General features: G+C 35.3%; 1 protein-coding gene across 1 annotated transcript; it reads right to left on the reverse strand.

Annotated features, from left to right (window-relative positions):
* Positions 1-3059: 3059 nt before the first annotated feature.
* LOC150092142 (very long chain fatty acid elongase 7-like) lies at positions 3060-32681 on the reverse strand (the record flags this gene model as incomplete). Its single annotated transcript, XM_090415273.1, has 5 exons — positions 3060-3412; positions 12418-12554; positions 16158-16263; positions 27954-28034; positions 32491-32681. Coding segments are annotated over 5 exons (803 nt in total), but the record flags the coding sequence as incomplete, so codon positions are not given.
* Positions 32682-51684: the final 19003 nt, after the last annotated feature.

Raw genomic sequence — 51684 nt, forward strand, 5'->3', positions numbered from 1 at the left:
AATAAATACATCTCCAAGAAAGCGTTCAAAAATATGTACTCTTTGTCAGCACACATCCATGACTCAAAGGCAAATTGATTGTAGTGTTCGTTTAGGTATTGATAATGCAATTTTAAAGAGGGATTAGGAAAGCAGGTACTTTTCCGCTGACAGCAAAAAAAATGTAGGCGAATACTGGAAAACTATTCTTACCAGTTAGGAAAAGCAATATGAGTCCAAGATTGTTTGCTGAAGACTAAAATACAGACTTGGCAACTAGTAAGATCAATGTTTCTGACATGACAGTTCGTTGAAGATTGTTGGAAGCATGGAGAACTGCCCACAGATCAAAAACGAAACAACAGTTGACTAAGGCTATGCAAAAAAAGAGGCTCCAGTAGGCAAAAATGTACCAATATTGTACTGTTGAGAAGTGGAAGAAGGTAATATTCTCAAATGATAGCCATTTCTTTGTCCTAAGAGAGCGAGTACCCTATGTTCGCAAATCAGCGGATGAGAAGAATTCTCGCGACCACCTGAAACAAGCTATTAAACACCCAGCTAAAAAGATGTTATGGGTTTGTTTTACACATCACAGTCCAGGATCACTTGTGCCTGTGGACGGAATGATGAAAAGTGATCAATTCATAAACATATTGGAGAAATGAGTGGTCCCAGATCAGAAAGACAAACAACTGATCTTCCAACAGTATCTCGCTCCAAGTCACACTTCAAAATAAGTGAAAGAATTCCTCCAAAATCACAGCATCCAATTGTTTCAGTAGCCCAGTAACTCTCCTGGCATTAACCCAATAGAAAATTTGTGGGCCATAGTGAAAAAGAGACTTGGAAAATTAAATTATGATACAAAGGGTATCTTAATACAACCGATTATAAAAGTATGGTTTTGAAATGCAGAAATAAGAAAAATGTGTTGTATGTTTTTAAAGATTTGATTAGGGTTTTAATCAAATTTAATAAAATCTTTAAAAACAAAAGAAATGAGCTTTAATACAAACTACAGAAAGTTGCAAAGCTAGCTAACTTGCACACGCGATACGTGTTTCACGCACGTTCGATACTATTTTATTTGTAATTATTCTAGTCAGTTTTTTATAGTTATTCTTGTCAGTTTTATAGTTACACATAATTGTGAGATTGTTTCAGCCTATATGTAAGAGTCCTGAAGACGCCAACAGTTAATGTGTGGCCAGACTAGTTGGTTAAGTTAATAAAACTGGCCAACACTTGATCTGTAAACCAAAAAATTTATATATATTATTATTAATTCTCATGATCAAGAAACTAAACCTTCATTATAAAATAACTTATATTTGTGATTTACCGTACACTGTAATAATGAATGGCCTCATCTGAAGGAAAAATCAGTTGCGTTCTATGGCTAGCTTAGCTGAAGTTTGTGTCAACCTCTTCAATACGACAAGGAAGATCCTAAAGAAATTCAATTACTAAACAGATGAAAAATTCAAAGCGACCAGTTCCATTTTGAAATGCCACGAATTGGAAGAACACAAGAAAACAATGGACTTTAGTTTAGTAGTTATATTCTTGTGCAAGTGTAACGATACACGAGGTCTGACAGAAAAAAACGAGACTGGGTCTGTATCTCTTTTATTTAATAAATGGAGGAAATCAACTACGATCTCGTGCAATATCGTTCTCTTCTGGGTTGCATAAGATTCTGCCAACGTTCAAAGGAATTCTGCAAATCATTTTCTGAAAGGCTTTTGAGGATCTCTCTCGTTTTTGTTTTCACATCTACTACCGACAAAAAAATGGGTTCATTTGAGCATCGATTTGATCCGTGCGAAGAGGTAGAAGTAGCAGGGATCCAATCCTGGCGAATAGAGTGGGTACTCAAGAACAATGATGTTGTGATTAACTAAAAACTGATTCACAGACAGCGTTGTGGGCGGGCGCGTTATCTTAGTGCAAAATCCAACCGTCTCTGCACATTGTGGTCCTTTCCTTCTCATGCGTTTGCGTAATTTCGTCAGGACTTCAAGGATACTTCTGCTGATTTACCAGACGGTAAATCAGCAGAATGTAGCCCAGTGTAATGTGTATTCCAGAGCCCAGTGTAATGGCACACTGGGCTCCCAGTGTGCCATTACAATACCTTGGCTATCCTGGATATTTATAGCCTTCCTCAATGAGTCCTTGACTCCCTGGAGGTCTCAAATAATAATAATATTGAAGAAAACAATCAACATGACCTTGAATGTCGAAAACGTTTTTTTTTTTTTTTTTGTCTTGGAGATGTTGCTGACTTCCATTACATTGATTGTCGCTTGGTTTTCGGATCATACGTAAATATGCAAGTTTCATCACAATTAATTACCAAATGCAACAAATCTGGTTCATCCTTGATGCGTTGCAAAAACTCCAAACACAGTTCCTTTCGACGTTCTTTTTGTTCATCTGACAACTTTTTTGGACCCATTTTCGCACAAAATCTATTTCATGTTCAATTCGTCTGTTAAAATGCGTCGAACACCTTCCCTGTCCAAATGAACTCTCTCATCTACAGCTTGAACATCCAACCTTCTGTCTTTTCGAATCACATCTCGTATTTTTTTATTTAATAATATCATCGGTTAACTGCTGTGCGTGGATGGCCTGGACGGTCATCATCTTTCACGCTTTCTCTGACTTCCGAAAAATCGTTTGTGCCATTCAAAAAGGTGTGCACGAGACATGCGATCGTCATCATAAGCCTCAGTCAATACGTGTAAAGTTTCCCTCCCGGATTTTTTCACTTTCACGAGAAATTTCCTGTTAATTCGCTGTTCACTCTTGACCTCCCACATTTTCCGATTTATTTACCTCCCGAGAGTATGAAAACGTGTATATTTGATCTCGCGTACTGAGCGAAGCGATGGGGTTGAGCCTTGTCTAACGGTGACAGGTTAGAACATGTTCCATAAAAATCTCGTTTTTTTGTGTCAGACCTCGTATTTCGCGATGGAATTGTACAACGAGGACGAGTGGATATTTTTAAGATTCTTAATTAAAGTATCTATTACAATAAGTAGTATATACATTTATTATATATCCACCAGAGATTTTTTCGGATAGATGGTTGCTCAGAAACATTGGCTAAAACACTGTACACAATAATTTTTTATGATGCGTGTTTGGCACTTTGAACAACTGCAGAACGTCGATGTAGTAAATCAGGCTTCTCTGGTATTCGTTTTTCTTCTTGGATTTCCAAATGGTCTCCTACACATGCTGAAGTAATTGACTTCGTATTTTTTCTTTTTAGATAAGCTTGAATGTAGAAATTCACAAAGAGAGCAAGAAATATCCCTGATCCCGTGGAATTGATTAAGCACAACGCTGTAGGATAACCACAGTCTTGAAATAGTGTGATCTGAAGGTAGTATAGGAATATCATGAAAAGCTGTACCTGAAAAATAAAATAAAGAAAGTAATAATGAATGATTAAATTTATTAATAAATAATGACGTAATACCAGAATGTTCAATAAACTTTATTTCTATATTTTACATAATTTTAATTACAAGCTTAAAACTCCTGGCGTGATTCAGTTTTAACCTGATTTACATATCGGAGATTCGCAAATTTACTTGTTTTGAGGTATGAAGTTTCCCACGCTGTCAACATTTACCTCCTTTTTCTTTGCACACAGCAGTTCGTTTAACTCATTGACTGTTGTAAAGAACAAGAGAATTAAGGCAATAGAAAAAAAATGCATAGTCGTATATATTATGGGAGCATAATTTAAATAGTTTATACCTGTTCATAAGAAACGAATGTAAAATAAACAAGTAAACAGGAACCTGATCACACGTTACTTCAACTTTTATAAGAATACTAATAGTTTAGATTAAGTGTGTGTGTTGGGGGGGGGGGACGTACGTGCCCGCGCAAACTTACAGTAGTGAATATAACAGTGCTGTAATAGTAAATTAAGCATTGTGAAGATTCTTAATGTTGGTATGGCCACTGTTTTTGATATATATTTTAAACCTCATGTTTATCGTTGATTTTGTATCAGATTATTTTATGTAATATATTATTTTGATCTAATTGTATAATTTTGTAATGTTATTAATGCATATTAAGTTTTTAATACCATCACATTGTATTCTACGTTTCATCTTTTAACTTACCGAAAACTCTGATTGTTCAATTCAGCATCTCCTCCCTGTATTCGGAAAGGCGATCCTTTATTGTCTACGACATTACGTACATGTTTTTCAGGAATTCTGATTTCCTTACCAGATAACAGAAAAATTGCCAGAATACACATACACACAATTATCGTATATAAAATATTTAATTTCATACGTAGAATGAAAATTGGTGTAATTCGGTGTGGATTGCCTTCAATGATCAGTCATCAGTTCTGGAACTCGCTTATTAAGCTGTCAAGTTATACAATTATCAGTAGAATAACCGGTATGTCAACTACAGTTGATTAAGAATTTCCTGGTATTCTATTTCTAATTTTAAATTCTTCAGTTGAGCACGAACGTTTTCTTCTTCTTAGGCAAGTTTCGTTTGCGAAATTGTTAAATTATTAAAAATTCTCTTGATATCCCTGACAATTTCAAGAACTGTAATCTCTCTCTCTCTTTCTCTTTTCGTCTATCGTGAGGTTCTTGAAAAGCTTCTGAATGGAATATATAAGGGCATTTAATTTTTTCTACGTGAAAATCAATGTAACCAGCAGGTTATCTACTTTCTTTGAGCTGTTATCTTGTATGCAAAATTAGAAAAAATATCTCAGAAGACGTGAATAGGCTATAACAATGAAAGCGACGTACATATTACCATATCACAAGACAGGAACACGACCAAAGTCATATTCGGTTCACTGCATGGGAGCAAAGCACTGATAGAATGAAGTGCTCTCTATACTACTTATTAACATCCGCAGCATTCGAAAATGTTGAGTTATGCCACATGCTTATCTAAAGAATGATATTGACGTTATTGATATATTAATCCTAACTTATGCATCCACTACTAATGACAAAGCAACTAGTAACCAAATTTCAAATTTCTAACTATACAATGCATACAGAATAATGCAATTGCGTGGACTACTATATACATGTTAATATTAAGAAAATAAAAACTAACACTCAAAGATATTAATTGTAAATTTAGACACTCACACTCAGAATACATTTTCATTTAAATAATACGTGCAGTTCGTCAAAGCACCTGACATGAAATCGTATTTATAAGCTATCAAATAAACATATTAAAATTTTGACAAGAATTAAGTAGCTGGCATTCATGCTAAGAACCATGTGCAACGGAATACTTAATACTACCTGATAATATAAATATAAACATCGTATATACTGTATAAATATCAACAACAACAACAACTCTGCATAAAATGTGGACCTACTGTCCACGTTCAACCCAACATTAGGGAATAAATAGTCGAAAATGCTCGTATGTTTATCACAGATAAACATACGAGCACCACAAAATAACCCAAATAGTAAATTATAAAATGCAATCTTGCAGATCATAATTTCATAGTCATAAAGCTGTACGATAGAATACAGTTCTTATCATATTTTAAATCGGACAAATTACAAAACAAACTTTAAGTACCAACAGAATCCGTCATTACAGGATTCTCTAGGTACTTAAATGTACATAGTTAAGATGCTTTACAGGAAACGACTAAGGCGATATTAAAGTCATGCAGCTTTAGAAACTAAATATAGAACAATAAGAAAAACCTTACAAGGCACATAACAAACCCTAAGAGAAACTACGATACAAACTAAACAACCTCTACACGACATAAGGTAAAGCAAACTTAGCATCTGATTAACGAGATGCCCGGCTGTACTCTGATAGCCTTTGAGAACCGTAAACTTACGGCTTCATAAGAATTGAAGAAATCCTTCCAATACCTAGCCTTTCACTTTAACCACAATCCATTCCTAGAGGAAACGATTCCTTCATCCACTTGGACACAAACAATCTAGAAACTGTCGTTAGCCGCCATAAGAGAAGCAGAACTGTTCTTTGCAGTTAATCGAATCAATCTAAGGTCCACGAATGCATCAGATATTAAACAACATTCATTCTCCCTAGGTCCTATCATGTTAAAATGATGAAATAAAATATTTGAAGTTGACATATATCCAATACGCTCATACCCAAGACCACATTAACAAATTATATATAACGAAGTGGAATGGTTTCTTAACAGTCTTACTACATATACGGAAAAAAGTCAATTCCAAAAACACGATGAGGTTTCCAGGTAAGTAAGGGACCAACACCTGTGTTGAAGGATCTTACCGATTTATTCGCAATGCCTTAGATAAAAACAATAATCAAAGTCGTCCTTATTGATCTGTGCAAAGTATATGATAGACTAATATTCTAGAAAATATGAGACATATTCGAACAGGAATAGATGAATGAATAGCCGTCCACTTTAATATGATGTAGGACTTCATTTCGCTGCGATGATTGCTGCAATTCTATGAACACAATTTCCACAAGCGTAAGACAGAGATCAAACAGAATTTCTGACCATTCCATCCTTCCTGTAGGCATATAATGACGTCCTGGATTGTTGTTGCGCGGACATCCCTTGACTTCAACTCACGCCTCCACTTCATCCCACAGATGTTCATTAAGGTACAGATCAGGGCTAAGTTCAGTCCAAGTGTGGTGACGCTCATGTCCATCCACAAACCATGTGGTTACAGGAGCAGCCTTAGTACACGGTGCATTGCCGTACAGAAAGAGAGATTGGTCAGTTCTGTATAAACGCCAGCGACTAACTCCCAGCTACTCTGGTTCTAAAACGACTAATCTTTTGTCGCATAGCACATGGAGATAGTCGACCTCGATATTTATTCAGACTACTAAATTTGTAGAAAACTTAAGTACATTTGGATAATATTAAGAGATGATAAACACTGTGGACAGTATTAAGAACCGGAATAAAGGGAAAATCCTCTTTCTATCTTTTTAAACCATCCTAACATACCGAGATACATGATATGCAAATTCCTTCCTTTTTATATTTACGATGCGCACTGGTGGTGAATTGTGGAACTACGTTTTTCTCAGCTATCCCATTTGCATGGCGCACAATTATTCCTTTAAAGTTTCGCATTATTTAGATCACTAGATGACGTTCCACAAGGTCTCTTAAAAAGGATACTTTAATTTTGAAATATCCTAGTGGTAGTGTAGTCACTTCTGATCAGATCAAATCAAGATAAGATAAGAAATCGTGACGTGGATGTGTTGTTATCAGATGAATATAAGTGATGTAATTTGTTAGTTGAATGTGATTAGTGGGATGCTATGAACAAAATAGCGGTAGGGTGAATGGGGGTAGCGACGTCAGTTTCGTGGATGTGTATTGTTATGAGTTGTAGATAAGTAAATGGTTTGCGTATAGCATTATGGTTGATGGATAGTGATAAGATAAATTTCGGAATGTTTGGAATTTCGCTGAGACCCCCCCCCTTCTGTCAGGGATATCACGTAGTGTGTTTGGTTCGTGTAGGGCATTGTGGGTATTATTTACAGATTAGCAATCGTGACGTTACTATATACCTTTTTATTTTCTACAGCAATCTTTTAAAGAGTTTTAGTAACATGATGGGCTAAAATATCTGCTCTCTCTCTCTGAAATATTTGCTGTCTCTCTCTGTAAGATAATCAAATTCTAACAGTCGTATTGTTCGAATTTGGTACGACTGTTTTTCTAGTCTAGTGAAGGTATCTACAGATATACTACCAAAATTGTCATTTTTCAGTTCATTTGTACTTTATGCAAAATTACAATTCCATTATTTGCTATGGTCTCTGTTTTAAATTCCCACTTCACTAGAATATATGGGCGGCAAAGTTGTGAAATAAGTTTCGACTCTCACTCAAGTCACTTGATTTTAATTTTTATCATCTACAGTTGTGTGAAAAGAAAAAAAAATGTACCTTCTCTTTATTTTTGGAAACAGCGTAAATGTTTTCTGTCTATTTCTTCTTTATCCTGTTTTTGCATTCCCTAAAATTTGTATTTTTGCTTTTTGCACACAGACAATACCTTTTTTTCCTATGCCAAACTTTTTAAGAGTTTTAGTAATGTGATGGTTAAACTATATACTGGCTCTCTGTAAAATAACCAAATTCTAACAGTCGTGCCGTTAGTATTTGGTACAAGTGTTTTCTTCTAGTCTGGTGGAGCTGTCTACAAATATAGTAACAAAATTGTCACTTTTCACTTCATTTGTACTTTATTCACAAAACTACAATTCTGTTATTTGCTATGACCTCTGTTTGTAATTTCCATACACTAAAATAGTATGGGTGGTAAAGCTGTGAAAAAAGTTTCGTCTTGCAGTCACTTGATTTTAAAGTTTTATCAGGTACAGATGTGTGAAAAGAAAAGAAAATGCACCTTCTCTTTATTTTGAAAGTACCATAAAAGTTTTCTATCTATTTCTTCTTGTTACCTTGTATGAACATTAATTTACCCTGTCTTCTTAATTCCCAAAATTTGTAATTGTGTTATCTGGAACAGTACGATACCTTTGTTAAACAGAATTGCATTAACATATTTAAAGTTGTATTTTTTTATCAAATTCTAAACAGAATAAACGTGTAAAAAATTTCATTGTAGAAAACACAACAACAACATCACACATCTTTGTTCATTTAAGTTTATAAATGCATATTTTAATTTGCTGAAAGATTATTATTTACAGAGTAAAAAATTAGAAACATGTAATTACCTAAAAATATTCAAAGACTTTTGTGGTTCATTCATTATTTTACTTTACTGGACACAAAATATCACAACACAATATGGTAGCTGCACTGAATGAACAAATATAGAGTTAAATATAGAGTTAATTACTCCTGTTATTTTTAAATATTTTGCAATTTTTATGTTTATATCTTTTTCATTTTCATAAGTGATCATACATCCTAAGTCATTAAATGAATTCACCTGTTCTAAGATCTTGTTATCTAACACTATTTTAGTGTTTGCTGGATCTTGTCCTTTAAAGGCCATAGTTTTTGATTTTTCCATTGGTATTATCATACCATAATTTTTGGATCTCTCATTTAGATTTAAAATAGCTTTCTGTAAGTTATCTTCAGAATTTGTAATTATTATTTGGTTGTCTGCAAAGAGGAGAGTGTTTAAGTTAATTGTAGGTGAACGTTTAATTCCTTGATGTAAATTTTTATTCCATTTTATTATTATTTCATTTAAGTAGATATTAAAAAGAGTTGCTGAGAGGGGACATCCCTGTCGGACCCTTTGCTTTATCTCTCTTGTATATGATAGCTCATGATTTAATCTTATTTGTATTTGATTATTTTCATATATACTTGTGACAGCTTTTAGGATATTATTTGGTATTTGTCTTTCTTTTAACATGTTAAATAATATGTTTCTTTTAACTTTGTGAAATGCTTTTTTAAAGTCAATAAATGCAATATGTGTTTCTAAATTATATTCTCTTCTTTTCTCTATTATTAATTTTAGGCAGAAGGCTGGGTATATACATGATTGTCCTTTTCTAAATCCATTTTGTACCTCTAGAATAAAGTTTTCGGAATATTTCATTAGTTTGTTATTTAAGATTCTGCTGTATATTTTGTAACATGAATTTAGTATACTGATACCTCTATAGTTTTTAGGGTCATCTCTATTACCTTTCTTAAAGATAGGAATCACAATTGCTTTTTTCCATTCTATTGGGGGGATACCAGTTGAGCAAATTTTATTTAAAAATAATAAGAATCTTCCTTTGAATCTTGCTCCTGCGTATTTATATAGTTCTGAACCTAGCTTATCTTCTCCAGGTGATTTTCCGTTTCTTGTTTCTTTCAGGCTGATTTCTATCTTCCATCTATGATTTCTATCTTCCATCACATTACTAAAACTCTTAAAAAGTTTGGCATAGGAAAAAAAGGTATTGTCTGTGTGCAGAAAGCAAAAATATAAATTTTGGGAATGCAAAAACAGGATAAAGAAGAAATAGACAGAAAACATTTATGCTGTTTCCAAAAATAAAGAGAAGGTACATTTTTTTTCTTTTCATACAACTGTAGATGATAAAAATTAAAATCAAGTGACTTGAGTGAGAGTCGAAACGTATTTCACAAATTTGCCACCCATACATTCTAGTGAAGTGGGAATTTAAAACAGAGACCATAGCAAATAATGGAATTGTAATTTTGCATAAAGTACAAATGAACTGAAAAATGACAATTTTGGTAGTATATCTGTAGATACCTTCACCAGACTAGAAAAACAGTCGTACCAAATTCGACCAATATGACTGTTAGAATTTCATTATTTTACAGAGAGACAGCATATAGCCCATCATGTTACTAAAATTCTTTGAAAGATTGCCGTAGAAAATAAAAAGTGATTGGGGAATTATCATAACATACAGATAAGAAGGAATCAATATGCGTATATCAAATAATGCTCGCCATTGGAAGAAAAAAATCAAAAACATTAAGGAACTTTATAGCCAGACCCGTTCTTCTTTTAAATGATACCAAATGATGAAAGCAATATGGCTATGAATTTCAAAACTTTGAAAAGCTGATGAATTTCTTGCTTGCTGTAATCATAAATATTTATTTGAAGGTAAGCATTTAATTTTTCTTTACAATTTTCTTTCTTTCTTTCTTTCTTTCTTTCTTTTTTTGATGGTTGACGTTGTTGCATATTGGTTTCAAGAAATATGGTAACCCTGCTTTCCGACACATGTTAAGTTTAATGTCTTTATTTTTGTTTAGTTAGGAATGCGAAAAATCCTTGTAATGTAAAAAAATCCTTCTAATGCTAAAGAAAGAAAAATAAATAAATTTCAGTTACATAAGTAAGTAAGCAAGCTACGAGCTTTGGAATTAAATGACACTATAAGCATTTGATTATTTAATATTTGAGCAATATAAAATTATTTTTATAAACATTTATTTTTATTAATAAGTAAATGTATATTTGGTTAATTATTCAGAAACTTTTAAAGTTAACAAAATGAGTAGTACTTAGTGGAAATCACGTCCACACTTCATTCGCCCTTACCGCAAACCATTGCTCTTAAACGATTCAATGATGTCTTCTAAGGCCGGAACAGGCCATGCTAGGCCTAAATCCTTGATACGCATGATGATGATGATGATGATGATGAGTGAAGGAAAAACGAAATGCCGCAGTAACCTATAATGAAAAATGCCATGATAAATAAGGACGAAGTAAATATTTTAAAAAAATCCAAAAAAAAAATAGCATCCCAAAGAAACAACAAAATGCATGGAAAATATATTTCCAAGCCCACAGCATCATGGTTTTAATAATGTACATCACACACATCGAAACTTGATCTGTGATTACTGTTGCATAAAAACTTCAGTTCACTTACCTGTCCCAACAACATCACACATGATGCCTTCGGTAAATAATGCGATACGTGTATTTGCGAAATCGGTCATTTCAGGCAAGAAATTACTAATCCTATTTTACCTCAGTGCAACCTACTGCAGCTCAAATCTTTGCCTTAACAAATCTCTTTACTTCTATCCTCATTCGGATGACTATCTGCTTTCTATGTTTATTTATCTCCCATCTCATTCGTGTGCCGTCTCCTATCTAGAAGGTTATCTACCATGATGTGAGTCATGATTAACTACGAGCGTAACGATATGTGGCGAGCATCCTATCTCTTGCACATATTGTCCTAGGTATTCATGGCTGTAAATCCGTGTGTGTTCATGGGACCAGTTTGCCTGTTCTGAGGGACGAAAAACCCAAGTTTTGAAGTGAAAAACCCCCTCCACCTCCATATGACACCAACTCACCTATAGTCGAAAGAGACCAGATAAAGGTTACTCAAGTTATGCACGGGAATCGAACCCAGGTGTTTCCGACCAAACAATGAGATTACCTTCCTTGCAAATTCTAATGACAATAGCAATTAGAAGTATTAGAATACTTTAAATGCCTCTAGTCAAAAATCGCAGCTTCGCATTGCAGAAGTCAAAATCTGTTTAAAATATCTCAAAAAGATCCAAAGAGATCACTAAAAATAATTGATTCACATTAGTCGCACCCAAATATCAACATTCGCATTCATATACTGAATATTCCACTTCCCATCTCATCTTATGTTAACTTTTACGTCTAACCTATTGTGGTATAAACACGTTCCTATCCATACACTTCTCAGCCTTCAACACATTTGATATCCTCATTTGCTTAGATTGCCTCTTTGGATGATTTACAAACAGCTTACAATAAATCCTTTGTTAGAAATTTACGCTAATGCCGTATTTATTGACAAGCATATAAATTAATTTTATTGAGCCAGAATAATACTTAAAGTTCTGTCGAGTTAAAAAAAATCAATTTACTTTACTTACCATTTGTAGTTTAGTGAGATATTTTTTCCACCAGAGATATTTCTGCATGTGTGGTCCAATCGCTGCCAAGGCATAATATATGTACATTAAGACATGCACGATACTATTCAAGCACACTGCAAGAGCTGAACTGCCACCTAAATAAAAGTAAAACAGAACCATAATTTTTTCTGCAAACGTAAAACTTAAAACAATTCAGCGGAAATGTTCATATTTAAGAAACGACAAGAAATATCAACCTTGACGTTTCTCGTAAAAACATTAACAGAAAGTACAAATCACTGTTTAGTATTAACAAACATTCTTCTTCTTCGATATCTGGAGGTTTTATCTTAAGTCGTTCTGCATTCAGACTGTCTCAGCGACATATTTTCATTATAAAACCTAGTTTTCAATATTCATCTGAAACTAGACATTTATCACACTTCCTATATAGCTTACAGAGTGTATATTTAGATTGATGTACACCAAGGAAGAGATATGAGTCATTTGCTAGCGTAAAATGTTTTTTGTAAATATTCTGGATCATCTAGACAAAATATCATCATGAGTGAAGCAATAATGCCAACTGACGGATTCTGCACTTCACATAATCTCAAGAATGTTCGATAAGATTCAAATCGGGAAAATTAGACAGAAGAACAGGCACAAAACATGCTTGGATATTCTCTTTAAATCCATATATTTTTCACATTATTACCATACATTATTACCACCGCTGTCACCACGAATGGAGGAGTCCGACTGCACAAACAGATTACAGAACACAATGGAGCAAGCAAATGCCAGGCTTTGAGCAGGAAGCGAGAGGAAGATGGTGATAACATCTCAGCAACTTCCAGCATTGTAGGCTGTTCGATGGCCGATAGATTAGGCAAACTCACATGCTTGCGCAATGCGAGCCTTGTGAAATAGCAAGTTGTCTTGCTGGAAGAGTCCAGACCCATCAGCTACATTGTCACTATGTAGAACAATACTCGGTGAGGTCAAGGTGTGTTCTGTGATCTCCACAAGATCAATCCCCATGCCAGGATTCCGCCTATACTGTGTTTCCAGCCAACCGTGCAGTACGGCAGTAGCTGTTCAATCACGCGGTGGTTAACGCTGACTTTTCTGTGTGCACGGTGCAGCAGGAACTTGACTCTTCAGATCAGCTGACTCTTATTCATCCCGCTTCAAGGTGAAGGTACTCCTTTGTCTAGTACATGCAAAGTCAATGCCATTCAGTCAGTGTGTGTAGATGTTCCTGATTCTGAGATCAGAGTCTTGTTCCCGGCAAATTTCTTGTTCTTGTTTTTTGTATGCTGTGAAATTCGAAAAGTGAAAACTATCATTTTTACTTTTCAAATTCCAAACCACACCGGGATACATTAAACGAATGCTATTCAATGAAAAGAGTCGTTCATGTCTATCGTAAAGTTTAGATTCTGAGTTTGAAAAAGAAGTGAAATTATTTATTCAGAGTCTCCATTTAGAAAACTAAAACTAGCTGAAATGTCTAATTCTACATTCCGAAACACAAGTAAAGTAAAGTAGTTACATGGAAATGATTACATTAAAAGAAAAGTCCACTCTATTATGTATTAACCAACTACTCAGAAATATCGATTTTTTTTTATTAAAAAAACGTGAATCTTTTTTACTTATTAAAATACACAAATAAATGACACAAAACCATGAATGAAGTTCAGTTGAAATTTTAGAAAAACATGCATTGTTGTTTTGTTACTACATGTATTGAAAAAGTAATAATTGCCTTAAAAAAGAGAAATATAAGATGTGATAATATTGGCTTCTTTACAGATAAGAGATTATCTGGAAGAAAAACCGTTGCAAGGTAATTTAGTAATGATGCAAGTTTCTCATGTAGTACTGTCATTGTGTTCCTGTGAATCTACTGAGGATACATGTCAGGACGTTGTTGACAAGGAGATGTAAGCAATGTTAATATATTTTATTTTTTATCAAATAGAGAAAAATAGCTCTTGACTAAAGGGGAAATTTCCAGGGGAATAATAATGGTGGCTGTTATCTAAAAGTAAAATGAAGTTCCGTGCCCAAAACCACATCAGAATTATTACCAGATTCATATAATTATAAGTAACACAGAAGCATACAGGTTTAGAAAATTTCATGGAATGAATCATGACGTCAATGTAGCTGCGTTAGTAGTCACGACGAATTTGTTGCAAAGATATTTCGGTTTTTCAGCATTGGATATATCTATTATGGAAACAGTATATCAACTAGTCTTTTTTTTTCTCAAAAGAAATTACTATTTTAGGGGATACTAGGCACTTGAATGGAGTAGTTGAAAGTGATCTCATTCGTGACAATTAAGTTGGCATAGTGGATAACTCGTCCACTTTTCTACTTACAACTTATGGCTTTGATTTCAACTGCAACGTCGATGCCGGTGGATGTGATCAGGTGATGTATGGTTTTCATTCTATAATTATTTTTTTAATTAAAGGAAAGACATTTTCATATAAAAAAAAGTAAATAACATATATGTCTCTAGAGCAACTCGACTAATTACAGAGTGAAATATTGGCTACAAAGTAAGCAATCAAAAGAAAGAATTGAATTCATTAAATTATAAAATTTAAAATTGAAAAAATCAGAAACAGCTGTTTAAAAAAAAAAGATTGATATGGAATTAGCTTTGTTACTTACTTTGATGAAGATACATACGAAATTATCTCCATTTAAGTGGTTATAAAGCATTTATTATTTACTTTGCCATTTATTATTTTTATATATTATTTATTAGTGAGGTTCTTGATGCATATAATAAACTCAAGTGTCATATCGTGAGTACATCAATAAGTTTCTTCTCTCACGTGTATGAAATGTTTTGAATAAACAGGACTATGGAAACAGTTTCAGCAAAGTCGATGTCAGCATTATGAAACTTTTCACAGAGAAGGTATAATTGCAACAATCCGTATTGAATATCATAAAATATGATCACTATCAATGAATTCTTTGACCAGTTTATCCGTTCTGTGGAAACAAATGTCCGTCAGTTTCGGGCATCATAACCCCTCAACTTCCCTATGATACTGGATACTAACTTTAGCATGAAAATGTTTTGTAAGGTTCCTCCTGTCCTTAATAAAGTGTCATCAGTACACATACTGGCTACTGACTAGTGTCAGTAGCCAGTATATGTACTGACTAAAATAAAAGCATTTTATTTTACATATAGGCATGCGCGAACAGCCTTCATTCGATGATTCGGCAATTAGTGCACACAAGAAGTTCTGTCCGTAAAAGGCCTTCTCAGACAACAACGATCTCGTTGTTAACAGACTGTCTTAGGACCACATTTACGCCTCTTAGACAACCCAAGTGGGTTATTTTTCCACTGATTAAACAACCGCGATCTCTCTGCTTCTGAGAAATGACTCCGGCCTGCTGTTTTCGAAATCGTGTTTCCAACCAAACGGGGACTCACAATAAGCCCTTTATCAAAACCGAAAGATCCTTTGTTTTCCAATTGCGATCAACAATATTGACGCTTACTGACCATCGACACATTTTTTAATAGTTGTCTAGAACATATGATAATGTACATCACCAAGTATTTTGCATGTACGTTTACTTACATCTACATAAAGGTTTGTAATTCGTTGGCCGGTATTTGCAATCTGTACTAAAAAAAAAAGACAAAACTTATCATATGATAGTTTTGACTGGAAATCAAATTCTCTGAACCGAAACCGGAGAATAATTACCTGGGGCATATTTCACGGAAATCCGACTAAGTACGAAGGTAACTGTGTGACGAACAACGTGCAATATGGTCACGTGACTGAATTTCTTCCTGAGAATGAAGAATGTCTAGAATGACAATGAAAAAAGGGTTTTATACCAAACAAGTTTCCAATACAATATTGAAATTACATGTAAATTACTCTCTTTTTTTTCTTATTTTTGATAAATGTTATAGTAACATCTCAAATTATATATATATATTTCATTAAAGTTCATAAGGCAGAACACCGGAATAAGAAGTTGATAACATTTAATTACTTAGTAAAACTACGTTTCATCCCCAATTGCACAGGATTTCTTCAGGTGTAAATAAACAAACTAAGAGACGAAACAGGAAGAACTAACAAAGATATGAACTGTTATGCAGTTGTAGAAAAGAGAATGAGTTATTTTTCAAATATGCTTTCTAATTATATCGATCGTTCTGTGTGTGTTTACGCATTCACGTGAGCGTTCTTGATTAATGAAGGCTAAAATCTATTCAGACAAGTTGATACTTGGGTTAATATTTAAATGTTTAGGATCTAATGCTATTTCAGTATTACAGGTGTGAGGAGACGTGTGTAATATATTCATAAATAATTCAAGTTAAAATATTAAGAGCAGCCAACGGTTTTGATGATTTAAATTCTTATCAAATTGATCTTAAAATATTGGAGCAATGGAAAATTTCCAATCTTGAATCAAGTAGTTGAAGGAAAACAAAGTGAGATGTTGAGATAAGGTGGTTTAGTTTAGTGAATCTCGTCAGCCAAAAGTTGTTAATTTATTTAGTTCGTAGGGTTGACTGAGATAGATAGAGTAACATTACACAGACGGTACTTTTAAGACTAGTTCCATCCAATTATTTTCGTCTTTCTGTGATCTCTCACAGAAAGACGAAAATAATCCATACTAAATACCTTCAGAAACATCTAGAGTGGGAGCCAAACACATACCATGTTCAAAGGAGAAGAACAGATATGCTATTCTGCCAACCAGGAGAGCTTCGTTTTGCCTTGTTTTGAGAAACTGATTTCCAAGCAGAATATTACGTTTATATAGCATTTGATCTTTAAATATATCTAGGTAATATTTTAGAAATAGTTTCAATAGGTTTTGAAAAGAAGAACGAATTCTGCTGTTTATGATGAATGAGCAATAATTTTAATAGAGATTCGATGTAAATCGAGCATCAGGATAATAATGGAAACAATTCATCATCCGGTTTTATTTTTATTATTATTATTAACAGACCTCCATACAGTCAAAAGCCTCATCATGGGAAGACGTCCCACTCTGACATGCACAGTTCATAATACCTTGACTTAAATGCATTCACTCTCCCTGCACTCTCGCCATACTCTCAGGCAATGCATTCCAATCACCCATCACTCTGCATGCAAAAAATCTATTCGTCATCCCTTTGATCATACCTAACTTATACAGCTTCCAGGGATGACCTCTAGTTCTCCCTTTCTCCTCAACATTAATCTGGTAATTACCCTTAACCAACTTAAACGTCTCAATCACATCTCCCCCTCTGCCTGCTATCCACTAATCACTGCAATTAGCATTCTCTAAATCTTTCTTCATATTCCACATTCCAAAGACCAGATACCAACTTAGTCAATTATTTCTGAATCCTCTCCAACATCTCATCATCCTTTTGGAAAGGAGACAACCAAATCTGCTCACAGTAATCCATTTGCTCTTTGAGTAAAACCTTACAATGGAACCATAACATCTTGACGTCTACATCAGTCTTCTCCACATCATGGAATAATTTACTCGCAAATTACTCGCATACAGATGGAATAATTTACTCGCAAATATAGCTTTTCTATTCATCACATCCATTGCCCAAAGCTCATCTGATAAGAAATGAAGTGTGATTTAGAGTGTTATATGACTCACTGCCAAGGTATAATGTTCAGTACCAGTGTATCTTTGTTGTTGATTGCCGTGGTTGATATTGTACTCATGTGTAGCTAACCTTGCCTTTATAATCTGAATCTGCTGTCTTATTAAACTTCTTATCAATTTTTACCAGTTCTGTTGTCAGGATTTCTGTACATTCACCCCTTGGTTCCTTGCCCTTAGCTTCTTGGGTCTTTCTATGTATTTTTTGGCTGAAGTGGCATATTTGTATCAGGCTGATAATTTTGTCTACAATTGATTTGATAAACTACGAAACAGAGAATATTAAAGTCTTGTGCATGGGAAAGTAACTTTTACATGTTTTTTGATAGAATTGGAAAAATAGTCAGGACACTTTGTACTGTATAATCATTCGAGATCATTTTTTGTTATATAATAGCATATCTCCGTTTTTAGACGATTGATTGATAAGCTATCCTCTCACATAAGGCGATAAGCTATCTTCTCACATACAGGCCACATGAAAAGCTTAACGTGTCTTCACTCAGAAATTTATTATGATTCCATTTCTATAGAGGTTACCAACGGGATTGAAACAACATAACTTTTCATTACACCAAGATACTTGTTTTTTATTAACTGGAAAAAGAATCATACAAAAGTTTCTCAATATAAATCACTTTTGAAGAACAGCTGCGAACTTCTCCTTAAACAGTTTTTTAATTATTTCTTATAATGGTACAACAGCCGTTAGTCTCTTTTATGGGGGAAGTACAGCACCATCTCAATCTCCCAGCCTAATTTTATCCGTGCTGGGGACTGGCATAGCTGACGAATAAGACCTATGATTGGGTCTTAAGCATTCCTGGCTGTAATTCATGTGTGTGTGTGTGTGTGCGTGTGTGTGTGTGTGTGTGTGTGTGTGTATTCACGGGGACGGTTTGTCTGTTTTGGGGGGACGAAAACCTCGATTTTCCGGGTGAAAAAACCTTCTGTATGAGATCGGTTAACTCACTTTCCATCGAAAGAGACCAGATTAATGTTCCTCATGCCAGTACCGACTCAGTACAGAGGCTCATTAAACGTTGATTTCTTCCGTCCCACTGCCCTAACAGCAAAATCATCCTCCTAGGAGATTTTACTGTACTCCACAACATTAACTGTCTTCCCTCCTCCAATTATATAGATCTATGCAGCAAGCAGACATGCTGAAACATTTACCACCACTAACGACCTTACAGAAATTGTTCACATGCCAACCAGAATAGCAGATAACCCTAACCACTGCCCAAACACCTTAGATCTCTTCTTCACTAGTGACCCTTCCAAATACACAGTGAATGTAGTGCCCCCGCCCCTAAGTAATTTCGACCACAATCCATTGTTTGTCTCCTTTGCCATGCAAAACGCTTTACAGCCACTCCCATACAAGAGCAGCGTGCATTATAACAGTGCTAAGTGAGACAGCCTCCATGATTTCTATGCTCAATTGCCATGTTTGGATTATTATTTCGGCATTCCAATTGAAACATATGCACCGAACGTATCACCGAAGTAATCCTTACTGGCATGGAAACATACATTCCCACGAACTACTCTGAAATGCTTCTCCTAACTAAGACCTGGTCTCCAAAACCTGAGCCAAAGCAGTACAAATAAAAAAGATTAATCATATAAACTAATATGATTGATCAAGAACTCCACCTCCTTTAGTGCTTATACTGAAGCCCAAAATAGCTCAAGAAAACTCTCAACAGCTTTTCAAAACAGAGTTTGAAGGAGCAAAAATCAGAAAATTTGCAGACTCTCCAAACTGCAGCCGAACCTTTTGGTCTCCTATCAAAGCTTGGTTGTAACTTTTGCCTAACTTCATTCCCATCATTAACACACCCAAATGGCTTTATTTCATATTAACCAAAAAAAAAAAAAAAAGCCATTCTCCCGGCTACACCACACTTTGTCTCCAATACATGTATAACTGACCATGGTAAATGTCATTAAACTAAATTAAATAGTAAAATAAAAAGTAAATGTAAATGTCATCTCAACCACTCGAGATGCCCAATACACAATGTCCTTAAATACTTTCTCCAGAAAGAGATTAGAAAAATATTCTCCAAATTATACACAAGAAAGTCTTCTGGCCCTGATGGCATTCCGCCAATTGTTCTGAAAGTTTGTGAACGAGAATTGACTCCTATCCTATATCGCCTTTATATACTCTCTTACTCCACTAGTACCTACCCCACGGCCATTACATTGGCCTATATTTAATCCCTTCCCAAGAAGAGCAGTAGTAAAAAAGCTGCCATCTAACTATTGCCCCATCTCACTCACCTCAGTCGTATCTAAAGTGATGAAGGAAAACTTCAATTCCCAACTCCTACACTATCTCGAAAGCACTCAGCTAATAAACGACCGCCAATATGGATTCCATTGCTGCCGATCAACCGGAAATCTATACACATATATCAGCCATCTCTGGACAAATGCCATGGAGAAGTTTGGCAAATCTCAAGTGAGTGCCCTTGATATCTTCAAAGCTTTTGTCCGTGTCTGGCACAAAGGCTTACTAAGCAAACTCCTATCATTTCAACTGTCTCAGAACTTCTGCAATTGGATTGCTAGCTTTCTCTCTGGACGCATATTGTGTGTGTTGGTTCTCTCACCATTCAACTAATACCTGGTTTTCAGACGTTTCTGTTCTCTTACCACCCTTCTTCCTTCTACTCTTATTTCAGTTGGCCTCCTTCCTCCCTTTCCTTTGATAAACGTAATCTTACACAAATCATTTGTATTCGTTTACAAATACAAATTTGTAAACGAATTTTACAGGCCATCACTACCACTCTCCTCAGTTCTGATCTCCAAGTCATTCTCCAATTGGAGCTCAGACAATCTCGTCGATTGCAATGCTAACAAAACAATTCTGGCTTATTGCTCACAAAAGAGAACAATTTGCTCCTAGTATTATTTATGAGTGCACTCAAATTTCCAGAGAAGATGAGATTTCTCTTCATGTAAGATTTCTCTTCATAAACATATTACAACCACTGCATCCTCAACTCCTAAAGAAAAAAAAAATTAGGATCCGCCTTTTGCTCAAGACTTCACCTCTGAACTTTTAAACGTATACAAATCACCGATCCACCCAGCTATTGAATACTGTTCTCATATTTTGAGTGGGACCACTAAGACATCCCTCCAAATACTTAACTCAATGCAGAGGAAGGCAATTAGATTAATTAATAATCCATCTCTCACTAACTCACGTGATCCTCCGTATCTCAGTCAGTATAGACAAAGCCAGTTGGTTGGAAAAACCTGGGTTCGATGCCCGTCTGTGACGTGAGGAATCATTATCTAGTCTCTTTCGACGAAAGGTGAGTTAGTAGGGCTCACGAGGAGGTAGTTTTTTTTAATTTTATTTTCACCCGGAAACTCGAGTTTTCGTCCCACAGATCAGGAAACCAGCCCCGTGAATACACACCGAATACAGTCAGGAATACTTAAGGAACGGTCCCTCTCAGCCATAGGATTGATTCGTCAGCTATACCGGTTCTGAACCCGAATAAAATAGTGGGGAATGAGATGTGTCGTGCCTTCCAGTAAAAGGAACTCACGTCCATTGTTTCATCATATGAAATAAATAAAACCAACTCACTCCTCCCATTTTCGCAGACGTTTGTTTTCTGCAATCTGTGTATTCTATAAATATTTTCATGGCAAACGTTCATCTGAAATACCATTAATAATTCCCCTACCCAGCACTACGTAGGAACATATGCTGCTGCAGCCCAACATCCCTTCACAGTACACCTTGTATCCCACAGAAGCAAGTTTCTTTTCCTCCTCTTTCATTCCTGCTACTGAGGTACTGTAGAACAATCTTTCCCTTTATATATTTCCCAATATACAGTCCCTTAAATCCAATGTATATATACAAGAGTTTCCCTTTTCACAACCTACTTTTCATAAAAACAAATTCAAAAAATGTTATATTCATTGCGCACACTGTTCTGAGTTGTTCACTACATAAGAAAGATCATCCACGCGGCATAAACGTGGTTTTTCCTGCTTTGATTGCCTGATGCAGTGCATGACTCGAACTCCTAATCACTTTCCTTCATAATGACAATTGAAACAGAGTACATGGTCAAGTACAGATTTTAACCATTAGCATTTACTTTCACTAATAGCTAAAGTCACTTTCACTTGCCACGAGAAACGTGTACTGCTAATAGCATAAGTTAATAAAAAAAAATTAATTAATTAATAATTACAAAAACATTAGTGCGAGGGATCGCTAATAATTTCCTAATGTTAAAAATAATTAGGGGAAAATATTTAAGAACCTGTGGTGTAGACTTTAGCTTTATTTATTTATTTGTTTATTGTGGAACTCTCTCAGCTCTCATCTTCGACCTTCCATTACAGAAAGTCAATAACAAGGTGAAAGGCGACCTGAATACGGAAAACAAACCTTGTCCTAGTAATTCGAACCATTAATGCACGTGTGCAGTTGTGATGGTTTATCTTGTTGAGAGTTGTTGATCTTAAATCATTTCTGATTTTAGGAGTCAAGGTAAACGTGTCTCCCAAATAAATTTCCAAACTTCCAACATGCTCATTACATTCCGATTATCCTATGTAAGATTTTAAAAGATGTGCTTTTATGTATATTTAAGAACATAATTCCCTGAACCGAATTCTAAAAGTCAATGAAACATCATCTTCATTTCCCGTCAGATAAATTTAACAAACTATAACTAATCATGGGATTCTCATCACTGCCGTGAGACGATCCCTCTACACAATTGATAAATCGTCATTTAAAGAAACGAAGAGTTATTTTAAATTGTGGGCCTGTCTAGCCAAACGATTTCTGTATCCTCTTTTCAACCAATATCATCGATATTATACGTTTCCATTTATTCCTTTTAAAGACTCCCAAAGATTCGCGTTAAACACAATATACTAATGCTTCATGAAGAGGACACTTTTCGATGGATAAACATTTCATCACATTCGCGTTAATAATCCGGAAGTTCCAGTGGTTTTAAAACTACAAACGGCAAGGCAGAGCGTGTGCTGTTATAAGAGCACCCGGATATCAATGACTGTGATTGGTTATGTGTCAATCACCAATTGAACGTTGGCATTTGTCAAGAGTGGCTTTTTTTATTTTCTGAGTTTCATCTGTTTTGCCTGGTTGGGGGAGGTGTGTATTCATTATCTTATTAATTAATTGCATTGGACCAATTCAGATAAGCGCTGATGTGCTATGCTCTCTTAAAGCTTTCATACATTAATGGCAATACCACCGTCAATAACTTTCCTATTCTCTTATTATTCGGGTTCGATTCCCGTCAGTGACGTGAGGAACCTTTATCTGGTCTCTTTCGACGAAAGGTGAGTTAACCAGTCTCATACGGCTGGATAGTTTTTTTTTTCACCCAACGGGTTTTTCGCCCCCAGAACAAGCAAACCTTCCCCGTGAATACACACGGATTACAGTCAGGAATACCTGAGACCCAGTCATAGGCCTGATTCGTCAGCTATGCCGGTCCCGAACCCGGATAAAATTAGGGGGAATTGAGATGGTGCATGTTCTTCCCTGTAAAAAAACTCACACAAAAAAATTTCAAGAAATTTTACTTGAAATTTTAATTTTAATTGTATTGTGTTTAATTGTATTGAAATTTTAATTGTACTTGAAAATTTTCCTTTGATTTTCTCTTTCATACTTCTCACTCTCTTAAATTTCTTTTCACGTTCAATTGTTCACTATCACAGGCAGGTTCTCGGTAATTGTAATGGCTAATACTGCCTCTGATATTATTACGTAATTACTTGGTCCGATATATCTGTTAATGGGGACGTCTGCAAGCAAAAGCTGCATGCTTAGTTACCCACGCACCGCCTCGAACTTCTTTTCTCAATTACAATTCAATCTATTAATCTCATAGTCTTTCCTGATAAAACAATCACATCGTCCTTCAATTTTTTCCTTGTACTGCTTCTTCGATATGACGAACATCATCATCATTATTCAGCTAATATGCAGAAATCACAATTCAGAAATGTAACATTCAGAATGTAACCATATCTGAATGCTTACATTTCTGAATTAGGCTTAATGTTATCCGATTAACACGTCACCACATTACCTTCGTAAATTAGTATCTTATGCCATTCGAAATTAAAATTTAACTCATAAGGGAAATATGCAAACATCCCCGTCTTTTATTACTTGAACTTACGATGAACTAGCTAGTAGTTAGATCAGTGGTTCTTAAACTTTTCGAAGTCACGAAACACTTTTCATCATAAGAAAAATTTAGGGAACACCAAAAGCATTAGGGTCATAAAACTAACAATAAAAGCATGCATGAACGGGAGGAATAGGGCTAACCACGTTATCCTCGAGACGGGTATGGTTTGGAAGGGCTAAGGACAGTTCTGCAACAGGCAAATAAGCCTAATACTTAAAAAAAGGAAGAAGTAGTAGTAGAAAATATCGGCTAAATATGCCATTTTAGCACACCAAATATCATTTGGAAGACATTTTACAAAAGCATCTGTTCCTTCATTTTGAAAAAAGTCCAATAATTCATTCTTGAGTTCTAAAATTCGGAATATCACTTTACCTCTCGATCTTATTTCAGTGTGCAAAAGCAAAGATTAGTACTTGGCTTCCATAGATATGCAAAGTTTTTTTTTTTTAAGGGGTGCTTTTAAAGGTCTTGACTTGACGTAACTTACCGTATTTACAACTTAGTCTACTACATGTTTTAATATTGCCGGTAATGTTTTTCAAACTTGGGATTCTCTGTGCAAAAAGCAGTGTATAGATATAATATTTGGGTTTATTTTCTTTGAAAATAAATGACATTCTATTGGTTTAGAAGTCAATGCGCATAGCAGTCGTCAGTTGTTAGGATCAAAATAGCCAATTACGATTATATATACTCAGAACTGTGTGATGTGACATCTTTCACTAGCGGAACACTTGTAGCCAGTTTCCAATTATTAACTAATCCCAAACGTTATTAAGACTAACACACCCACTTAGAGTCCAGCTAGCTGCCTTAACTCCGATTGTAGATTCCCTTTTTGCATCAAGCACATACCCAAGTCATATCTCTTATTACATAACCTGTATAAAATATTCACTACCTCTAGTGAGGGTCTTTATGGACGAGCACAATAAAATAGTTGTTGCAGTGGCATGTTTTGCTCCTGTGTTTGTGCATCTGTCTCAGTTCTAAATAATTTGCCCATATACTTATATTTTTCACCATACGGATTACTAATGAGCTGGTGATGTACACTATATATGTAGCGTATCCCAGCCAAGACAAGGCATTTTGTATATTCATGCGATATGGTATGTTTTCACAAACAGAAATAAGACATTTCAAATAAATACTTGTCATAAAAGTATACTTTCCTAGTTAGGAAATAAATAGTACAGGTAATAATGTGTTCGGAAGTCTTCCAACTAGCTTGAAAGTAATCCTTCAGTAAACGCATTACCACACGTTCTTTTTCATATTACCTTTTACCCATTTAATTAAGAAAAGGAAGAAATCGAGTGAGAAAAGGAAATGTCAAGGAGGTGAAGAACCTAAATCACGTAATAGTTAACAAACAGATCTTAGCATTATACGTTTCTTGAGGACAGTGAATTATTGCTAAAACTGCGTGTGGATAAAGATCAGCATAAAGAGAATTTAGTCATGTTAAATTCTTTCAATTATATGAAATGATGCCTCGTACTCATTACACTGAACCATTGATATTAATGCTCCACTCAGTGCTGTTTCAGTCAATACATAGTATTTTCGGCAAGCATTAACCGCATTATATGAGGTATTGCACACAGAGAGGGTCAGCTGAGAGGATCTTTAGTAGAACGTATGATTGTAACAAGCTTCCGATGGAGCTTGAAAGCCGTGCAGAAATTGTAATTTTTAAGACTATGGCAATATTTTTGAAGTTCCGTAGAGGATGGTGATGATGATGATAGTGCCTGGAGTATCTGATCTGATCTGATATTCCCTTTCAGTCGTTTCCGACCGTATGTGGCTTTGTAGACATTGCCCACAAAGTTTTATTCCTGGAGAGATTTTTACAGGGTAGTTCATAATTGCTTTCCCCAACCCTCCATTTTTATTTGGGTTCGGGACAGGCATATGGCTGGGATGTATTCATGACTGTAATCGATGTGTGTTCACGTGCCGGTTTGCTTGTTCTGGGGGAACGAAAAACTCGAGTTTCCGGGTGGGAAAAACCCTATCTTCCGTATGAGCCCGGCTAACCCACCTTCAGTTAGTTGCATGTTGCCTTACTATGGATACGCAGGAATATTAACTAACATCCATGTGGAAGAACACAAAAAATACATCTGCACTAATGACATGGTCGTTTGGGCCTTGCGGACCATGCTTCAGATAAGGCTCATAGAATCGGTTGGATAAAGACCACCATACTCCATCGCAGTACATTTATTGCTCTTTAATGCTCCAAGCTTAAACCTTAACGCACCAAAGAGGATATTTACATTTACATTGCCGTCGAAAAGAGAGTAATGGGCCTGTGGCTCAGGAAAAAAGAATTCCAACAATACTTTGAAAAATAAGTCACAGAACATGACCAAAATCTGATAAATTCACAAAACATCGGATTAACTCTATAAAGAAATCTCTATAAACATCTCAAAAACTACAAAACCAAAAAAAAAAAAAAATCTCAAGGACCCAAAGAGAACAAAGCCCCATACAAAAAAAAAAAAAAAAAAAAAACATACTTCCGCATCCACAAATATTCCCAGCCTCAGCATAATATGAATGACTTTCACCATCACGTAGTTTCTGTACCTAATCTTGTATCTTCCATTTTTACATTCTTACTTACAATGCGGTCATCTATTCTCATCATCGTGTAGTAAATAATCACCACTTTTATATCTCTGTTATTAAAAGCAAAAGGATCACGCTTATTAGAATCCTGAACCCATTACATTCGATAAAATTAGATCCGTTAAGGTTAGGCTATTTTCATGCGAAATTTTACTAGAAGTGTTTATCCCTGCTGTGCGTCGAGTTCATTCCAAAAACACTTAGCCTCTACTACATTACGAATGAGGCTAGACAAGTAAGCATATGTATATTTTATTTCCAAGTAATTCTCTTCATTTAATCAATTTTCAGAGTTAAACAACTCGCCATAAGGTAATCTTACATCCGCATAACCTTAAGATACAGCAGCATTAAAATTTACGCTTAGTTATTGAAGACCTTAGTTATTAGTATACAATAACTATTGAAGTTATTGTATACTAATATCATATTTGCATTAATTATTTAAGTGGTACTTACAAACAAACATAATATTAGCTTCGCCAATTTATTAACAGGTCATATTATCGGAATAACCATGAATGCTACCAATAGCAGAATAGGTCATACTTTCGTAGCAAAATTCCAATTCATTAGGACTAACCGTCTCTACTGTTTCTTTTTTGTTTAGTGTCTTGCCTATATTAATAGCAATAAAAATTATCGAATCGATTTTAGTAGGGAAGACAATACTACGTCCTTTAATTGCTTACGATTCTAAGGGAATTGTGGACTCTACTTTTTAAACCTTCAATCTAAATCAATGAACTCATTTCAAAATTCCAGGGCTTTAAGTAATTGTTTCCTCTTTTTTTACACGCAACCCACTTATCTAAATTTTCATATAAAGAGAAAATTGACTGAACCACTGCAAGTGTTGGATAGAACCAAAACGGCCTCGCCTACTACATGTGAAGAATAACAGGCATTAGTGAATTTTATTTTTTTAATATTTTTTATTTTATTTATTGCTTAACATTTTATGTTACTTACCCATTCAATTCCTGAAGAATGTTTTTCATGAGCTGCTGCACAAAAGAACTGACTTCGCTTCACATATATCTCACATAGTAACTATAAATTTAAATAAAAATTAGTCATTCATAAAAAAATTATAATTAAATGAACTAATTGGTTTGATCAATAAAATTTTTGTAAAATAGTGCTATTTATGAACAAATCATTAAATCTGTTGCAAGCACTTCTCTGACATATATCTATTTTATTGCGCATAGAAGGAATAGGACCCAGTCCAACGGAAACAACTGATCATTGCCTTCTGATCTAATAGACGTGGTCAGGTCAGAGAGATACATTAATAACGAACTAAATAATAATATTAAAGCCACTCTATGATCAAGATAATAGAGAGCCAGTGGTGTGGATCTGATATCAAAACGTACGCTGAATGGCTTAAAGAGGAAGAGGAGTAGCTTTGCTCTTCTTTCTTTTCAAGCAACTCAGCACATGCAATGTTGAAATAAGTATTTGAACACCACTGTTTTAGAGAGAGACCAATACTAAAACTCCATGCGTGAGCAGGTGATCAAGGAGGGAAAAAAAGTAGCCTGTCGATATGTTTCTTCAAGAGTGGGATGTTGTAATCAGTGGGAAAAACAATATTGGGAAGATTGCTCCAAAGAATAGAGGTGGATGGAATCAAGTATGCTAATGAGAAGTTAGTTCGGGCGTTGAAGTTAGAATGGGTGTTAGCTAGTGTCCGCTCTTGGAGGAATGGAACTAGCCAATTCAGATGAGCAATGCTCATGAAAATGCCTATAGAAAAGGCACAACGCTGAAGCAGAACGTCTAATAAAGTGACAAAGAGTTTGTGAAGAAACGGTTTGTCGATTGAGCGGTATATATACCCTCTTCTGAATATCATCAAGAATTCTTACAGAGGTCTTTAGTGCTGCACACCAAACGTGGGAACAGTACTCGAAGGTTGGTCGGATCAAAGTCTCAGAAGAGTTGAGGGAAGAGTGGTAATGTTTAAAAAGGAAAATAATACCAATCGTTGTAGAGACTAAGGAGCAAATAATATGTTTTTGCCAAGATTAACTGGTTATGACAGTCAACACATAAGAAGAGAAAGCTAATCTTGAAAGGAACGTGGAACATTATTAAAAGTAAGAAGGGATGAAGTACGATTTTTTTTGTTAGTCATAAGGCATGCTTGAGGGTTTTTATTTTTTACTTTTTATTTTTTTTTGAAATTTACTAAGTTATCTTCACCCCATTTCAAGATGTTCAGTAGGTAGTGTTTAAGTCACTGGTCGTTACGTCACTTTAACATTAGAATACCATGGAGTTTATCCAATGAGGAACAGGAAAGAACAGTACTGTCATCGGTGAAGTTGCTAGTAGGATTTAATTGAAGTCAGAGAAAGGAGGAATCATTGATGAAAAGCCGAAGAGCGTGGATGACAGCACAGAATCCTTGGGAAATCCATCATCAATGAAAAAATCGATTAAAGGAATCCATCCACCATTATACATAATGAACGACCAGTGAGGAAGATGACAATCCAATCACAGAGTGATTAAGGAAGGCCATAATGATCGTGGCTTGTTCAGGAGGCCTCGGTGCTAAACACGAAATATGAAATATCGACATAGACAACATAACTTTCTCCAAACCTTTCATTAGTTTGTCTCAAAAGGTGAGTGAGATTAGCTAGGAGGTTGGCTCTAGAATAATGCCGGAAATCATTTTGGGGATCACTAATTTACTGCTAAGTCTTCAGATAATGATGAAGCTAATTGTTGATAACCTTCTCCATCACTTTTGAAAGTACTGAGTTGAGAACAATGGGTAGATAGATAGATGGCCGATTTCTCTCTTCCTATTCCTAGATGCCAATAGAATACCATAGTTTATATGGACGATACAGCATTAGTGTGTTCTGGAGCACAACAGAAGAAATATCATCTGGACCCAGGATTCGTAGTATCAGGATTAATTAGGGATTTCCTAATCTCCTTTTGGCGAAAGTTCAGAGTAGACATACTGTGGGCAGATTCTGGTAGTATGGGAGGTGTGTCGTTTTGGCCGTCCAGGCAGGAGCTAGAGGAAAAAACTATCAAGTTAACCACCTTTTACTTGGATGAGGTCACCAAGGCGCCATCAAATGCAAGCGAAATAGCAATAAGTTAGGCCTACAAACCTTAGCAAGGGACCAGAAGGTTTGACTACTAGTCTGAGCAGTAGGCAGGTTTATTGCATTTCATTGTTATGAAGCCTGCTCTGGAATCATCGACAACTTTTTATACATGTTTCTAACAGTTGTGTAAGCTGAAAAAGAAGAAGGTGGAGTTTGTACTTTAAGCCATTGAACATAAGCTGCATTTTTATTATGAACTTTTTTTTGTTTTTGTTTTGAGAACCAGCTTGAAAATATGTTGTAGGTTTGTAGTTGAGTGAGGATTGCTTTCGTTTCTGTGAGGATTATTAGTTCATTGCAGGAATTTAGATGGGAGAGAGAGAGACAGCAGTAATTTAACCATGGAAAAGCGACATAAAATTCGGAAGGTCATCCCAGCTGGCACAATTATAGTGCTATAGAACATGAGGAAGAACTGTAGAGAATGAGACTTGAATAACATTGTGGTCAAAATTACCAGTAGGAGAGTAGACATCCATAGTGTATTAGGAGGGAGAGCTAGTTAAGAAAAGGTCAACAAAAATGTTGGTCGGATGAAGAGAATTGTCTGGTATTCTGGTAGTCAGATTGACTATTTGTGTTAGAGCATCACTAATGATAAATGATTCAGCTTCCCTTCCAAATTGATTTGTAAAGTTGGAGTAGGGTGACGAGTTTGTATTATGGACGTTAAAGTCCTCAAAGAGGACGATCTCACAATTTGTGTAATTAGTTTATAATAAATCCATTTTTAGTGATAGGTAGTCACAAAGGGTAGCGTGATTGTCGAAGTTAGGAAAGTGGTAAAGGCATTAGGTAAGGCTATAAAATGAGGTAAGGAAATCTTGAGCCAGAGCAGATCGAAAAGAGGGGATTCAAGTTGGATATCCTTTGACATGGGATATCAGATTTTAGAAAAGCTTACGTTCACCCTTTTGATATGTGATTAAATAAATTTAATGACTTGATACCAAAATAGAAAACATACTGTTTATTATTTGATCGCACAACTAGTTTCGTTTTCTTAGAAAACTTCAAGAGAGAAACAAAAAACAAGAGAAACAACAGCTATAAATTAACTGTTCTGGAGGCCGTAATATTCTTGGGCACGTTCACGCAGGCGTGATCTCGTGTACGCCAAAGTTCGATAGCTGAAGAGTAACAATAAGATACGTTACAGATAAAGTTAGTATTAAAATGGACGAGTCTGAGGACACTTTCTGTTGAATCTTCCGCAGTTCTTCTCTCCAGTTCATCGCAGCACCTAAAATGTTTACTGATTTGTTCCAAATCACTGGATGAATGACAGAATCTTCCTCTTGTGGTGCCCAATGCTGCAGAGAATCGGTCTTTCCTCAGAATGGTGTGGACACTACTCTTCCTCTCGAATTGTCTTTGTACTCCTCTTGTATGATTGGTTGTTGATAATTGCCTCGGGATTAAATCCAGAGCTACTTGCAGGCCACCAACTCAAAGTTCTACACAGTTCGTTAGGTTACTTGAGATATGACGTTCTCTTCACCGACTTCTCAGCATACACCCAAATTGTGATTTCCTGAATTTCAATGACAGGTTAATATCCCCAAAATTTCACCACATATGTTTTGCTACAAATGTTAAAGAGTTAAACTGTTAATTAAAATTGTTAAATTGTTAAGCTATTAAATAAAGTTGTTAAGTTGTTATTAAACATTATTAAATTGTTAATTAAAAGTGTTAAAATGTTAGTTAAAGATGTTAAATTGTTAACTAAAAGTTTTAACTTTTTATTATTAAACATTGTTAAGTTGTTAATTAAAATTTTTAAACTGGTAAACATTTGATAAATTGTTAAATAATTGCTATGTTATTAAATAAGTGTTAATTAAAGTGCTTGTTGATTCATAATTTTAGCAACTGGAAAGAAACCAATGCACCAGTACTAATTTTTGTAAGCTGTGCATAACTGCGATCCGTATTGTTGTCACATATATTAAATCAAAACACTGAAATTTTTGATATGGATAAACTAACAATTAATCTTTGGTTCCTGTCCACTATTTCATTAGTTTCGTATTACAAATATAATATTATGTAATAGTATGATATACCATGTAATATATGAAATACTATGTAATTACATGCAATACGTGCAATTACATGGATGCGTCCTAATCTTAAACTAATTGAAACTATTTTATGAGTTCTGTTAATAATTTAATTTAAATACGTAAAAACTAAATTTTAAAAAATTTAAAAATATATTTAAAATTTTTAGTTTAATTTTATTTCATAATTCATTCCAACGGAGCATGATTTAGCCTCTGTGAATAATTCATGCGACATTAATTAGTACCTGGTTGAAAACAAACTTTTCAAAATTTCTCTCAATAAACTTGTACACATACTTGGTACGAAATAAATGCGCTAATGATGGTCATGATGATGTTGTAGATTACCATGACTTTTTTCAGATTGAATGGCTTTCTGTTTTTCATGAACAATATGCCCAATTTCTTTGCAAAAATTACATAACCAGCTGCGATGAGAAGGATTGTCTTTGGGTTTTCCATAAGAGGCCACGCCATTATGGTTTTATCTGAAAAGAAAGAGAAAATACAATTCAAACGCACAGTTGATGACAGGTATTGCAAGTTGCTGATCAGACGTACTAGATATTTCACTCAAAATGTTTATATTTAGCATCTAGCGCTGTGAAACGTTAAAATTTATGTTGGAACGTTGGTGTTTCGCAGCATGTCTCCATTACTCGGATTAAATCATTGGTAAATATTCATAGACCTTTATTTATATTCGTTAAAGAAAGTACGAACCCTGACGTTGGTGATAAAATTTGAACAGAATAATAATCCGTGATGAAAATTAGTGAATGTGGAAAATTTTCCACCTGGTTATATCATACTATAAATTAAAAATGCCAAAAAAAATTAAATTCTTGGTTTAATCCTTTATCCAAGTGCAAGCAAACAAAGTTTTCTCGTGAAGTACTTCGCAAGTGGGGTATTAGGAGATACTTCACTTACGCATGAAGTATCTTATAATGGCTTCACCTCAATTGCCTTGGTATACCATAAAGCAAAGCACACATCCTTTCGAGTGTACATAATGCAATGCATTATTGAACGGTCCAATACCCAGACTGGTTTCGACCTTTATTGAGATGTGTTAAAGTAAAGGGATACCTCTCCAAAAAATCTGAATAATCTACACGATCACTCTAAATCTGTCTGATTGATGTGATCCTACAGGATCACTACTAAACTCATCACTCTTGAAAGCACTCCAAAACAGGAAACTCAGCGGTGGCTCCACTCAGTGACAGGCAAAAAACCGCCACCGAGCAGAATCTCTCTACTTCCCAGGAAGTAAGCAAACCCAAAGATGCACATTATTAAATATCATCAATGTGAGTCAGACCCAGAAGTGATACCAAGATTCAAGTAATGCCAAAAAGCATATAATTCTCATATGCAAGTAGTAAAAAAGTGGATGATCTTTTTTATTAAATTACTATGATCCTTTCCGTGAAACATATGAAACGCTACGAAATCGTCCGAAGTTTAAGCGATCAGTCTGTGTATTCTAATATCAAAGTTTTGAAAAGTGACACTATTAATTGTTCATGTCTATTTTAATTAATAATTACTTCAAATATGTTTAATCCACGCCGTTTACTACAATTGTTCCTTTGAATTCTATTAGTGGAATGTTATATACTTCATCTGCGACCGAAATACGAACTAATATATGCATGATTTTTGACTCATTATTGTGATTCATATTTTGAATGTATTTACCTATCTATTCCCTGACGATGTCCATATAATAGTGAATGAAATATATGGGAGTTTTTGAATATATTCTATATAATATTTGTTACGTGTGTACCCTGTGACACTTATTAAATATATCTAAAGGTGAGTAAAGTTGCCTATGGGGGATTTGATAGGGTGTGAGAGTAGAAGAATCTATATTGATGATGACTGGTTAGGTAGTGATCCTCTGAAATTAAACTATTGATTCATTTCTCCATTATATTCGAGAACTAAAATTGCGTTGAATGCATATAAGTTAGTTTTGGAGGACAAATTTAAATCATGGGAAGGAGATGCCATTAGGACTTTAAGATGTTTGGTATCCAAATAAGAACATCTTACTGACGCATGCAAAAAGATGTTCTTAGTAAAGAAGGAGATACTTTTCCTTAGTTTGATCTCCACTTCACGACTTCGAGGAGAAGGTTGAAGGAGGTTAGTCTTATTCTTTTTCGATGTTACAAAAGTATCGGCTTCATGTGACAGGTAGCTGAAGGTCATCCCAACGGCCTTGGAAGAGGACCAGAAGACATAACTGCCTTGGGAGCAAAAGGGAACCTTGTCACATTTAGCTTCTGGAAATTCATATTTGGATTTCCTAAGGTAAATATTCCCAACGGCTATAACGAGGTTCTTTCTCCGGCTGCCATACGAGAACTGCTTAAGTAATGGTTAGTGATCAGCGATTCACCAAACGATCATTCTGCTTGTCATTTTAATGTCAACGAGTAAGAGACTCAGTCTGGCTCTATGCAGTCTTCCACAGTAAAGGAAACTTGAATTAGATTTCTGTTCGAATTAACAAATAGAGAACGGACATTGACGGTGTACTTAAAGGGAAACTCATTAACTTCTAACAATATTATCCTACACGCTTTGTGCACAGTGTTGGCAGGGAGGTGAAGATTATCTGTAATTCTAGGAAGTAATAAACTATTTGTGTTATCTTATTAACACAAATCATCCCTATCAACCTAATAAAAAATTGCATGACGATAATACGTATTTGAAGAATGGTGGAAGAAGCAAGTAAATGCAACTGATTGTAATTTTGAAGCAGAATGAAAAATGTAGGTTCTAGGCTTGACATTGTTTGATAGGTCAAATCTGTTGAGCGTGCAACGTTCGCTTCTGCAGTGAAAAATAATCATTCTGAGCGTAGTTCGGAAAACATTCTGGGTACTAGACGATACACAGGCACTTCACTTTCTCCAACAAACAATTTCGCAATGTGATGAAAGTCATTTGTCGCGATGAAAGTTGTCATTTTCTTCTTAACAGATAAGATACTCATATATGTGACGATTATGTGCTTATTTATTGGGGTCAATCCCCGCCCCTTTGTTGAAAGAGGTTGGAGAGAGAAGATGCCATAAACTTGACTAACCACACTAGACTGTTTGTAAATGAATTTTATAGAAGAAAAAAAAGTGTAGTATTAGTATTTGTATTATTACTATTAGTAGTAGTAGCAGTAGTAATTTTGATAAAATATTTCCATACCTGGTGTACCGAAGATTGATTCCATGTCTTCTACTTGAGAGGGATACTTTAGCTCAGGGGTACTAAATTCAAGAATAAAATAACTATTAGCAAATCAAGTATTTCGTTAGAAGTAGTGCAGAAAATTAATTCTTTGATAAACTTAATTTATGGGTGATTCAATTTTATTAAATTTCTTTTATTATTGATATATTTTTAGAATTTTCCAAAAGACTGTGTTTTCATAACAGATCCAACTGCACTGAAAAAATTCTTCGAATCGTCAGTCTAAAGATATATCTTAATGTGGATCCTTCTTTAACGACATTTCTTATTTAGTTTAAAACTAGAATGAATTTTTGTCATTTTTGAGCTTCATTCCTATCAATCCAACACTTTAACCTGTGATCCTGCCGTGTGCAGATAATAAATGTTCTCACTGTTATTTATTATTTATGCCTACTCAGCGTTTTTTTTTTTTTTTTTTGGCTAATTTAAGTTCGAATGGACAGTTAGATACTGAATTTAAACAAACCATTTTCCTGATGCATTGAAAGTTCATTACCTACAATGCAATTAAATTGTTAACGACAATCGCCAGGTATCATAAAAAGATTAAACATTAATTAGGCAATATAAAGGCTATTCTTATTCCCCTTCCTAGCTTATTTCCATCTACTTCTGGATATCGGCCTCCTCCCCTTAACCTTCTAGTTCTGTCTGGCTTTAGCCAATGTCCACCATCTCATGTCTACCTTTGTATATCATTCCTCCACCTAGTTCTTTGGCGACATTTCTTTATCTTGAGATCCACTCAGTGTTAATTTGTCGACCTTTGGTTTACTAACATGGCCAACACATCTTCATTTCCATGCTTTACAACACTTCATGATATAAATTGTTTTATAAAATTCTTCCCATTTTATGATTTCTTTCTTTATTTTATTCTTCCCATCTTCAACCTATTCCGCTGCTCTTCTAATGCAAACTGACAATCATTCCAAATATTTTATCTCTATTCTTTTAATGTTGATTTTCTTCAATCCAAAACGTACTGAAGGCGATATTCTCCTTCCTTATCTAAACATTGGTTCTCGACAATATATGCTAAGGTTGTATAAAAGAATACCAGTCAAACGGTAACTGGCTTTTATACAAATCTTCAACATTTTCTTCTATTGCTTATACCGCAACACCTAACATTTGCAAGAAAACCTAAGCACATTCAAACCGAATTATCTACAACAGGATATTTGCATCCTATCCAAATGGGAATCATGCCAGCTTATCTCATGCTAAAGCTCTCTTGTGTAATATATTTTTCTTACATCACTCTCACCCTAGTTGCATGAAATGACGTATTGCATCTTCTACCACACACACAGTAAACTAGTCTGCTGTCCTCTTGCTTTTCCTCACATCATTGCACATAGTTAACCTTGGTAAAGGTTCAAGTCCAAACAGTCCAAACATTGAACAATTAATGTCATGTTTGATGTTTGCCATATAGAGATCACAAAACTAATGTCATAATTGGATGCCAAAAAAGTCTTTTGGTCCAGATGGTATTTCTCTGATTGTTCTGAAGGTTTGAAAACAGTTGACTTATTTCGATGATTCCCATTTTAGTCTCCCTTATTACACCACTATCTATCCTGCACGCTGGAAATTCTACCAAATATAATCCATTCCTATTCAAGGCGACAAATCTGGATCATCAAACAACTGTCCAATTTCTCTACAATCCAATAACTCTTCATGGCACAACGAAGAGTTCAGAAAGATGCTCACGTCAGTACGGTAAAGAGCAGCTCATCATTTCACCCCAGTTACTCTTATACAGTGCAGTTTCTACAAATACTCCAATGGCCATTCTTCATCTCAATTGGCTTTAACTGCTCCCTGTTAAACTGATGAAATACATGCAACACTACTCAACACTTCCCTTCACACTTCAACTCCAAACTCAGAACAAATTTCTCTTCTTTTTCATTGTTTCCAAAGTCTTGCTCTTAGGAACCATGTCATTCCCATGGAATACAATCCCAATTTTCAAATCAAATATGATCATGGATCTTCTTCACATTCAGCTTTGTGCCCATCCATTCTATTAATGCACTATCATCAAGGCCTTGTTCTTTCTGTAACTTTCACGTTTCACTATATCAGTGACCTTTAGTTATTAAACCTCAAAGACTGTTTATGATTTCTACTGTTATATTACTGTTTTATTTCCTTTTCGGAAATACTGAAGAAGGATTTCCGAAAAAGAAATCCTGCTTCAGGATTTATTAATTTCATTCCTACCTTTTAATCTATGATTAAAAGGTAAGAAGTGTTTAAGTGTTGAAGCAATACGAAGTTTATTAGGAAAGTCATTAGTGCATTTGTAAGGCTTTGAAAGTGTTTAGCTTTCCTTTTTCATCTCTCCACACATACTGAATGAGTCTTTTACAAGTTTGTCAAAACAGAACTTGTAAAAGTGTCGTGTAAAAGAAAATGCAGTAATTCGAATTTTGGGCATGAAAATTCTGTTGAAATTCATTTCTTATTATGTGATTTTTATGACGATGTGAGTACGGTATGTCCTTGAGTATGAAAAACGAAGAACATTACAAATCAAGCAGAGGGTCGTCTAAAAACCGATTAATATTAGTTAGCATGCCAAACAAAGACTACAAAAATTACATGAGATCAAGGAGGTTAACTTTTAGAGACCAGTTTGCATACGAACCTCAAAGATAGACAGAGAGAAGTTGTTCTTTCCAGAATCAAGATAGTTTATTATGGTCATTTCACCCCTTCTTTCTTACTGAGAGCGAATGAAGAACTACATGAGAATTTCGTACGTTTCACCTAACAGTACGGTATGTGGAATATTGAATATCACCATTCAAGACATTCCTATTTATATACAAATTAAACAACAGAATCTCGAAATCACAGATCATGTTACACTTAGTGCACTCTCTCTCTCTCTCTCTCTCTCTCTCTCTCTCTCTCTCTCTCTCTTCTATTAATGCTTTCACATAAATATCCTCAACATCTCTCCAAACATGCATACTGCACTCATGGCACCTAACTATTTTCGAAATATCTACACCACTGACATTCGTCTTTCGCTCCGATCTACGTCTCATTGCAATTTTGTTTATTATCAAAGTCGGACACAGAAATTAAATAATCCACAATTTTAACTAAACCAAACACCTCACGCCCATCACAGCAATTATACAACAAAATTTAATTCACAATCTATCAATATCGCCACACATTTAATTTATTTTTACGCAGCAATCTCTCTCAGTGAATGTGATCTCGTCGCCATCAGGTGGTAAGTTTTAGTTTTCCTATTCGTTCGACATTACATTCTTCCTAAGTTACGCAACAGAGTCACTGTAACAATTTTATGTTAACATTTTCAACATTTCTGGTCGAATATGATTAACTCTATCTGCTTTTCAGGATTCTAACGGTTCAATTACTAAAATAATTTCCCAAGTGCATTTCTGCTGAACCTTTTCTACGAATGTTTCGACACGTTTTTCAAGAGTTTTTCAAATCGAAGAAGTAGGCGACAAGAGTAGCATTTAGAATACTTCGATATGATCTTCCAATCTTGCAATTCTTGTGTGATGACACGGGACGTTGTCATGCAGTAAGAGTCCAAATCCCTCGAGTCATAGTGTCATCATGTAGGGCAATACTTAGCACGAAACAATTCCCTGATTAGAAGTAGCGATCAAGGTCCGTTCAATAGGGATGGGAGAAACAACTGATTTTCATGAGAACAATTCCTACCTCAGAATATCCCAATCACCGACCTGTTTTCGGCCAAATATGCGGTCTTGGTTAGCCTCAAATAGGCCTCATTAAACTCAAATCTGAGTTATCGTAATGTTTTTTTCATGAGTGTGCATGATTTAACTGTTCTCTTGAAGTCTTTGATTAAATATCTTCTATGTACGTTATGTGCGTTCGATTGTCTATATTATGCAGTCCTGAATATATTAAAAATATTCAATATCATATATTATTAAGACAATTAATAAATATGAACACATAACTACCCGTTCGAAAGATTCTAAGAAAACAAATAACACTTTAGCCATACCACACGATAACAAGTAACTTGCATAACCCGTAACACTTTAGGCATATTAACAGCATAGTATTAGCATTTTGCATAATATCAAATATATTTTATATTTTTTAATATCAAAAATAAAACATTTTATATTAAATATTTATATTAAATATTTTATATTTCTCTTCTTTGATATTGTCAAGTGTTAAATATTTGCTCCATTTACCGGTTGCACATGGCAAGCAAACTGGTATGTGGTTTCCGAGTCTAAAACTTTGAATATCTATGCTCTTATAGTAAAGAATTACTAATGAACTCGATATAAATCTTCAAACAACTTACGAGACACTTACTGCACTAGAAGAAGAACATGAAGAATTTAATGTTGCCGAAATGCTGCTATCAGCTTGTCACTAAGGTCTAAACTGGCTTCATCAACGATCTTAGTTAGAAATGATTTCCTTATATTGTAATGCTTACCTTAGACCTGCTACTACAAGTTTTTTTATCTGATAACAAGGTTCAGTCACCAAAGTACAAACATGAAAATGGGTCCTATTCCAATACCATTCTGAAACCTATTAAAATGTTCTTGAGTGCCTCCTAAATCAAACATTATTATTCCTCATCTCATATGGGTAGTCAGCATAAATTCCACAGTTTTATTTACCAGAAAATTGTTGATGGTATTCCTTAGTAATTTCCTGGTCCTCATGGGTGACAGTAAAAGGTAGGAATGAAAAGAAAACGAAAATTTTGACTTTGCAATTCAGAGTTCCACAGAATTTCAAAAAACTGTTCTCAATTCTTCACAAGTTCCAAAACAAAAAATAAAATTCTAAAATTACATTCTTCCTGCTGAACAGAGAGAAATTACATATTTATCACCTGGCGGTTATGTACAATGTCAAACCATTCCCTTCTCTTCAGATATTTTATGTTGAAATAAGAATAATGACAGAAATGACCTTAATTATTATCAAGGTTTTTCGATGTCAAATATCTGATCTCATACGGAGCCAATTCGACTTTTATTTTTAGCAAGTTGGATGTTAAACACGCCGAACAGAAGAAATAAAAAATGAAAACAGTAGATGAAATTAATTGACGCAGTTCGAAGGCCATTAAGAAATTCATTACTGCATTTGTGAGACTTTGAAAAGCGTTTATCTTTCTTTTTCCATCTCTCCACAATTAATGAATGAGTTCTTTACAAGTTTGTCAAAACAGAACTTGTAAAAGTGTCGTAGAAAAGAGATCGCAGTAATTCGAATTTTTGGCATGAAAATTCTGTCGAAATTCATTACTTATTATGCGTTTTTTATGACGATGTGAATACGGTATGTCCTTGAGAATGTAAAACGAAGAACATTAGTAATCAAGAAGGACGTCGTCTAAAAAACTGATTAATGTTAGTTAGCATGTAAGACTACAAAAATTACATCAGGTCAAGGAGTTTAACCTTCAGAGTTCAGTTTGCTTAAGAACTTGAAAGAGAGACAGACAGAGAGTAATTGTTCTTTCCAGAATCAAGATAGCTTATTATGGTCATTTTACCCCTTCTTTCTTACTGAGGGCTAATTAAGAAGTACATGAGAATTTTGTACTTTTCGCCGAACAGTACGTTATGTGGAATATTGAATATCACCATTCAAGACATTCCTATTTATATAGAAATTAAACAACAGAATCTCCAAAACACAGATTATCTTACACTTCGTGCACTCTCTCTCTCTCTCTCTCTCTCTCTCTCTCTCTCTCTCTCTCTCTCTCTCTCTCCTATTAATGCTTTCACATAAATATACTCAACATATATCCAAACGTGCATACTGCACTCTTGGCACCTTACTATCTTCGAAACATCTACATCAGTGACATTCGTCTTTCGCTCCGATCTACTTCTCATTGCCATTTTGTTCATTCTCAAAGTCGGACACAGAAATTAAATAATCCACAATTTTAACTAAACCAAACACTTCACGCCCATCACAGCAATTATACAACAAAATTTGATTGACAATCTATTAATATTGCCACATAAAAATATAAATTTTTAATTTATCTTATTTATCTTATTTTAATATATCTCTCTCAGTGAATGTGATATCTTCGCCACCAGGTGGTAAGTTATAGTTTTCCTTTTCGTTCGACATTACATTCCTCCTAAGTTACGGAACAGAGTCACTGTAACAATTTTATGTTAATATATTCAACATTTCTTGTCGAATATGATTAACTTTATCTGCTTTTCAGGATTCTAACGGTTCTAATTACTAAATAATTTCCCACGTGCATTTCTCCTGAACCTTTTCTCGAAAGTTTCGACGCATTTTTAAAGAGTTTTTCAAATCGAAACACATTAGGTGACAAGAGTACCATTTAGAATACTTCGATATGTTTATCCAATCTTGCAATTCTTGTGTGATGACACATGACGTTTTCATGCAGTAAGAGTCCAACCCTCGAGTCATACTGTCACCACGTAGGGCAATACTCAGCACGAAACAATTCCCTGACTAGACGTAGCGATTAAGGTCTGTTCGATAGGGATGATAGAAACAACTGATTTTCATGAGAACAATTCCTATTCCAGGATATCCCAATCACCGTCCAAACATTCAGTCTTGCTTGGCCTCAAATAGCTCTAATCTGAGTTATCATAATGTTTGGTTTCATGGGTGTGCTTGAATTAACTGTGCTCGTGAAGTCTTTGATTAAATGTCTTCTATTTACATTCGATTGTCTACATTATGATCTCCTGAATTCCAAATATTCTAAATCATATATTATTAAGACATTGAAAAAATATATATGAAGACATAACTACCCGTTTAAATGATTCAAAGGGAAAAAAAATAATACTTTTGCCATACCACACAATAAAACATAATTTGCATACCCTTAAAACTTTAGCCGTATAAACAGCATTGTATTGAATTTTGCATAATATCAAGAATATTTTATATATTTTAATATAAAAAATAAAATATATTTATATTAAATATTTTGTATTTCTCTTCTTTGATGTTGTCAAGTGCTAAATATTTGCTCCATTTACCGGTTGCACATGGCCAGAAATAAGTTTTGAAAAATGGTATGTGGTTTCCGAGTCTTAAACTTCGAATATCTATGCTCTTATAGTAAATAATTACTAATGAACTAAATGCAAATCTTCAAACAACTTACGAGACACTTACTGCACTAGAAGAAGAAGAACATGAAGTTTTTAATGTTGCCGAAATGCTGCTATCAGCTTGTCACTAAGGTCTAAACTGGTTTCATCAAGGACTTTAGTTAGAAATGATTCCTTATATTGTATTGCCTACCTTAGACCTGCTACTACAAGTTTTTCATCTGATGAGGTTTCACTCACCAAAGTAAAAACATGAAAAAGGGGGGAAAACGATCAAGGTTAGATAAATGGTTTTCTAAGCAAAAATGATGATTCTGTCATTGGGAACAAGCCAAATGATGTGATTACGAAAGTTTCACAAGACTTTATTTGCATTCAGACATTAAACCTAATTATCATTTAAGGGTCTTTTTAATAAATAGGGGCTCCTCCCCCTGGGGCCTACACCCCCCCCTCCTAATTCCGCGCTGGTAAGCCGGTAAGACAAAAAACGTGTCGTTTCAAACTTCAGCTCATCTGCATACATATAGCATCCAGGAATCCATTAGCAGAGTTAATCTGAGGTGGTATGGTCACTCAAGTAGAATGGGAGAGGAAATATTAGTAAAATAAGTGCTTTCTGCACGTTTGCAGAAAAAGTCCTTGAGGAAGAGCAACTAATAGGTGGATTGATAGAGTAAAAAGCGCCTTAAAAGACAGAAATATAATAAGACCTGATAATACTGAAGTCTTGACATGTAACAGACTGATTTGGAGAAAATTGTAGATAGGAAGTTAGTAATGGTGTAAATATTTTCATGTATTTTCATATCCTATACACTCCTTGAGAGTATAAATCAGTAGTTTGATGATGGTGGTATATATATATATATACCTTATGGCAGCTGTATAGGTAAAAATTATGTTCTGCCTTACTTCAACCTTGGTATCCCCACCTCTGGTTAGGGGTCATATTGACGAGACCTCTATGTCGAAACCGATTGGACCCCCTGAGTGGTGGATAGTATGCTACCTATGCTACCCACTTAGTATGCTACCATATTAGGGAAGTGAATATGAGCAAGGTGGTCTCCCATCCCGTTGCCTTCCTTGCCGCGCTATATCCTATGGCTGTACCCTGTATGTTCAAGTGGCGGGTTTGCCTGCTTGCGGGATGAAATATCCCAGCAAAACTGACGGCGGGGGGGGGGGGGGGACCTGCTGTCCATTTCGAAGAAGGGAAACTTACTTAGATATGGCTGAGGAAGATCCTTCAGCTCTTCACGTCACCGACGGTAATCGAACCCGGGACACTCCTTTCCATTTGGTTGAAAGCAAACTTTTGAAAACTGATTTCTCTGGATAAATTTATATACATACTTGGTACGAAATAAATACGCTAATGATGGTCATGATGGTGTTGTAGATTACCATGACTTTTTTTCAGATTGAATGGCTTTCTGTTTTTCATGAACAATATGTCAAATCAACCAGTAACTGGTTTTATCCAAATCTTCAACATTTTCTTCTGTTGCTTATACCACAGCACTTAACATTTGCAAAAAAACCCTAAGCACATTCAAACCGAATTTGGAATTATCTACAACAGGAAATTTGCATCCTATTCAAATGGGAATCAGGTCAGTTTCCCTCATGCTAAAGCTATCTTGTGTAATATTTTTCCTACATCACTCTCACCCTAGTTATATGAACTGATGTATTGCATCTTCTCCCACACACAGTAAACTAGTCTTCTGTCCTCTTGCTTTTCCTTACAACATTGCACATAGTTAACCTTTTTAAAGGTCCAAATCCAACCAGTCCAAACATTGAACAATCAATGTCATGTTTGATGTTTTCCCATAAAGAGATCACAAGATTAAGTTCAAAACTGAATGCCAAAAAAGTCTTCTTGTCCGGATGGTATTTCTCTGATTGTTCTAAAGGTTTGAACAGTTGACGTATTCCTATAATTCCCATTTTATGCTCCCTTATTACACCACTATCTATTCTGCACGCTGGAAATTCTCCCAATTATAATCCATTCCTATTCAAGGTGACAAATCTGGATCATCAAACTACAGTCCAATTTCTCTACAATCCAATAACTCTTCATGGCACAACGAAGATAAGGCAGATTAGCTCATCATTTCACCCCAGTTACTCTTATAGAGTTCAGTTTCTACAAATACTCCAATGGCCATTCTTCATCTCAATTGGCTTTAACTGCTCCCTGTTAAACAGATGAAAAACATTCAACACTACTCAACACTTGCCTTCACAGTTCAACTCCAAACTCAGAACAAATTTCTCTTCTTTTTCATGAATTGACGCACATAATGAATGAGTCCTTTACAAGTTTGTCAAAACAGAACTTGTATAAGTGTCCTGTAAAAGAGACTGCAGTAATTCGAATTTTGCGCATGAAACTTCTGTTGAAATTCATTAATTATTATGTGTGTTTTATTACAATGTGAGTACGGTATGTCGTTGAGTATGAAGAACGAAGAATATTAGTAATCACGAAGCGTGTCGTCAAGAAACTGATTAATGTTAGTTAGCAAGCCAGAAAAAAACTACAATAATTACATGAGATCAAGGAGGTTATCTTTTAGAGTCAAAGAACCTGAACGATAGACAGACAGACAGATAAAGAGAGAAGTTGTTCTTTCCAGGATCAACATAGATTATTATGGTCATTTCACCCCTTCTTTCTTACTGAGGGCTAATGAAGAACTACATGAGAATTTTGTACTTTTCGCCTAACAGTACGTTATGTGGAGTTTTGAATATCACCATTCAAGACATTCCTATTTACATACAAATTAAACAACAGAATCTCGAAATCACAGATCATGTTACACTTCGTGCACTCTCTCTCTCTCTCTCTCTCTCTCTCTCTCTCTCCTATTAATGCTTTCACATAAATATCCTCCGCATCTCTCCAAACGTGCATACTGCACTCATGGCACCTTACTATTTTTGAAATATCTGCACCACTGACATTCGTCTTTCGCTCCGATCTACGTCTCATTGCCATTTTGTTCATTCTCAAAGTCGGACACAGAAATTAAATAATCCTCAATTTTAACTAAACTAAACACCTCCCGCCAATCACAACAATCATACAACAAAATATAATTGACAATCTATCAATATCGCCCCACACAAATATAGATATTTAATTACTAAATATATAAAGAGCCAAAGGCTTCAATTCGGCGACATATAACTTAAATTTATATAACGACATATAACTTGCTTAACTTAAATAACTTAAAAAATAGATATTTAATTTATTTTTACCCAGCAATTTCTCTCAGTGAATGTGATATCTTCGCCAACAAGTGGAAAGTTAAAGTTTTCCTTTTCGTTCGACATTACATTCCTCCTAAGTTTCGCAACAGATTAACTGTAACAATTTTATGTTAACATTTTCAACATTTCTGGTCGAATATGATTAACTCTATCTGCGTTTTCAGGATTCTAACGGTTCCAATTACTAAAATAATTTCCCAAGTGCATTTCTCCTTGGCCTTTTCTACGAATGTTTCGACGCGTTTTTAAAGAGTTTTTCAAATCGAAACACATTAGGTGACAAGAGTACCACTTAGAATACTTCGATATGATCTTCCAATCTTGCAATTCTTGTGTGATGACACATGACGTTTTCATGCAGTAAGAGTCCAACCCTCGAGTCATATTGTCACCATGTAGGGCAATACTTAGCACGAAACAATTCCCTGATTAGACTTAGCGATCAAGGTCTGCTCAATAGGGATGGGAGAAACAGCCGATTTTCATGAGAACAATTCCTATTCCAGGATATCCCAATCATCGACCTGTTTCCAGCCAAACATGCAGTCTTGGTTGGCCTCAAATAGCTCAAATCTGAGTTATCATAATGTTTTGTTTCATAAGTGTGCTTGAATTAACTGTTCTCTTGAAGTCTTTGATTAAATGTCTTCTATGTACGTTATGTGCGTTCGATTGTCTATATTATGAACTCATGAATATATTCCAAATATTCTAAATCATATATTATTAAGAGATTGAACAACGATGAAGACATAACTGGAATCTAACCCAGGACACTCCTTTCCCAGGTACATTGTTGCATAGCCACTAGGCTAACCGTGCGGGCAACCATGAGGTTTAAGCAAAATGAAAGGTTTATGCAACAGATTGTCCCTGGATAGAAAATAATTTTCTATCCAGGAATTAAATATTCACAATTTAATTATTATCCCACTGCAAGATGAACACTGATATAGTAATTGTTGCTGCTGTTGTCTCCGTAATTTACTTATTCATTCGTGTGGGCTCAGCCTCCCCAATCCTCCACCATCATCATTCTAATGAGGGATAAATTATACATTTATGACTGTAGAACCATGTGTGTGTGTGTGTGTGTGTGTGTGTGTTCGCGGACCAGTTTACCTGTTCTGAGGGACGAAAATCCCGAGTTTCCGGGTGAAAAATCCCTCTACCTGAGTATTACACCGGCTAACTTACCTTTAGTGTAAAAATACGAGATGAATCTTTTCCACATCATGGAAGGGAATTGAACCCAGGTCTTTCCAGTCCAATGACTTCGTCTATGTCAACTGAGCTACTGAGGCTCTATCTCCATAATGGAAAACGTAGTCTACTGCTTCACGTGAATAAAAACCTGAGGATTATGAATCTCCTCGAAATTGACTCTATGAAAATATATCGTGTTTAATAGTAGATGAATATCATCGCTCAGTGTGAAATGGAGTGCCGTAGAGGAACTATAGTATCCAGTTCTAAATGAGTTTGTTGATTACCTAGCCAAAAGCTCATACTTGATACTAAGCCAAGATAGACATAGAAACGTACATAGATTAGACACACGCACGCACACATACACTACACACACACACACACACACACACACACACACACACACACACACACACACACACACACACACACACACACACACACACACACACACACACACACACACACACACACACACAGATACGCGCACTTACCAAAAATCATTATAGTCATCTATGTAGCAGTGAATTGAGCCTCCTTTGGCATCAAATATTCAAGACACTTACGTGATCTAGCGGAGAAAATTTCAGGACTGGGATCATGGCGGTCATCTCTCAAAACGCTGCTCAATTCATTACTACTTATTATTATTATTATTATTATTATTATTATTATTATTATTATTATTATTATTACATAACAACAGCTCAGAATGACATAAAGGAAACCTGGCACCTGATTAATGAAATTCTGGACAATATACACAGAACCGCTGCCTCAGAAACAGTAAAACACAGCTTTCCCTGCGACCCCAAATCCCTCAAACAGTTGGAAAGCAACTTTAATCAGCACTTCATAAACTATGTCCAAAAGCTACAAGAAACAACCTTTCCTCGACATTCTCCACTAGGTCCACGAGCAACCCAGTCGATGCGGTTCCCCACAGTAACAAAAGAAAAACTATCACTAGCAATTCAACAAATTAACCCTAACAAACGACCGTGGCAGACGTAATCAGACCAAAAGACATCAAGAAACACTCAACCAACCTACTTCCAGTTATACAAAAACTGTTAAATAAAATCTTCGAAACGGGACACATACCTGAAACACTGAAGACTGCAATAATCACACCCATACACAAACAGGGAAAAAGAAACATAATAAGTAATTACAGACCTATCGCCACGCTCTCTGTAATCAACCAAATCATGGAGCGCATCGTGCATCAGAAACTCTCCACATACGTTGAAAAATTTGAAATCATACCCTAAACAAAATATAGCTTTCAAAAAATAAAGGAACAGCAACACTTCTGGAAGATTTCACAGATCTAATAAACGCTGCATTGGATAAAAACAGAATAATATTAGTGGTATTCATTGACCTAACAACAGCATTTGACACACTAACACACAAAATCTTGTTAACGAAATTAACGCATATCGGAATTGGATGTAGTCTACTCCAATGTGTTAAAGCATACATGAAAAACAGAAATCACACCACACTTATAGGATCAGCGTAGAGCAAAGAGGTATATGTAACCTGTGGAGCTACCGCAGGGAGCTGTCCTATCTCCCTTTCTAATTAACATATACACACAGGACATAAGCTACCTTCCCCTAAAAAGTAAAATCTTCCAGTACACAGAAGACACGGCTATAGTATCCATTCACAACACGCAAATATCGCTTACACAAATATGCAACACGACATCAATCAAATCGCTAACTGGTTAAACGAAAAAGGCACATAAATATACCCTGGAAAAACAAAGCTAATGATATTCAAAAACCCCCACATTCTGCCCATAGAAACGAAATATCTCACTATCCGACATTCATCCGCCCATGCACAAAGAGCAGAACCTAAGACCACAACCATCATACAGGTGAAAACAACACGCTATCTCGGACTTCACTTCGATGCTGATCATAGTTGGAATAGCCATATAAACTGCCTACACACCAAGCTTAGGATAATATCATGCAAGCTATACCGATTAAAAGACATTGCCCCAACCCACATAAAAACACTAATTTATAAAGATTTATAAATTAGAAACATGCAGAAAACAACCGCAGGCAGTAAACAGCTATCAACAACAGAGGGAATTAAAAACAAAGAAAACAACAATGGAAACCCAGATGAGCCAACTTTAAATGCATTACTTGAAAATAGATACAAAACCTAAAAGACAGTTTAATCGATTTGGTTGGAGAACTATTTAAAAAACATACCGCACAAATAACAGAAAAATTCAACAAATATGAGGAATTTATTAAATTTAATAATAACTCGGTAGAAGGTGTATTACAGACCTTTAGAAACTGCATCAAAGAGCTAACGGAAAAACAGCATATTTTAATTAAAGAGACAAAGGAATTACGGCAAGAACTAAACTCTTTAAAGCAACAGTACGAACTCACAAACCAACAGAAGCACAAAAATGATCTCCTTGGATATGGTCTCCCAGAAATAGCTACGGAACATCTAAGAGACACCGTAATACAACTATGCCAAAAAATTGGCTCTCCCATTGAATCAAGAGACATCCAGTCAGTGCATAGGTTACCACAAAAAAGGAAAAGAGAAAATAATACCCGTCCTTCTCCCGTCGTAGTGCGACTCACCAACAGCCCAACAAAAACTACATTCATAAAAGCTAGCAGGATTAAAAAACCAGTAGACAAGGATCTGAAAGGAGACCATGTCAATACCCCAATATAGTTGTCAGAATACCTAACGCCATATTATCAGAAAATATTCTACCAAGCAAGGAAAGTAAAAACAGAAAACAATTACCAGTTTATATGGATAAGAGACAGCAAAATGTTCCCTAGAAAGACACAAGATGCAAAACCAATCGAAATAAAATCCGTAGACGACCTCAACAGGCTGCCACATTGAAAGGAATACTGACAACTCTTAAAGAAGGAACAGAACACCAAAAAACATGGAAGCAGACCATCAAGCAGACGTAATCACCCCGGAACATGATAACTGCCACATTCTGAAATCAATAACAGAATGGAAACCAGTGACAATCCCCAAAAAAGGACTATCTAATTACACATCAACATCAGAAGCATTCAAAAATACTGGTTGACCCTGCAAGCTTATCTGAAGGAAGATATAGACGAAATAGACATTTTAAGTATCTACGACAAACGAAGAGGCATCCTCCTACCAAATACCACACTTCCAACAACACAAACACTGCAGACAAACAAAACGAGGCGGTGGTATAATAATATTTACCAAACATAAACTAGAAGCAACAGAAATAAACTATAAATTAGAATACGCAGAAAACATAGGCATCGAAATTAAAAACATCAAACAAGAAAACTCCCTGATATTAAGCGCAATATACAGACCACCCAACTTAAGCACCACAAAATTCCTAGAAGAACTAAACTGATGGCTTTCAGCCACGAACGTAGGCACTTCGGTATATTTCATAATAATAGGAGACATTAATATAAACATTAGGAACATAAATAACAACACAGAACAAGGAAACCTGGCACCTGATTAATGAAATTCTGGACAATATACACAGAACCGCTGCCTCAGAAACAATAAAAGACAGCTTTGCCTGCGACCGCAAATCCCTCAAACAGTTGGCAAACATCTTTATTCAGCACTTGGTGAACTCTGTCCAAAAGCTACAAGAAACAACCCTTCCTCACACAAACGAACATTCTCCACTAGATCCAAGAGCAACTCAGCCGATGGTGTTCCCCACAGTAACAAAAGAAGAACTATCACTGGGAATTCAACAAATTAATCCTAACAAAGGACCGGGGATAGACGGAATCAGACCAAAAGACATCAAGAAACACTCAACCAACGTTCTTCCAGTTATACAAAAACTGTTACATAAAATCTTCGAAAAGGGACACATACCTGAAACACTGAAGACTGCATTAATCACACCCATACACAAACAGGGAAAAAGAAACATTATAAGTAATTACAGACCCATCACCACGATATCTGTAATCAAACAAATCATCAAGGGCATCGTATATCAGAAACTCTCAACATACGTTGAAAAATTTGAAATCATACCCAAAACACAATATGGCTTTCAAAAAAATAAAGGAACACCAACACTCCTGGAAGATTTTACAGAACTAATAAACGCTGCATTGGATAAAAACAGAATAACATTAGTGGTATTCAGTGACCTAACAAAAGCATTCGACACACTGACACACAAAACCTTGCTAACGAAACTAACGCATATCGGAATTGGAGGTCGTCTACTCCAGTGGTTTAAAGCATACACGAAAAAAAAGAAAGCACACCACACGTATAAAATCAGCGTACAGCAAAGAGGTACAAGTAACCTGTGGTGTACCGCAAGGAGCTGTCCCCTAAAAAGTAAAATCTTCCAGTACGCAGACGGCACGGCCATAGTATCGATTCGCAACAATGAAAATATCGCTTACACAAATATGCAACACGACGTCAACCAAATCACTAACTGGTTAACCGAAAACGGCATATATATAAATATAAACCCAGCAAAGGTTTATATATATAC

Source organism: Typopeltis vanoorti, unplaced genomic scaffold (assembly GCF_054136105.1).
Source record: "Typopeltis vanoorti isolate ZY-2024b unplaced genomic scaffold, IOZ_Tvanoo_1.0 HiC_scaffold_409, whole genome shotgun sequence".
Classification (NCBI taxonomy): domain Eukaryota; kingdom Metazoa; phylum Arthropoda; class Arachnida; order Uropygi; family Thelyphonidae; genus Typopeltis; species Typopeltis vanoorti.